This window comes from Aquarana catesbeiana, linkage group LG10 (assembly GCF_042186555.1).
Source record: "Aquarana catesbeiana isolate 2022-GZ linkage group LG10, ASM4218655v1, whole genome shotgun sequence".
Taxonomy (NCBI): domain Eukaryota; kingdom Metazoa; phylum Chordata; class Amphibia; order Anura; family Ranidae; genus Aquarana; species Aquarana catesbeiana.
In genome coordinates, this window is record NC_133333.1 from 102,103,001 (window position 1) to 102,175,089 (window position 72,089).

Below are 72,089 nucleotides of genomic sequence, written 5' to 3' on the forward strand. Positions count from 1 at the left end.
GTCTCAAGTGCCCTGTCCATTATTCCACGCAGCGTGTGCTCCAACAGGTGGACAAGAGGGACAGTGCCACTAATGCATGCATTGTCACTGCTCACCATCCTTGTGGCCTCCTCAAATGGTGACAGGACAGTGCATGCATCCCTGATCATAGCCCACTGGCGTGGGGAAAAAAAAACAAGCTCCCCTGACCCTGTCCTGGTGCCATGGTCGCATAGGTACTCATTGATGGCCCTCTGCTGTGTGTGCAGCCGCTGCAGCATGGCCAACGCTGAGTTCCACCTGGTGGGCATGTCACAGATTAGGCGGTTCTTGGGCAGGGTAAATTCCTTTTGGAGGTCAGCTAGCTGAGCACTGGCATTATATGACTGCCAGAAATGCACATAGACTTTCCTGGCCTGCCTCAGGACATCCTGTAAGCCTGGGTACCTACCCAAGAACCGCTGCACCACCAAGTTAAGGAGGTGAGCCAAACAGGGCACATGGGTCAGTTGTCCTTGTCAGAGAGCGGAGAGGAGGTTTGTGCCATTGTCGCAAACCACCATTCCTGGCCTAAGCTGGCATGGCGTCAACCACCTCTGAACCTGCCCCTGAAAATATCATAGCAGTGGGAACTACTAGACTGTCCTTTTTTATTTTTTCACAAAAAAGCTCATCATACATGTGGAGTTCATACATAGTTCTGCAATTGTGATTGTTATTTTTATCTTTATAACTGCTATAGTACATGTAAGCTGGATGTTTTGTAGTTTGCACCAGCTGCTGTCATTTTTTTCTCTGGGCACCAGATTTGGTTACCTTTTGATTACTTTTTTTCTGATTAGTTACATTTAGAACTTGGCTCTTGATATTGACACAGAAAGTCTTAGCTTTTTACACAAGAAACAATGTTCAACATATACAGTGGATTCGGAAATTATTCACAGCGCTTCACTTTTTCCACATTTTTTTATGTTACAGCTTTATTCCAAAATGGATTCAATTAATTATTTTCCTCAAAATTCTACAAACAATATCTCATAATGACAACGTGAAAGAAGTTTGTTTGAAATCTTTGTAAATTTATTTAAAAAAAAAAATCACATGTATAAGTATTCACACCCTTTGCCGTGACACTCAAAATTGAGCTCAGGTGCATCCTGTTTCCACTAATCATCCTTGAGACGCTTCTTCAACTTGATTGGAGTCCACGTGTGGTAAATGCAGTATTTTCAGTCAGTGTACTGTATCCTGTGCAGTGTGCAACTAAAGCTAACTGCAGACAATTGCTGGTGTTCTCTTTCTATTAATACCTCATCCAGGCAGCTGCAGTATTTTCAGTCAGTGTACTGTATCCGGTGCACAGTGTGCAACTAAAGCTAACTGCAGACAATTGTTGGTGTTCTCTTTCTAATAATACCTCAGGCAGGCAGCTGCAGTATTTTCAGTCAGTGTACTGTATCCGGTGCACAGTGTGCAACTAAAGCTAACTGCAGACAATTGTTGGTGTTCTCTTTCTAATAATACCTCAGGCAGGCAGCTGCAGTATTTTCAGTCAGTGTATTGTATCCTTTGCGCAGTGTGCAACTAAAGCTAACTGCAGACAATTGCTGGTGTTCTCTTTCTAATAATACTACAGGCAGGCAGGCGATTCAGCTAGCTGCAGTATAATCAGTATATATATATACATCCCAGCTTTGTACAGCTACAGCTCACTGCAGGCCATTCCTTGTGTACCTGTTCCAATACATCAAAGACAGTATCTCTGGAAGGCCAACAAGGAGAGGCAGACAGTCACAGGCCAATAAAAGAGGGCAAGCAGGCTCTGTGTCTAGAAGCAACAGTGCTGGTCGTGGACACGGTGCATCCTCATCAGCACGTGGCCATGGGGCATGCTTTTCCTTTTTCTCGTCAGTTGGCCGTGTTGAGCCACAACATGCCGAAGAGTTGGTAGAGTGGATGACCAAGCTGTCCTCATCCTCCTCATCCTCTGTCACCCAGACTACCTTGGCTGCCAATGCAGGTGCCAAAAGCGGCCTATTCCTTGGACTTGAGGTCATTATCAGTTACTCCTTCCCTAGCCCCACCGGAGGAGTCCCCTGAACTGTTCGACCACAGTGTCGAGAACATGCTGCAGGAGGAGGAGGCACATCTCCAATGAGGCAGGATGCCCTCCAGGGGCCAGCTTAAGGGCAGCCAACTGACTGCATCACACTGCAGAGCTCCGCAAGTGCAGGGCGCTGGTGCCTCAGAGCGTTATTCCAAAAGTTCTTTGGTGTGGTCCTTTTTTGAGACGTGTGCAGCAGATCACACCGTTGCTATTTGCAACATATGTCTGAAGCGTATCAAGCGTGGACTAGACAGCAAGCGCTTGGGCACCACATGCTTAATCAGACATATGTCGAGCTCCCATGCAGCCCGTTGGTAACACTACCTAAAAGACCCACACCAAAGAACAAGGCTGACCTCTCCTTGCTCCTCCTCATCAGCTGGGATCTCCATACCCACTATACCTTCAGTCCTCTTAGAAACCTGCACTGAGAGGAATGAACGTGTAGAATTAGGTGTGCCACTGCCAAGTACTTGCGGGCAATCTGCTATCAGTACAACAACGTCTGATTCTAGCAGGCAGATTTCCCTACCCCAGTTGCTCCACGGGTGAAAGAAGTTTGCTCTCAGCCATCCACATGCCCAGCGGTTGAATGCTAGCTTGGCTAAATTGCTAGCACTTCAACTGCTGCCTTTTCAGTTGGTAGATTCTGCTCCCTTCCGTGAGTTTGTGGAATGTGCGGTACCTCAGTGGCAGGTTCCCAAACGCCACATTTTTTCACGGAAGGCGATTCCGGCTCTCTACCGGCATGTGGAAGGCAATGTCCATGCCTCGCTGGACAGGGTGGTCAGCGGTAAGATGCATATTACAGCTGACTCGCGGTCCAGCAGGCATGGACAGGGACATTACCTATCTTTCACCGTGCACTGGGTGACTCTGCTGGCAACTGGGAAGGATGCAGGACAGGGTGCAGTAGTGTTGGAGGTTGTTCTGCCACCACACCTCAAAAATTCTACTAGTGGTGATTCTGCCACACCTCTCTCCTCCACCCCCTTCTCTTCTTCTTCCTCCATGGCCTCTTCCTTTGCTGATATGTCCTCGGAACCATTGGTGCTCCGCAGGCATTCAAGGGGCTACGCAAGCGCGCAGGCAAAAAGATGCCATGCGGTGCTTGAGCTGGTGTGCTTGGGGGACAGGAGCCACACTGGGGCAGAGATTCTGTCAGCTCTGCAGGGGCAGGCTCAGAGGTGGTTGATGCCACGCCAGCTTAAGGCAGGAATGGTAGTTTGTGACAATGGCACCAACCTCCTCTCCACCCTCCGACAGGGACAACTGACCCATGTGCCCTGTTTGGCTCATGTCCTTAACTTGGTGGTGCAGCAGTTCTTGGGCAAGTACCAGGGCTTACAGGATGTCCTGAGGCAGGCCAGGAAAGTCTGTGTGCATTTCTGCCAGTCATATAATGCCAGTGCTCGGCTGGCTGACCTCCAAAAGGAATTTAACCTGCCCAAGAACCGCTTCATCTGACATGCCCACCAGGTGGAACTCAACATGCAGCAGAGGGCCATCAATGAGTACCTATGCGACTATGGCACCAGGACAGGGTCAGGGGAGCTTGTTTTTTTTCCCCCACACCAGTGGGCCAGGGATCAGGGAAGAGGAGGACTTCCATACCTCTCAAGGCCCCCTTTATCCAGACAGTGTTCCTGCGTGCCTGCCGATCACACAGGAAGAGGAGGAGGAGGATTGTGTCAGCATGGTGGTGGGGCCTAGCACTCAGCATCAGCAGCAGTCTTGAAGGGATCATTTATAGTCCGAAAAAACCCATGGACTTGTATGTGGCTGGGAGAAGGTGGCTGCGGATCATGTCGTCCTTAGTGACCCAGAGGACTCTGGACCGAATGCCTCAGCAAACCTACGCTGCATGGCCTCCCTGATCCTGCAAAGCCTGTGGCCTTATCCTGCAAAGCCTATTCGGGGTATCAAGGGGAGGGATCATTACTGGCTGGCAACCCTCCTTGATCAATGTTACAAGAGTAAGGTTGCGGACCTTATATTGCCATCACAGAGGGAGCAGAGGATGAAACATCTTCGGGAGGCCTTGCACAAAGGTTTGTGCAACGTGTTTCCAGAGCCTGGGAGGTTACAATTTCCTGGTCCTCCTGGACAACATGTTGCTGAGGCTTCGGTCAGTCACAGAAGGAGCGGTGGAGAAGGTGGCTGTCTGACGGATGCATTCAGACAATTTTTTAGTCCACAGCCCCAAAGTATGATCGATTCCAGCAACCATCGCCGGCGTCTGATTCACATGGTGCAGGAATACCTAGGGGCAAGATCAGACTTGGACACCTTTCCCACCGAAAATCCTCTGGGTTACTGGGTCTTGAGGATGGATCGCTGGACAGAGCTTGCACAGTATGCAATTGAGCTACTGGCCTGTCCTGCATCCAGCGTTCTTTCGGAATGCACATTCAGTGCTGCTGGAGGTTTTGTAACCGATCACAGGGTGCGCCTGTCCACCGAATCGGTCGATCAGCTGAACTTCATAAAAATGAATCAGTCTTAGATCACCACCAGCTACCAAGCACCTGATGCTGATGTAACCGAATATTTTTTTTTTTAATGTGAGATCCCTTCAAGACTGCCTATGCTGATGCTGAGTGACTATCCTGGTATGCTGAGTGACAATCCTCTTCCTCGTCAATGTTCATGCTGATAGCTTGTAAGAACATTTTTGGTTCTGGGCACCACCACCAGTGGCTAAGGCCCAATTTTTCTGCCCCTGTTTAACAGAGGCATGTAATTACAATTTTTGATGCAATACTTTGCAGCAGGGCTCATTCCTGCACTCCAACTAGAGTATTTGTGAGGGGTTGCAATGTTGTGGCACCAGTGCCCAAGGCCCAATTTTTCTGCCCCTGTTTAACAGGAGCATGTAATTACAATTTTTGGTGCAATACTTTGCAGCAGGGCTCATTCCTGCACTCCAACTAGAGTATCTGTGAGGGGTTGCAGTGTTGTGGCACCAGTACCAGTGCCTTAGGCCCAATTTTTCAGCCCCTGTTTAACAAGGGCATGTAATTACAATTCTTGATCTAATATTTCACAGCAGGGCCCGTTCCTGCACCCACCAAGAGTATCTGTGAGGCCTTATGCCCCGTACACACGATCAGACATTGATCAGACATTCCGACAACAAAATCCATGGATTTTTTCTGACGGATGTTGGCTCAAAGTTGTTTTGGTACACACGGTCGCACAAAGTTGTCGGAATTTCTGATCACTAAGAACGCGGTGACGTACAACGAGACTAGAAAAGGCCAGTTCAGAACCAAGCACGGCACCCTTTGGGCTCCTTTTGGTAATCTTGTGTTAGTAAAAGTTTGGTGAGAGACGATTTGCGCTTTTTCAGACTTGTGGTTTTCAGATCGTTTTCTGCTGTTCAGTTTGTGCTTGTGGGTTTGTATCTGCTCTTCAGTGCGTGCAGTCAGTTCGTATTATACTATTCAGTGCGATCTTGTCCGCTCGTTACTGTTTTTCAGGTCGCTCTTCACAGGCCTTGCTGTTCTTCAGTGCGTTCTGTTACTTCGTTCTGAGCAGCCGTCCGTTTTCTAGCCATGTTGCATATACGTACTCCTTGTAGAGTTCGTGCTGTGCGGGGGCTTGGTGTTGGGGTCCTTACCCTGACACAAGTCCAGTCCATGAACAGGGTGGAGAGGAGTTCATGGACCAAGAATTGGTTGCTTCAGCGTGACCAGTTCTGTCATATGCCTTTGCTCCGTGAGATCCGTGAGAATAATCCTGATGATTTCAGGAACTTTCTCCAGATGACGGACCCCGTATTTCACCGCTCATTGGCTTTGCTGACCCCCTATATCAGCAGGCAGGATACCTGCATGAGGCAAGCCATCACTCCGGAGCAGAGGATAGTCGCCACCCTGCGGTACTTGGTGATGGGGAGAAGCCTGCAGACTTGAAGTTCTCGACAAGCATCTCCCCCCAGGCTCTGGGGATCATTATCCCAGAGACCTGTTCTGCCATCATCCAGGTCCTGCAGAAGGAGTATATGAAGGTAAGATTTTTATCCTTTAATATCACATTTTATTGTATTTAATGTTTGCTAATATATTGTATTTCTTTCCTCATTCCCTAATTACCATGATTGTAATATGCTGTGAATGTCCCCTTTGTCCTCATGCATGCTGGATTTTTAGGTAATTATTTTTGTTGTCCTTCATACATATTTTCCTTCACTTACCTCCCCAGCATGCTCTCCTGGCCCTATATTCACCTCATGTAGTCACTTAACAATGTATTTTATCAGCGCCATAGTAGTGCTTTACCCCAAACACCCCCTAAAATGTTTTTAAATGTGATTTGTGCTTTAAATTCAGGCAGAGTGCCAGAGGCTTTTTTTGGGGGTCCCCAAATCATTTTTAACCCTCCCTCCCCCCAACTGCTAAGTCAGCTGATACCAATTCTCTATCTATCCTCAATCATCTGCTGACTTTGCCAAACCCATACACACTATACACACCTCTTTTGTGGTCAGATTTATGGATGAATTCCCCAAAGTATGTAGTGCAAGGGCCTGCCTGTATACTTTCAAATGGTACGGTTTCAAGTTTCTATATACTATTAATATCTTGATAGGTAATGGCAGAATGTCCAAATGTGCTCAAATGTGTACAATGTGTATTTATATCTTTGTATTATGACACTTCTTACCTGTCCAGTGGGCTGCCAATAGTGTAACTAAGGAGGGGCTGTTCAAAGTAATACCCATTATTTAGGCATTCATCTCTCAATGAAGTGGAGAGGGTTACCTGTCCAAGAGTCCCCCCCTATAATGTTAGAAATGGCCCATGAGAGCGGGGGGGAGGGGGAATCTGATAGGTGTACCTTATACTTTGGTCCTTAAAAACTCCCTCAAATAAATGTTATCTTGATGTTGGCCAAGAATGTTTGTGTCTAATCTGCTTTCCCTGTTTATGTGCAAAATGACTAAATTTTTTTTTTTGTTTGACTCCACAGTTTCCTTCCACGCCACAGGAATGGCAGACTGTGTCCTCCCACTTTGCCCAGCGGTGGGACTTTCCTAACTTCGGAGGGGCAATTGATGGGAAACACGTCCACATCGTCCCACCACCCAACTCGGGGTCATACTATTATAATTATAAGGGGTTCAATAGTATTGTGATGTTGGCGGTGGTGTCGGCTACTTATGAGTTCCTGTATGTGGACATGGGGAAGAATGGCCGGATGTCCGATGGTGGAGTCATCGCCCAGACGGAGTTCTACAGGCGTCTCCAGAATGGCAGCTTGGACTTGCCACCTCCAGAAAACAATGTGGAAGGACTCCCATTCGTCTTCGTTGCAGATGAAGCGTTTGCGCTGGGGGACCATCTTATGCGGCCATTCCCGGACCAGAGGGTTTTTAATTACCGGCTGGCCAGAGCCAGAAGAGTGGTGGAGAACACGTTTGGAATCATGGCCAGCCGGTTCCGCCTATTTCTTACACCCATACATATGGCGGAGTATAAACTGAATCATATTATCCTGGCGTGCTGTGTTCTACACAACTTTTTATGGCAACATTATGCCAACTATGCTGGCTCGGTTGGGCCTGAGCCTGGAATTCAAAATGAAACAACCCTGACGGCGCTTGAAAGTGGACATCCTGGCTTGCCCCCCCTGAGTGCCCGTGATGTCCAGCTAAGATACCTTGAATTCTTTGCGGGTAGGGGAGCCATCAATATGCCAGACAATGTCTGAAACCTTTTTCAAATAAAAAAAGCAAATAACTACTCAAATCTTTGGTGACATTTACTGCTTGTGTTTCTTTTAGCTGACCCTGACAGAAATGTGATGAGTCCTGAAAATGGCATGATTGTGTAACCTTACAAAGCACTGTTGGGTGTTATTTACTAAAGGCAAAGACACTTTGCACTACAAGTGCACTTGAAACTGCACTTGTAGTGCAAAGTGGATTTTCCCTTAGAAAATAACCCCCATTGTCACGGAAAACACCAATTAGAGCACAAGAAAAGTTTTAGAGCGTTGAAACAATAATCCACACATTCTTGATTAACAAACTTTTTAATACCAGCACAATCACATGTGCATTTAGAAAAGGTTTTTTAAAACAAACCAACATGTTTGTTGTATAACAATTTTTGGGGTCACATTAGAAAAAGTAGAAATGTCCATTTAAGATAAAACAGGCATTTTTAAAACCAACAAGAAAGACACAAATCTTGAACTTACAAAGTTCACATTTGGTAGAACTTGAAGGCAATATCAGACATGAGTATTTACAAACTGTGTTTGATATTGCATTCAGATGGGGTGAAGTCACCCCAGGAAAAGCCAAATTTTGAAGATGCACACAAATTTACGAATGTCAAGATGTTGCATTTTTCTTGTCCTTTGTCAAGCTTCAATACTTACCTGTTTTGTACAAGCTTCGCTGATGGAGACACCCCTATAGTATACACTGGAGCACCTGTGTGGGCCCCCTAATAAAAAGGGTGTTCTTGTGTCCCACACTAGTGCTCCATCGTCTAGATGTGTAAACAGCTGCTGAGTGTCCTCTCCTTACACAGAATCTAGTTTGCATTTCATTCTAGTAACAAACCCATCTACACAACCAAATTAGTTTCAGACAAGTAGGCCCTAAAAAATGTGGGCAAATGCATATGGCCAAAACAATGGTGTTTTATAGGCCGAACGAACAATGTTTTATACGAACGAATAATGTGCCCATGAACATGAAAGTTGCCTTTTGAAACTGGATAACAGTTAAGAAAAGCACATGGAGCAGCATGAACGTAATAAACATAAAGAATAGGAACACAGGACAATCACTTACTTTTTTGCAGGACTCTCCGGATCTTTCGGTACTGCTCATGCTCTCTTAATTTCAGGTCCGACCACCGCTTCCTGAGCTGATCATTCGATCGTCGTACCCCGAAATTCTGGTGCAGACTCTTGACCACTTTCGCCATGATCTTGGCCTTTCTGACATTGGGGTTAGGTCCATACTTCCCGTCATAGTAAGCCCTCTTCAGGATGTCCACCATCTTCAACATCTCCCCAAAGGACATATTCGATGCCTTAAATCTTCTCCTTCTGGATCGTGACGTTTCAGGCTCCGGGCTTTCCGCCCCCTCCTCCTCGTTACTGTAATTAGCACGCACCTGTTGTGTCTACGCCATGTGCTCTTCCCCCACTGCACCAAATGAGAAGGGGCGGGGAATAGACTAGAAAGAACATCGGGCGGGCGGAGTTACACACATGCGCAGTGTCTATAAAACATAACACGCGTGCGTAGTACGTACGATCTGTGAGTGGAGGAAGGAGTATCGGAGGCGCCGATCGTGATAACGAAGGTAAGAGCAAAACTTGGGCCTATACTGCTTCTAGATTGAGGCCTATATTGTAACAAGATTAGGAGAGTTTTGCCTGTCATTAGGGTTTGTCTTGTGTTGTGTCTTGCAGATAAAATGGATGGCTTCAATGACCACAACTTCCTCCCCCTGTTCATAGACAAGTACAGGGAGCTGCCCTGTCTGTGGCAGGTGAAACATCCACATTACAATAATAAACAAAAGAGGCAGACAGCGCTGGAGAAACTGCTGGAGTTTGGTGAAGCCGGTGGTCCCCACGGCAAACATCCCCTATTTAAAAGCCAAAATTGGTGGCCTGAGGAGCACTTATCTAAGGGAGCACAAGAAGGTCACGGATTCCCAGAGATCTGGAGCTGCAGCAGATGACATTTATGTCCCCAGGCTGTGGTACTATGAGAGACTGCGGTTTCTGTCAGACCAGACTGGAGTCAGGGAATCCCTCTCAACCCTTCCTTCCACTCTTCCTTCCACCCCAGCTGAGGCTTCCGATGTCCAACCTGGGACTTCCAGCCAGGAAGAAGTGGAGGAGCCCAGCTGGAGCCAGGTATAGCATTCTTCTACAGATTTCTGGTCAATAAATAAATGATCTTTACTAGATGTTATTATTGATCACTAATTGCTGATTTAATACAGTTTTTTACATATCAATAGACAGTAGTGGGCAAAAATAATTGGGACAAGAATGAAAAATGCTGGGCTCAGAAGGATAGTCTGTTATATTTGTTAACATTCAATTTGCATCAGTCATGAGATGAAAATTGTGTGTGATTGATGAATAAAAAACTAAAACTATGTCCCTTTTTCATACACAGGAAGACCTCAGCCAGGACGAGGCTCTGGAATGTGGCACACAGGAGGAGGCTGTGGAATGTGGCAGCCAGGAGGAGGCGGGGGTTAGTGGCAGCCAGGAGGAGGTGGGGCTAAGTGGCAGCCAGGAGAAGCCTGGGCCCAGTAGGAGCCTGACCGAATCGCAGGTTCCTCCCCTCCGTTTTTCAAACAAAAGACTCAGGAAGGGGAGTCACGTGCAGGATTCAGCTCTCAGGCTCATTCAGGAGGTTTCTGCATCCCTCAGAGCCTTACCCACTCCTGAAGAGGCCTTTGCCTGCATGGCTGCCACCAAACTGAAGGGCATGCAGGAGGGTCAATGCCAGCTGTGTGAGAACCTTCTTTATAAAGTCCTAACTAAGGGGATGAGTGGCGAAATCACACCCAATACCCACCTGAGTGAGTTGGACCATCCTCCTCCTCCTCCTGCCACAACTACACCACCACAGCCACAGCGTGGAAGGAAGACCAGAGAGTGATGGCCCTGGGTTCAGTCTGGTCTGACAAAAGATGCAGTCTTTTGTATGACCACAGCCTGGGGACATACATGTCATCTGCTGCTTTCATGATCTCTTGGACTTCTGGACCAGACTGCACTCCCTTAGATATGGACTCCTCAGGCCACCAATTTTGAAGTAAAATAATTGATGTGTGCCCTGGGGGCCAAAGGCTTCACCAATTTCTGCTGTTTCTCCAGTGTTGCATCCCACTTTGTTTGGTTGTGAGCCCTTAATAAAGGAATTTTTGGTTCAATTATTCTCGCCTATGTGTATTTTCCTTCAGAGGAAATTGAGTACTGTCCGTGATACTTTTTTTATTTGCACTAACATACAATTTTTCAGGACAAGCTTTCGGGGTATGTCCCCTTCTTCAAGGTCCAAGCAGTACTGATTCACAAATTTTTAAGCAGAATGTTAAAGAAGAAGAAAAAAAAAAAAGAGAAAACCAAACACATACAAATCAATGGTAATAAAGATAGCAGCAGAGTTAGTAAGATAAGACAGAGGGAGAGCTAGGGGGGAATGCAGGGGGATGTTAGTCACAGAGCGGTCGTAAAACTTTAGCATAATGTGTAAGGAAACCAATATCTAAATTCAGGCCATTATTCTTCGTGTCAAAAAGAAGTATCATTCTTAGTTCAAACGTTTTCCTTTCCTGGATGGTTCTGAAATCCCCTTTAAGAACTAAGACATTGAGGTCTTCTATAGTGTGGTCCGATTGTGAGAAATGATGTCCCACAGGTGTGCATAAACTGTCTTCTTTATGTTCCTTGATGGTATGTCTGTGCAAATTCATCCTCGCTTGCAACTTCTGTCCTGTTTCACCAACATAAGATCCTTTGCTGCACTTTTTGCATTGGATGAGGTACACAACATTACTTGAGGTACAGCTGTAAGATCCCATGATATTGAAGGTCCCATTTGTGTGTGTAACACTTTTGGATAGATTTATCTGGTTGCATAGTTTGCAGCGTTTTTTATTGCAGGGTTTGCTACCATTATTTGTGACTTCATAATCAGAGTGAAGTTTCCTGCTGATTAGTTTGTGTCTGAGGTTGGGTGGTTGTCTGAAAGCCAATAATGGGGGTTGTTGGAATATTCCTTTCAGAGTTTCATCCTCTGTTATAATGGGTTGTAAATCTTTGATTATCTTTTTGATCCCTTCAAGTGCTGGGTTGTATGTGGTGACTAGAGGTACTCGGTTATTTGTTTTTTTCTCTGTGTATTGGAGGAGATTTTCTCTTCGGGTTTTCAAGGCTGTGTTTATGCTTTTGTTGATGGTTTTGTCTTTGTAACCCTTCTTATGGAAGGAGTCTGCCAGTGTTCTGAGATGTTTATCTCTGTCTTCTGGGTCTGAACAAATTCGGTGGTATATAATAATCAAAGATTTACAACCCATTATAACAGAGGATGAAACTCTGAAAGGAATATTCCAACAACCCCCATTATTGGCTTTCAGACAACCACCCAACCTCAGACACAAACTTATCAGCAGGAAACTTCACTCTGATTATGAAGTCACAAATAATGGTAGCAAACCCTGCAATAAAAACGCTGCAAACTATGCAACCAGATAAATCTATCCAAAAGTGTTACACACACAAATGGGACCTTCAATATCATGGGATCTTACAGCTGTACCTCAAGTAATGTTGTGTACCTCATCCAATGCAAAAAGTGCAGCAAAGGATCTTATGTTGGTGAAACAGGACAGAAGTTGCAAGCGAGGATGAATTTGCACAGACATACCATCAAGGAACATAAAGAAGACAGTTTATGCACACCTGTGGGACATCATTTCTCACAATCGGACCACACTATAGAAGACCTCAATGTCTTAGTTCTTAAAGGGGATTTCAGAACCATCCAGGAAAGGAAAACGTTTGAACTAAGAATGATACTTCTTTTTGACACGAAGAATAATGGCCTGAATTTAGATATTGGTTTCCTTACACATTATGCTAAAGTTTTACGACCGCTCTGTGACTAACATCCCCCTGCATTCCCCCCTAGCTCTCCCTCTGTCTTATCTCACTAACTCTGCTGCTATCTTTATTACCATTGATTTGTATGTGTTTGGTTTTCTCTTTTTTTTTTTTTCTTCTTCTTTAACATTCTGCTTAAAAATGTGTGAATCAGTACTGCTTGGACCTTGAAGAAGGGGACATACCCCGAAAGCTTGTCCTGAAAAATTGTATGTTAGTGCAAATAAAAAAAGTATCATGGACAGTACTCAATTTCCTCTGTCACAATTTCACTAATACGGCTACAATCAAATCATGTATTTTCCTTCAAAAAGGACAGTTTGTTTGTGAGGAGGCAGGTACATTTCAAAACTACAATGTGAAATTAACAAGGGACACCAACACCAAACAATCTCCTTGAGATTAAATAATACAAGATATCAATGGTGTTGTGGTAACTTGACACACAAAACACACACAAAAATATTATGGAGTAAAACCCAAAAAAACTAAAAAAAAAATCAGCCTTGAAAAAATACAAAACAAAAATAAAACAACAAAAAAGAAATTTGGTCAGATGTGACAAATCAAAATATATTGAGGGAATCACGATAAATAATAAAGAAAGAAGTTTGTGAGAAGTCTGTGTGAATATGAGCAGCAAAACTACTTCATTCTTCTCACATTATAAAGAAGAAGAGAGTGCGCTGTATTAAACAATTTAAAACATTGCAGCATGACAAAAGTGCTGTATCCATTCCGAACGCTAATTTTACCAGACCGAACTGTTTCGTCTCGGAATTTCTTCTGAGCATGTGTGGCACTTTGTGCGTCGGAATTGACGCGATCAGATTTTGTTGTCAGAAAATTTTATAGCCTGCTCTCAAACTTTGTATCGGAAAATCCGATGGAAAATGTCCGATGGAGCCCACACACGGTCGGAATTTCTGACAACAAGCTCCAATTGCATATTTTCCGTTGTACGGGGCATTACAGTGTTGTGGCAACACCACCACACCGTCCACCACCAAAGGCCCAATTTTTCTAACCCTGTTCAAGAGAGGCATGTAATTACTATTCTTGATCTAATATTTAACAGCAGGGCCCATTCCTGCGCCCACCAAGAGTAACTGTGAGGGCTTACAGTGTTGTGGCAACACCAACACCTAAGGCCCAAATTTCTTCAAATTTCTTACTTTCAAACATCCAACTTACAAATGACTCCTACTTGCAAACGGAAGGAGACAACAGGAAGTGAGAGGAAATCTACCGCTAGGAAGGGAAACTCTCTCCTGTAAGAGTTCCTTGTTTCACTAAAAGCCCCACATTTTCAAAATCCAATTGTCATTGGGACAGAAAGTGAGGTGAAATCTTCTGAACAGGTGCACAGACAGCAAAACAAATGTTACAGGGGTGATAATCCTTGCATATGTTTTCCAAAAAGCTTAAAAATAGATTTTTTGGCTGGAGTTCAAAATTACAAACAGATTCTACTTAAGAACAAACCTGCAGTCCCTGTCTTGTTTGCACCGCCTGTATGCTGCTGTTCAGAGTATATAGGGCCTGGGGGCCCAATGCCTTTCCTTTTTTTTATTTGGGTGCGGGGTTCCCCTTAATATCCATACAAGCCCCAAAGGGGCTGGTAATGGGCTGGGTGCCTTTTTTCTCAATGATTTTCATCCATATTGCTGGGACCAGACATGACATTAAAGCCACAAGCAGTTTTAAATGACTTTTTTCCTTTAGAAATGTCATTTTGAGCAAGGACTGTTCTAAACACGGGAAACATATGCCACTTTACAGGCATACTATAGACACCCCCCAGGCATGATATTTAAAAGAATATTTCACTTTTATTTTTTCACTTTAAGCATCATTAAAATCACTGCTCCCGAAAAAACGCCCATTTTTAAAACTTTTTTTGCATTGATACATGTCCCCTGGGGCAGGACCCGGGTCCCCAAACCTATTTTAGGACAATAACTTGCATATTGGCCTTTAAAAATCGCACTATTGATTTCTCACATTCAAGTCCCATAGACTTTAACGGGGTTCGAAAGTTAGCGCAAACTTTCAATCCGATCAATTGTTCTGATGTGAACCGAACCAGGGGGCGTTTGGCTCATCCCTATTCATATATTGAGACAGCAACCCTAGGTTGTATCTATAGGGAGTCTACAGTTGGCAATTGTTCCTGAACCCATGAGTTCAGGTTTACCAACCATAGCTTCTGTTATCCTTTATCATATTCCATACAAAAATTAAACAGATACTTTTTACCATCTTACTATTTTTTGCTTTGTGTCTGTAGTACACATATAAAGGAGGTAAGTGTTACAATTTTATTACAAATCAAGCCCTGGAAGGTTTTACCCCCTTAATGACAAGACCATTTTTTTGTGATACGGCACTGCGTTACTTTATAAAATTGATGTCCTTTTTTTACCCCACAAATAGAGCTTTCTTTTGGTGGTATTTGATCACCTCTGCATTTTTTTGTTTTTTGCGCTATAAACAAAAAAGAGCGACAATTTAAAAGAAAAACAATATTTTTTACTTTATGCTATAAAAAAATCCCAATAAGCGTATATTGATTTTTTTGCACAAAAGTTATCGCGTCTACAAACTATGGGATATTTTTATGGCATTTTTATTTATTTATTTATTTTACTAGTGATGGCGGCGATCAGTGATTTTTAGCGGGACTGCGACATTGAGACTGACAAATCGGATACCTAACTGACACTTTTGACACTTTTTTTGGGAACCAGTGATATTATTATAGTGATCTGTGCTAAAAATATGCACTGTTACTGTACTAATGATGCTGGCAGGGAAGGGGTTAACATCAGGGGCGATCAAAGGGTTAAGTGTGTGCCTAGCTGGTGCTTGCTAACTGTGTGGGGCTGGCTCTGACTGGGTGAAGACAGAGATCAGTGTCCCTGCTTAGCAGGAAGACATGACCTCTATCTTCTCCCCTATCAGAACAGTGATCTGCCTTGTCGATTCGCTGCTCTGCCTCCCTCGGGAACAATCGCGGGTTGCCACTAATTGGCTCCCCCCAGGGGTGGACTGCCTGAGGGCCCGGGGCCAGGGGGGCCACATGAGAGGCTCAGTCTGCCCCTGGAGGTGCCCGCAGCTTATCATGCAGAATTGAGAACACTATACCCCTGAGGAAGCAGTGAACTATTAAAACCTTGCCGGCAGTTGATGCTGCTATATGAGAGGAGCGAGCTGGCCGGGATGGATCAGAGAGCAATCATGGAGCCTTCAGCCGCACGGGGATGACTGCAGAGACAGGCGCTCCCGCCACCTCTCCCACCTCTCCCCCGGGGCCATACCTCACTGCCATGGGGGAAAGTCGGTAAGGGAGCTGGAGGCTGCAGAGTGCAGAGTGCACAAAGAGTGGACAGTGGAGTCATCTTGGAATTGGCCACCCACACTGACCTGCTTGTGTGCAGCAGCAGGTCAGTGTGATAATGACAGCACAGCAGTTAGTGTATGTATGTTGTTTTTATAAGAACAAGCCATGCTGCTGAGTGTTCCTTACTTCTTGCCCTGTGCCTATTTACCAGGTACTATTCACTAGTGCACACTGATATCTGGTACATTGAATGCCACTTGGTGTATAGATATCAGTGTTATATATAGGGAATAGCACTTAGCTCTGGTTCACATTGGAGCAATTTGGCATGTGATTTGACATGTCAAATTGCATGGCAAATTGGCGGCAATGGCACTGCCTGAATCGGTGCAACGCCGCAACCTGCTCAGATGTCTTTGAAATCGTTGCCAAACTCAGACTGACATGCGGCTATGAAATCGTGCGAGTTCAGCTGAACTTGCACGCTTTCATTCCCGCTGTCAGTGTGAACCTAGGCTAAGTGAGTGTTATACCCTATATTCATATATTACTGAAATGTATTCATATTACTGAACTGTAGTGCTTTTCCCTAACACTGTCATCTGTACACTAAGAATGTCTTTTACATTGATGGTCAGTATTATTGATGCATCACAATTCAGCCTTAAACAATTCTGCATCGATGTAGAGAACGGCTGAATCGCGATTGCATCAATGACATCATCCCAGCATGCCCCTGTCAGAGTCTTCCCCTCCCTCTTCCTATCCATGTGTATGTCACACAGAGCGGCAACATCACGCTGTGTCATGGATTTTGACCTGGAATGTTCAGCGTATGCCGTAATAAAGTCTCATCTCCTAGACCTGTGATAGACAGCACACTGATCCAATGCCAGGAAATTGAAACAGTGTGATGTGTATCATAAGAGCCGGTCTAGGAGGTGGGACTTTTTTGACAGTGGCCGCACATCCCGGGCAATTCAAATCCAAGCTCCATGACACAGTGGGAGATTGCATCTCTGTGTGATCCAGTCACTGATAAGAAGGCATTTGATGGGCACTGGCCACTGGTAAGTGGCATTTGATGGGCACTGGTGAGTGGCATTTGATGGACACTGATAAGGCTTCATTTGAAGGGCACTGGTGAGATGGCATTGGTGAGCCCTGATAAGCTGTATTTGATGGGCACTGATGAGGCTTCATTTGATGGGCACTGCTTAGCTGCATTATTTGATGGGCACTGGTGAGGCTGCATTTAATAACCACTGGTGAGACTGCATTGATGGGCACTAGTGAGGCTGCATTGATGGGCACTGGTGAGGCTGCATTTGATGGGCACTGGTGAGGCTGCCTTGATGGGTACTGGTGAGGCTGCATTTGATGGGCACTGGTGAGGCTTCCTTGATGAGTACTGGTGAGGCTGCATTTGATGGGCACTGGTGAGGCTGCATTTGATGGGCACTGGTGAGGCTGCATTGATGGGCACTGGTGAGGCTGCATTTGATGGGCACTGGTGAGGCTGCATTGATGAGCACTGGTGAGGCTGCATATGATGGGCACTGGTAAGGCTGCATTGATGGCCACTGATAAGCTGCACTGATGGGTTTTTGATGAAAACCATGGGCAGTAATCGTGATGCATCGGCAAATGAAACTGTTGACATAATAATCGTAATTGAATCGTGAGACCAGTGAAGATGCGCAGTTCTAGTGGTCAGTGAGAAGAATGTCCCTTACATTGGTGGTCAGTGAGAAGAATGTCCCTTACATTGGTGGTCAGTGGGAAAAATGTACCTTACATTGGTTGTCAGTGGGAGCAATGTCCCTTACATTGGTGGTCAGCGGGAAGAAACTCCTCGCATTGGTGATCAGTGAGAAGAATGCTCCTTACATTGGTAATCAGAGGGAAGAATGTTGCTTACATTGGTAATCAGTGGGAAGAATGTTCCTTAAATTGGAGGTCAGTGGGAAGGAGGAGGAGGACACACCCAAAGAGCTCTCTGTGAGAACCAGTCCTTTTCAAGCCAGGGCCTTGCCTGCTAGCTTGGCCCAGGAATAATGCCTGATCCTGGGGGAGGCCCTGGGAGGGATTCCCCTGATGATACGGGGCCTCGTGAGGAGAAGGAAGTGGAGGATCTGACTGTGGGTTCAGGCCCTGTTGAGAATGTGGATGTCTACAGACAAAAGATCATTGATTGTTTTCGGCGATTGGAAGAGCTGAGGAGAAACGTAATTGTTTAAAGGCTGAACATAAAAAGGGCCAAGTATTTCCAGGCCTGGAGTAAGAATCGTTTGGTCATGAAGCCAGAGTTACAGCAGCTGGAAGAGAAGGTAAAGAAACAATCTTTATTTTTGGAGAAATTTAAAGAAAGAAGTGGAGCTTTTGCAGAAAAGTTTAATAATGAAAGGATAATTGCCAGCCAGACATCAGTGAGTTCTGTGGATCAGCAGCCGTAGGTAACAGACAACCCGGCTTCATCTGCCTCTGCACCTCTCCCCCCCATGTCAGGCCGGGGAATCGCCAGTGGCAACGAGCCAGGGGGTTGAGAGTGAACATGGCACCATAAAGTTCATCCAGCAGATGGAGTCACCTCTAAGGGCAAACAGGAGGATCCATCAGAAGTCCCTGAGGATGAGCAGAGGGGTTACAGACCGGCAAAGCCAATACTGTTGAAGAAATCCCAGTGTGCCGTGCTGCCTCCTTCCAACATGTCTGCCCCACCGGCTATGGTGAATGGTGTCCTGGCTGTGGTAGATGGTGTCCTGGCTGTGGTGGATGGTGTCCCAGGCTGAGGAACAGAAAGGGAAGGAGCTCTGAAAACAGCTGCCTCTTGGAGTTTCTGCTATAGAGAAACCCTCTGCAGACATGGAGGGAACCAGACCACCAGAGCAATGTGGATGGATCTGCATCAGATGGCTGCCAGCTCCAAAGAGCCTGTTTCACCTTCACCTGGGCTGATTGATGCAGGTGGGGGAGGGGATCAGCACTGTGAAGCATGTGAAGTGGAGACAGCCATGGAAGTCTCCTGCAATGATTCACCTGTTGCTGTATTAGAACAACCTTCACTCTGCTCAGCTGATAGTCCTGTCCTGATGGAGAAGAAGAGTCTGCCTGAAGGTGAAGTGTGTATGGGGACAGCAGTGAGTGAGGACACGGCAGGAACTATGAATGTGCCAGAAAATAATGACAACAATAATACTGATAAAGCAAAGGATGTGTGGGTGGTGGTGAAGGGGTTAATGTGGCTGCTATAGGTAAAAATGACATTTCTCCTGTTCAGTAGAGGAAATATTCATCAGGTGTGCAATCCAACCTCGAATCTGTGCAATCGTTATCTGCCAAAGTTGTTTTAGATGTTTCTAATCGCACAGATGGATCCTCTGCAGGGAGGAATATGGGGAGTTATGCGTCTGTTCTGGGGAGTCGCACCAAGGAGGGTGGAGGGAATTTTGTAAATATTAGTGGTCGCAATTTGGGAAGATTTGGTGGGGGGATGGTTGATGGGTACAGGAGGAGGAATGTGGTTCAGTTGAAGTGGGAGGGGGAGGGGACCCCACCAGTAAGTGGGAGGGTGGCTGAGCTGGTTTTGGAAATGGGGTTTTAAGCCTCGGATATATTTGCTTTGATTTGCCCAGTGGGGAGTTATGAATTTGATTTGTCCTTTGTAAAGCCTGAGGTTTTGGATTTATTTTGGGAGCGATATAGGAGGTGCAAGGGCCTTCCGCAGTGGAGTGGTTTGGTGCCAAAGGTGATTAAGAGGCAGCCTCTGATAAAATCGGTGACAATCCTGGTGCGTAACGTATCCATACCAGAGGCTGATTTCATAGTATGGCTATGCCGATATGGTGAGGTCCTCGCTCCACTGCGGAAGGTCCTGGATGAACATGGGATATGGACACGGGCCTGGACAGTGTCACTAAAACTGGGGGTGCTGGGCAATGTAGTTAAAACCTTCCCTGTTCAGCTTTTCTGGGGAGGGATAGGCTGACCATTTTCTACCAGGGTCAGCCTAAAGTCTGTAATAAATGTGGAGACAAAGGCCATTTTGCATCAACCTGTACTCGCAAGAAGTGCTCACTATGCCAGGATTTGGGCCATTTGGCCAAGGATTGTACCGAGATTCGGTGCAATTTGTGCCAGAAACTCGGTCATGCTTATAGTTAGTGCCCGGAGGCATTACATAACTTGCCAGGATTGGAGGCTGAGCTGCAGAGGCTCGATAAAGAGGATGAGGCCGCTAAAGTTAGGGAGGAAACTGTTATTGCCCCTCCTGTGTCTGTTACATCTGTTTCAGATTCTGTTTCCCCTAGTAATGTGGTCCCTGAGTCTGTCCCTCTTGTGTCTGTTACATCTGTTTCGCATTCTGTTTCCCCTAGTAGTGTGGTCTCTGAGTCTGTCCCCCATGTGGTGGTCCCTGGTTCTGCTGTACGTAGATCCTCCAGACTAGCAGAAGCTTCTGGGGGGGCAGGTTTAGCGGATCTTCCCACTCAGCCCCCAGTCTCTGTACCTCACCAGCGCAAATGTGGTCAGGGGAATGTGGGGGGGCTGGATTGGGGTGGGGCTGATGGAAGGGTGTCCATATCACATGTCTCACCCTCTGTTGAGGGGATTCGGATGATGAGGGTTGGAGAGGTTTAGGAGGAAGAAAAAGAAGAAGAGGAAGACAAGTAAAGTGGTAATTTCTTCCTCAGAGTCAGACCCAGGAGGGGTTCCTCTTGGCAACACTTTTTCAGTTTTGACAGGTAATGAGATGTCTGATATATCTTTCTCTTTATCATCCATGGATGAGGGGGAGTCACGTAGTCTGAAGAGAGCTGTTTCTGGTGATGAAAGTGTGCTAAAGGTTAAGAAACGACTACCCCAATCATCCTGATGGCAGTTCCCACTCTGATAAAGGTGGCGACCATTAATGTCGCCAGGATTAAATCTGCAAGAAGTTGTAATATTGCCTTATTTTTGCTCAGCAAGTTTGATGCCGAGATTTTATTTTTGCAAGAGACCTGGCTCAATACTTTGGCCGATGTTCATCTAGCAAAAAGGGAGTGGAGATGCGGTCCCTCCTTTTGGTCTCTTGTGACTGAGCCCTGCAGCGGAGTTGTGGTCCTTTTTAAAACCGATATGGTAATGTGCCGGTGGGTAATTGAGGTAGAAATGGGGAAATGCATTGTCTTAGATGTCTCTGTTAGGGGGCAGGACCTGCGCCTGATCAATTTCTATGGACCGCAGTCAAAATGGGGCAGAAAATGCCTCCTCACAAAGATCAAGCCCTTCCTTTTTACGTCCCAGCAACTTGTTTTTGGAGGTGACTTTAACACCATAATTAGGCCTGAGGACAGGAGAGGCTCCATAGACAGGCTGGGTTACGATAGCATTTTCCTTAGAGATATGGTGAGACAAGCTGGCCTGGTAGATTTGCATATTAAGCCCTGCCCTGGCAGCACAGGATTCACATTTCAGAGAGGGAATAGTCAGAGTAGGATAGATAGGTTTTTTTTTTTAAAAGCAGAACTCTGCTTTCTCGGCTCCTGAGTTGAGGGAGTTCTCTGACCACTGTATGCTGTCTGTGACTCCGAATGCCTCGGAAACTCCACCCAGGGGAAGGGGTACATGGAAACTGAATTCGGCTCTCCTGGAAGATGTAAAGGTAAGACAATCCTTTGAGGATTTTTTTCAGGCACAGGTTTCTATTCTGGGAGTGGTGGGAGCTTGTGAAACAAAGGGCAAATGACCTTTTCAAGGTCATAAGTAAGAAGCAGCAGCTTGGTATGTACATTTCCTACCTGCATTTGCGGAGGAAGCTTGATCGTCTAGTCTTGTAAAGAGGAGATCCAGGGGAAATCTCTGAGGTGAAGTTTCTTCTTAGGAGGTGTCAATACGACCAGCATGCCTCCTTGGTTCTGGAGAGAGATTATGGAAAATATCACTCGCCTGATCCTTACCAGAACTGTAAGCAAGGCATAGCAGTTAAGACGGTCATAGGCCTGAGGGATAGTACGGGTTCTCTGGTGAAGTCCAGATCAGGGATCCTGGAGATCTTCAGATCATATTAAGCAGACCTTCTGGGAAAAAAGGACCTTTGTCGGGATCGGATAGAAAGCTTTCAGGATTCTATTCCAGGATTGGGAAATGGTACGTTGCCTTTGATGAATTTGACAGAACCAATTTCAGTGGATGAAGTAGTTCATGCTATAGAGAAGCTGGCTACCAAAAAATTGCCTGGGCCAGATGGGTTGACAGCTGAATTCTACAAGTGTTTTAAGTTCATTCTGGCTCCCTTTTTAGCAGAGGTTTATAACAGCTGTCTAGAAGAGGGTTCGCTCCCTCCCTCCATGAGGCAATCAGCTGTGATTCTTCTGTCAAAAGATAAAGACCCCTCAATGATTGAGAACTGGCGCCCCATCCATCTTCTCAATGTTGATAGAAAGATCTTGGTGAAGATTCTTTTTTGTCACTTGTCATCAGTGGCAGGCGATTTGTTGTCCAGTCAGCACTATTCGGTCCAAGGTAGAAGTACTTTTTCAGGGGTTTTAGCTATCCAGGAGGCTTTGGAACAATGTGGGGCTGCTGGATGGAGAAAGTACTTGCTGGCATTGCATCAGGTGAAGGCTTTTGATAATCAATCACAAGTACCTGTATTTGCTACTTGGTAGATACGGCCTGCAGTGGAGGTTTATAGATTGGCTGAAGACATTATATAGAGGGGCTGAGAGCTTTCCACTGGTTAATGGTTGGGTTGGACGGCCTTTTGAGGTTGGCTCTGGTGTGTGCCAGGGATTTCCTCTGAGCCCCCTGTTATATGTATTCGCAATCGACCCCTTCATAAGATAGCTAGAGAGTGGATCTTTGTGTGGGGTGCCTCTGGGCATTGCTGGTGTGCCACCTTTGAAGGTCGTGGCCTATGCCAATGATGTGTCTGTTATTGTCTCTGGGACAAAGGAGGCACAGGAGGTGGTCTCTAAGATAGAGCAGTAAACAGAGGCTTCTGGTTCTAAAGTCAACCATGAAAAGAGTGAAGTTTTCTGGATGGGTGAGGAGGGTGAAAGCTTTGAACTTCTGGATGTCTTCTCAGAGCCCCAGCAGAAAATTAAAGTGTTGGGCATCAAATTTGGCCCTGGTGACTATGGTCATCGAAACTGGGAAAGCAGGTTGTTGCTGCTGTGTTTGTGAGGCACAATATCCATGTCTTGTATGGACACAGCGCCTCACAAACACAGCATTGGGCATTTTTAGAGACTTTACCTATCTCCCACTGCACCAAACTCTTGGCCCCCCAAGGACACACGCAGGCTTCAGTTTTCCTACAAGCTCCTGAAACAGGTTCACCTGACAGTACCACCCCCACAAGAAGGATCACCTTGTACACTTTTCATTTCGGTCGCTATAGAGTGCTCTGATGTGGACCTACATGGAGCTAAGGAGAACTAACTACCCTCCACATGATGTGTCTCTCCACTAGCCACCGCTTTCCATGTGCATATGTGTTTGTACAGACTGTTTCACCTTTTTAAAGCTCTGATGAAGAGGTTATCCTCGAAACGCATCAGCCATTCTTTTAGCACTTGCCCCTGTCTGGGCATGTCCCACTTATAACACTACGGATGTACATTTTATAACCCCCCTTCACAAAACATAGTATGTTTATACTCCTTACATGTATGTATTTTATTGCCTATGAATAAACTGTATGATGTGATGCCAGTGTCTGACTACGTGCCTTCCATCCATTCCTCCCACACTGTCTTCTTCAGACCACCCCGGGTCAGTCCAGGCAGTGGGACATACATGATCACTTTCTCCAGTTTGGCCATCATAACAGCACTACGTACCCATACCAACAACGCCCCCACAAGTGCAGGAGTTAATCTTTTTTGTTTACATTGTGCTGAATTTTAGGACTTGACATGCTTGGTATCTATTTACTCGACGCAACCCAATCTTTTCTATTTTACCAAATAATTGGGTATGATGTGTTTGTTTGCACTAAAATTCTGTTTAACCACTTGACCTGTGGTGTTTATTTTTTATTATAAAAATATTTTTTTTTTCAAACTATATTTTCTACTTTCTGTTTATAAAAAGTCAAATTTCTTCATACATTTAGGCCAAAATGTATTCCGCTACATGTCTTTGTTAAAAACAAAAATCCCAATAAGTGTATATTGATTAATTTTTTGAAAGTTATAGTGTCTGCAAACTATGGGATATATATTGGAATGTATGCAACTATACTGTAATAGTGGTGTTCATCAACTTATATTGTGACTGTGATAGTGTGGTGAATTGTTAAAAACTAAGTTCACCTTTTTAGAAAAAATTATAAATGGACATTTTTTGTAAAATAATGTTGGGGGTGTGGTCTGGAATGACTCCGAGATGGCTGCTTGATCCTCGTGCTCCGTCTACCCGAGGTCAGCACTCAGCTATAACAGAGGTTATCTTCGATAAGAGATGAGCAGCTCACACCGCAGCGCCTCAGCCTCAAGATCCCGGTCACCACGGGGACTGGGAAAGCAGCTCAGCGGCACCATTCCAGAGCTGTTTCGCTCACAACAGCAGAGAGACGCCATGTCGGCTCCTTCCAGGAGATCCCGCTCACCAAGCAGAAGCCCACGCCTGCAACAGAACAGCTCCGCTCCTCTGACTACAGGTGAGAGCCGCTTCATTAACTTACAAGACATGCTGGATATTGCCGCTGACATTAAGAACACCCTGTCAGCGGCGATCTCAAACCTGAGGAGAGACATACAGGCAACTAACCTCAGAGTAGAGGAGATAGAAAACACAGCCGCCCGCCATGGTGCTTCCTTGTGCCAGGTACAGCAGGTCACTGAGTCACACGCTATACACCTCAGAGAACTTAACCAACACCTAGAGGATTTAGACAACCTTGGCAGACGCCACAATCTAAGAGTGAGGGGATTACCTGAAAATATTGAACCCAATAGACTTACCCAGACTACTTTAGCCCTCTTTAATGACATACTGGAAAGACCCCAGGATAACCCAATTGAGATTGAACGTTTACACAGGGCCCTTAGACCTCGCGGGAGGGACACTGACCCGCCTCGAGACGTAGTTCATTGCCTGGTGAATTTCCCTCTGAAGGAAGCGATTCTACATAAGGCTCGTAACAGAGGACATATACTATCACACGGCGCAGAGGTGAAAATATACCAGGACCTCTCTAATATCACCCTACAAAGAAGGAAAGAGCTGAGACCCCTCCTGGACCTTCTACAAGCCAGATCCATTGCATATAGATGGAAGTTTCCCTTCTGCCTTTCGACGTCGCACCAAGGTCACACTGCTGCTTTAAGAGTCCCTGAAGACCTGGACCACTTCTGTAATGTCCTGGAGATTCCAAAGATCGACCTTCCTGACTGGTACAGCGACTTCCACTTTCCATCAGCAAGAAATGCAACCTCCATGGAAGGTGTCCATGAAGCTGGACAAGGGAACCCAAGACCACAAGGAATCAAGACTCCCTAACTCTACTACTCGATAGCCCTCTCAAATCTTGAAATGCTATAGAGATCACTGTACTGTGCCACGTATTCGCCCTTATAGGCAAATCACTCACCTTCCCACCACCTTCCCTTTCTCTCCTTACCCTCATCCCTCCCTCCACCCTGCCCCTACCCTTGCCCTGATCTATACTACATACCATTAGCTTGAAAAGAGACAGTACCTCCTGCGATAGTAATCGTTCCTAATACAGGATTATCAATAACTGTCTCTGTTCGAACCAAATGCCTTGATCCACATTTTGAAATGTACTTGTGACAGACCTAGCCGGGAGAGAGACTTTTGGAGGGGACTGTATGCTAGCCTCTTGCCGATCGATCGGGGGCCCTTGCATTTGGGGGAACGGTGCTCTTTGTGAGCTGTATGCCTGGGGACCCTTGAGGTGGTATTACTGTGGATTCGGGTCCTGGTCCCCCAGGACACACAGACTCTGGGGACCCTGGATTTGCCATATTGGAATAGTGGCTGATTCATAATGCTGGGACAGATACTGTTAGGAGATGCTGATGTAAATTCCAACACCTGTCTGTCTATTGTCTGCTAAAATGTGTATTGTAAATAAGTCTACTATGGGATCTAAGAGTCATTAGATTCCCATTGTTGTTTGTGTTAATTAACTCTGCTATTGTGTGAAGAGTCTATGTTGATTGTGATAATGTTGATTGGATTTTCTGAACTACAAGACGGCCAGTCTGGCCAGTCTGGCCTAAAAGTCATGTCTGAGTCATCTAGGCTGTCTAAAGGGATTAGTTAATTAGCTCATGTTAATTAGGTTAATTAGGTTACAGCTGTATTGTTAGAGTAATATGAGCAGGAGGTCTGCACCTCCACTTTTAGGGTATAAAAGCCTGTATTGTGCAATAAAGTGAGATTCCTGTTTGAACTTACATACAGCCTGCCTGGTGTTTGTTCTGAGCTATCACAACTGGACTAGAACGGCACAGAGCTGTAGTTCTAGTCCCGGAGCATTGGATGACCGAACCATCAGACGTTGCAATCTGATTCAATAGCTGCAGAGGAGTGTCGGGAGAGTGGAACCGAGCGAGCAAGGGGCTCGTTACAGTACTGTTACGTTGGAATTATTTTATTTTTATTGCACATTAGAATCTGTGTACATTCTTGGTATCTTTACTGTTCTCATCAGAGTTAACACCTACACGGGGAGGTCTTAAGGGTAGATGTCGGTAAGAGAAAGCCTAACATATGCCACCTTTCAGTACTCCCTTTCTTTTTGGCTTTCCAGGGAGACCTAGACAACTGCAGACCCACCCTCGGACCTCCCCTTAACACTTTTACACTTTAGCACTTTTACTAGTTTTTGGATTTTTATATTCATGTTTATGGTTATACTTTTTATGTTTCTACAGTTTCTCTGTTCGTGTTCATTAAAATGCAAAGTATGCAAAGATAAAGTGTTTGTCTTATAAAACCATGCCTAAGAAGACATAACAGTCCAGTCCTTTTTTATTGTCAACTTATCTAGCCCCCACCTGTAGAGGTGAATCCTTTGCCACACAATTCCTGATAGCTCATCTCTCAGAAACCCCTAGAAGCACCCTCCTCCAACCCAGACATGTCCCCTCACGCCAAACACCTCATACTCAAATAACTTCTCTCCACTCACCACCTAAAACATTTCATCCCCTAACATCCTTATAGGACTATTGACTATCTACTTGCTAAGACAACACTATTCTCAGCCTAAATCTATCTCTCGATTCATCCCTCCAAACTGCTCACGCATCTTCACGATTCAGAACACACACGCCCTTGCTCTTCTATTACCCTCTATGCCACATAGTCTAGCTATATACCTCCATATTAACACCATATTAACACCATAGACCTCACAGGTAGCAGAGACCTCAACCACCTCAAGACCCCTACCTACCACCCCCACACCCAGCAAACTCAGGTAGTCCCTGCTGACCCATTCCGGACATCCCCTTTATCAAAGGTAAGTTAGCTGGTCTAAACACTTACCCCTGGATTCACAACCCCACTCCCTCCTCCTATTCTATCCTAACCCTCCTCACCCCCTACCCTACCCTCCTCTCATCCCCGCCTAATACCCTCCTTAATCCTTGCCCACCCCTTCTCACTCTCTCCCACTCACCTCTCCCTACCCCCTTATTCGCCCACACATCTCTCTCTCCCTCTCAATTCTACATTGTATTAACCATTGAGGGTAGACGACTTCACCTCAAATCTATACGTTGTTAACATCTGACTCTCACACCACATAAGACATCAACCATGTCCTTCCACCAATCTACATCCACTCCTCTATCACTCAAAATTGTATCCCTAAACACGAAAGGACTTAACAAGCCTGAGAAAAAGGTCCCAAGTGTTAGCCAGCATGCATAACATGAAGGCTGACATAGTATTTTTGCAAGAAACTCACTTTAAAGCAAACTCTATCCCCAAACTTGAAAACAATCGCTACCCACTGGCCTTTCATGCAACCGCCCCAACTTCCAAAAGGAAAGGGGCCTCTATACTTCTAGCTAAAAATCTCCCCCTTCAAATATCGGACACTCTAATACAGGGGTGTCCAAACTACGGCCCTCCAGCTGTTGCAGAACTACACTTCCCATGAGGCATTGTAAAGTTGTAGTTCCTTAACAACTGGAGGGCCATGGTTTGGACACCACTGCTCTAATAGATGACCAAGGGCAATACATTTTCCTGAAGGGAACGTTATGGGATAAACCTATCACACTGGCCAATATATACAGCCCAAACACGTCACAGGTCACATTCTTCAGATCAATTACCCACTTACTCACCACCTTTCGATCTGGAATTCTAATCCTAGGGGGCGACTTTAACATCTCTCTTGATCCCCTACTCGACTCCACGGGCTCCTCCCATCTCCCTTTTCGCGCATTAAGACAAATCAGACTATCCCTACAGGAACTCACCCTTCATAACACATGGAGGACTCTATACCCCCAAGTCAAAGACTACACTTTCTTCTCAGCCCCTCACAACAAATACAGTCACCTAGACTACCTCTTCATTAGCCAGAAAGACCTGTCTCTCCTGTCTACCTCCTCAATTGAACCTATGACTGTCTCTGACCACCACCCGATCACCCTCCGAATTACCTTTCCTGAGACCACTCACAGCTCCAAAATCTGGAGACTTGACCCTGACATACTAACAAACAAAGATAGTGTAAGTAAACTAAATATGACCATCACCAACTATTTCCCAGACACCTCCCCATTAACCCAATGGGAAGCACATAAGTGTGTGATACGAGGGCATCTCAACTCCCTTGCCTCATCTATAAAACACAACAAACAGAAACAAATGAAAGACCTACTTTCTAAAATACAAGTACTTGAAAGAAAACATAAACGTGACTTAGCCCAACACACCTTTGAGGAACTCACTACGATGCGGAAAAATCTCTTAGAGATACTTGATCAAAAGACCAGAAGAAATCACATTCTCTCACAGAAGCTCTTTTATGAGCACAGCAACAAAAGTGGTCACTTACTAGCACAAGTCTTATGCGCTAAAAGGACCAGAGCAACTGTCCACCAATTAAAAACCCCAAAAGGGAAAACATTACAGAGTAACCCAGATATTACACAAGAATTTGAAAATTTTTATATGAACTTATATAATCTAAAAACCTCAGAATCACAACAAACAGGATTTTCACCTAGACCAACCCTCATTGACAGTTTCCTTAATGCCCACTGCCCCAGATTGATCTCCCCAGACACCGCTGCCCAGTTAGACCTAGCCATCTCGAAACTTGAATGGGACATAGCCCTCAAAAATTTTAAACCCGGGAAAAGTCCTGGCCCTGACGGCCTTTCGGCAGTATATTATAAAACTTTCACAGACATCCTACATACCCCCTACCTCAAAGCTTTCAATTCTCTATCTCCAGATCAACCTCTTACCCCCTCTATGCTGGAAGCTCATATCTCAGTTATCCCCAAAGAAGGAAAAGACCCCACACAAACAGCAAACTACAGACCGATATCTCTTTTGAACCTTGATGTCAAAATCTTTGCCAAAATTATAGCGAACCGCCTGCTCCCCCTCCTTCCCCATGTTATTGATCGTGACCAAGTGGGCTTTGTCCCTGGCAGAGAGGCCAGGGATAACACCACTAAAGCAATAAACCTCCTCTAGACGCGGAGAAGGCATTTGACAGGGTAGCCTGGGACTACATAGAAGCGGTCCTTGAATCCCTGGGTGTAGGATGTCGCCTATTAAGCTCCATAATGGCTCTATACTCCGACCCAGTTGCACGAGTCCAAGTTAATGGCTTCCTGTCAAATGCCTTCTCCATTCATAATGGTATGAGGCAAGGCTGTCCTCTCTCCCCAATCCTGTTCATACTCACCTTAGAACCATTCTTGCAAAGCCTAAGAAACAACCGAGATATCAGAGGAGTATGAACCACCACTAAAGAATACAAGTTAGCTGCTTTTGCAGACGATATTCTCCTATTTCTCACCAATCCACATACCTCTCTCCCCAACCTTTTAAAAGAATTTAACCAATTTAGAATAATCTCCAACCTTAAGAGAAATTTTTCCAAATCCTATGCTCTTAACGTATTCCTGCCCAACAAAATAGTTACCCAATGCAAAAGTAACTTTCCCTTCCAGTGGAAGGAAGACCATATAACTTATTTAGGAATCCAACGACTTAAAGACCTATACAGTAAAAACTACCTTCCCATTTTACAAAGCCTTGCCAATGATTTCATACGGTGGCACAAACCCATTTTTTCCTGGTTTGGCAGAGCGGCCATTCTAAAAATGAACGCTCTGCCCCGCCTTTTATACATCATGCAAGCAGCACCTATCCACATACCCTCCTCTTTTTTTCAAAGTTACAAGAGTCTTTGCACATGCTTCCTCTGGGGAGGCAGGAAACCCAGAAATAGCTACCAGCAACGCTCTCTACCCAAGCTTAAAGGTGGGATAGGCCTTCCTGACATCAGAAACTATTATTGAGTGTGCCAGCTCACCAGAATAATAGACTGGAACATCCACAATGAAATCAAAGACTGGGTCCATCTCGAAGCTACCTTTACTCCGCTCCTGCTATCTTTACTACCATGGACACCCCACAAGCACATACTGATCGACACCTACCTCCATCCCCTCACTAGTCCAACACTCAGAAATTTCCAAGAAACTTGTAACTTGACCTCATTATCAGCAACACCTGGCCCTCTCACTCTGGTTCATCTGAACCCGGACTTCCCTCCTGGGTTACATAGCAACTTCTTAGAAGATTCATGGCCCCACAAACATGCTTTAGCATACCACTTCTTTACACAAGGTAAACTCCTACCCTATGACCGACTACCTTCTGACAGTGACAGCCCCCCCCCCCCATCTCCCCATGGAATTACTTTCTACTAGCACACTATCTAAGTGAACTGGACAGGAAATTCAAGGTTTCTAGACCCCTATCACCTTTTGAGTCCCTATGTCTTGCACAAACTCCCCAACGCCACCTACTTTCTGTAACGCACTCTTTCCTTTTCACAAACTTTTCCCCAAACACAAACAAGGCATGCTTGACTTGGGAGAGGGAACTCTCTCTATCACTTACCCCTGAAGACTGAGAACAAATCTTTCGGACTATACACAATGGATCGGTTAACGTCTCTACACAAGAAAATGGATATATAATCCTAACACGTTGGTACTGCACAACCACACTGATCTCCCAGATACCTGTTGGAGATGTTGAAATGATAAAGGGTCTATCCAACACATTTTCTGGAGCTGTCCTAAAATTCAATCGTTCTGATCTGAGATTCATCGCACCATTGCCAAAGTTACAACATACTCACTTGAGTTCACACCAGCCCAATTCCTCCTACACTACTCCCCCTCGACAAACAAACAATACTTCAAATCCCTTGCCATGCACATGGTAAACGCAGCCAAACAATGCATACCAGTCCACTGGGGTACTTTACACATCCCCACTACCAAAGAATGGCTCCCTAGAATAGCCAAGACCACAGAAATGGAACGACTAATCTGCGTAGCCAATGACACACCTACAAAATTTTCTTCCAAATGGGCCTGTTGGACTCACTTTCTAACAACGACAGAATACCACAACCTTACCATCCCTAACACAACACAAGCGGACACCCCAGGAGACAGCCCACCTTAAACAGCCTGGACACCAAGCCGCTTCCCAACATCCACCAGGATGCACAACTAACACACAAAATCTCTAAAAAATTAGTAAACCCCTTGCCAAACATCTGTACACCCACTCCCGCGGAGGGAGAGAGAGATGGTAACGAAACCACCCCCTCTGCCCCCTCCCCCCACCCCCTCCTATCCCCCCTCTTTACTCCCAACACCCCTCCCTACCAAACCACCTACCCCAACTTTCCTTAAAACAACCCCGGAACCCTACTCTTATCTTGAATATCCAGAAGCATGAAACCCTACTCAGACACATCCCTACCACAACACTTTTGCCCTACTTTTGAAGCTTCGGAGGGATAAGATGACAAGACCATTTTTACGTCATCATCCATCTTTCTCACTTATTTGATAATGAGACACCAAACAAACTTCAATTCACCCACCAACTGTTATACACTCATCCGACTATAATTACTGCGATCACTCTTAAATCGACCTCACTCAACCCCCCTCCCATTTATAACACCAAACCTAAACTTTATTCTTATGTACTGTGCTCTGCTTAGGCTAACTGTAATGTGCACTCTTATGCGATACTAGTTGCTTCTGTAACATGCTCTACCATGTTGTGACTTTTATTTACAATAAAAATTTTAATGGAAAATGTATTATTTTTTTGTTGCAGAGCCTGACAAGCATTGCAACAGCGATCAGCAGATTGCTGGTGCCATGCAAGCAGGCAGTTTCACACTGACAGGAAGACTCAATGAACTACCACAGTGCTCAACAGCATCGTGATAGTTTATTGAAAACTACAAGCTGCAAAAGATGTCAAGATTTGTAGTTCATTCACACACAGAGCTCTGCAAACCAATGAAGCAGCCATGAGGGCGGAGCCCCACATGTCCACCCTGTTTTCAAAAAGTAACAGCTAGTACAGTGAACGTCTCCCTGTACTGCTGTCACAGGGAGGGGGGTCAGCAGGGAGCTGCTGCAGCACTGAGAACATGTTACATGTTCCACCCTAAAAACGGGTGGAACATGTAACGTGTAGTTTCTCGTGCACTCCGGTGTTTTATATTTCCTGTTGCTGGCTTATTATGTTTTCAACATCAGTGCAAAACCACCTATTCAGAGACAGGTGAAAACCACCTGAACTTCCAACTTGGCAGTCTGTTAACCACTTGCTGACCTGAATACGGATATATACAGTACATTGTGGTTTGCAAGTCTTTTACTGGGATTATGGCTGAAGCTATTGGCTATAACCACGGTACTGTTTTTTGCAACCAATGGCCGGATTTTTTATGAATGCATTCTGAGCAATTCATGAGCCGCTGGAATGCAATGTTTCATAGGCTTACCAATTCCACTGGTTCACCCTAGAAATGATCCAACGATGTGGCCGGCTGCTCCTGTAGGTCGATAAAGAGTAGATTCCCTTTAATCGACTCTATGGCCTTGGAGGACCGGAGCAATGTCATGATGTCAATTCTGGTCCAAGCTGAAAGTAAATAATTTTTTTTAAAGCAAAAGATCACTTTTTTTTTTTTTTTTTTTTTGATCTTTAGCTTTAGAAGGTAAAAAAGAGATTTGGGGTCTTTTTGACCCCAGATCTCTCCATAAAGAGGACCTGTCATCCTTATAAAAACAATTATAGGTACAGCATAAAAATATGGGTTTTTTTTAAGCGTCTCCATACCTCCGTGCTCTCAAAAAGAAGCGAACGTACACGTAAGTTGCGTTTGCATATGTAAACCATGTTCTCACCACACATATGAGGTATCACCGCAAATATAGAATGAGAGCAATAATTCTAGTAATAGACCTCCTCTGTAACTCTAAACGGGTAACCTGTAAAGGCATTTAAAACTTTGCCTATGGAGACTTTTAAGTACCGTAGTTTGTCGCCCATCCACGAGCGTGCACAATTTTAAAGCATGACATCTATCTATTTACTTGGTGTAACATCTTTCACATTTTACAAAAAAATGGGGTATATATTGTGTTTTTTTTAATTTTTTATTCATTAAAATTATTTTTTTCCTCAAATTGCTTTTGAAAAACTGCTGCACAAATAACATAATAAACATAAAACATGACATAAAAAATTGCAACAATCGCCATTTTATTCCTTAGGTTCTCTGCTAAAAAATTTATATTGTTTGGGGGTTCTGAGTAATTTTCTAACAAAAAAACTGATATAAACAAAAAGTGTCAAAAAAAGCCTGGTCAGCGAAAGGTTAAAGCATGTTGTAGTCAATGTTTTTTCACAACATGACAAGAGATACTTGTTCCTTATTTTATCATCAGGTATAAAAAATAAATCAGCAATATTTGGAACTTATAAAAATAAAAGTGGTGCTACAAAAAAAGAAAATTAAGTAGGCAAAGAAGACAAAATGAGGCATCTACTAGCAAGATTGATTCATTCTTTGGTAAAAAAAAAAAAAGATGATGTTCCTCATGAAGATGCTCCTGTTGAGATCCGTGATGAACCAATGGAATCAGTGGCAGAAGAAGATGTTGTAAATTTTGAAACAGAGTCAAATGTTGAAATTGATCTAATGACTGGAGAAAATACACAGGAACCTCTACCTGCCAAAATGCCATCTGGAGTAGAGAAATCGCCATTAAAAGAAGACTTCTTTCTTTTTTCCCAAGACTTGCATAAAGAAGGAATTTCCATGGAAATGTTTTAGGACTTCCATCCTAACCAGCCCACAGAAAACATACAATTTAATGGTAATGTTGTTTATTACCGAAAAGGCATACAAGGGTCCAGAGTTCAAAGAAAATGGGTCACTCTTACTGAGTAAAAAAATTGTGTACATTGTTCCAACTGCTTTTAATATGGCTAGGAAAAGTACAAGCAGACTCGGTTAATACAAGTTTGCAATGACTGGAGACACATCACAGCAAGATTATTGGTACATGAAAACTCTCAATGCCACTTGCAAGTGATGCTTATTTTGTTACTATGAGTGGCAGCAGCGGGAGCCAGTGGATGTGCTGTTATCAATCTATCCAATCAGGACATGAGACACCAGCTAGAGATGGTGTGCTCATTCCCAGACAGAGGATGACAGTGTTCAAGTAAGTAAAACGGGGGGGGGCTGCAGCACTACAGAAGGTTTTTCACCTTAATGCATAGAATGCATTAAGGTGAAAAACTATGAGGGTTTACAACCCCTTTAGGCACAAATTGTTAAGTTATTAAGTAGTCAGATGTCTCTAAGAAATCAGCAAATACTACAACGTCGTGCTTTTGTAAGCCACATAATCAATATTGTTTTTATTGGTGTTCAAGCATTGCCTTTCAGAAGCAGTCATTTAGAGTCTGTGGCAGGTGTGTTTGACAAGGACCATCTTGAAAATCAAGGTCATGAGGGAGATGGGCGGAGCCTAGCGGAGCAGACATGCATTGTTAGAGCTCCGCACCGCTGAGGAGAGAAGAGAAGGACAAAGCGGAGCCTGCAGGCTCAAAAGGTATCCATTTGAACCTTTTTGCCCCAGGGAACAAACTGTGAAAGTTTGGGCAGGAAATATGGTACTGGGAGGAAACCGTGGCAGAAATAAAAATCACCTCACAAAGAGCTCACAGGCACTTACTGCAACTAAAGCAGCTCCAGTCACCTCACAAGATACAGCATCAGGGCGCTCTCACAGACAGAAAATGTCACAGCAAGACTCTCCATTTGAGTCAGATACAGAACAAATCCTGTCACAAACTTCTCCACAAGCCTCCTCAGCATCCCCAATAATATTATTACAATTTGAAAAGATGCTTCATAAGGCTTTAAAACAAACCTCAGACCAAATAACAAAAAGCCTAACCAAAGAAATAAGAGAGCTGGGAAACTGCACCGCAGCCCTAGAAATAAAAATGGATGAAATTGAAATTACAACCCAAGTAAATATAACAGAATTGGAACAATTAAAAGAAGAGAATTTAATACTTCAAACTAAGCTCGAAGATTACGAAAATAGAGCCAGACGTTCAAACTTGCGCATAAGGGGAATACCTGAAACTGTGACAGACCTGCAATCTACTATTACTGCTCTATTACAAGAACTAAAGCCAGATATCCCTATTGAACGTTTAGAACTGGACAGAGTACACAGAGCCCTCACAGCCAAAAAAAAAGATGGACCCCCACGTGATATAATCACAAAATTTCATTATTACAGAACGAAAGAACAAATACTAATTGCTGCAAGAGAAAAAAAGGAACTTAATTTTCAAGGACACAATTATCAAATTTTTGCTGACCTATCCCAACTTACTATTACTAAAAGACGATCCATGAAACCCCAACTAATGGAACTGCAACGCCACAACATTATGTATCAATGGGGCTTCCCCTTTTCAGTCAGATTTAACTACCAAGGTACAATTTACAGAAGCAGATCAGCAGATGAACTACAACAAACCCTTTTAAAATTAAATCTGACAGAACCCACAAGCAGCAACTCTCCCACACGCAGAAGAATGGCATCATCTTCACCTTCAGGCAGCACTCAGAAAATTTCAGAACAAAATGGGAATCATCATTCTCACAAAAGAGGCCGTTATGCCACATCATCCATGGACCAAGAAGATTCAATGGACTGACATCCTAATTCCTGATATCTCTTCATTTATTATACTAAGAGATGGTTCTCTATAAAAAAACAGTATTTGTAACGGAATGTAACTGCATTCTGATAGTCACACACTGTGTGGGATCATGTTACATTCCAGTTATATTTCTTATTACTTCTGATTCATATAGCCTTAGAATATATAAGTGAAATAAGGAAATTCTTGTTCTGTTATATATTATCAGGTAATAACAATAGATTTATTACTTTTTAGGACAAATATGTTCAATAATTCAGAAGTAATGGAAGCTTTTTCTTTCTTTTCTTAAAACAAATATATTATTACCTAACTAGTTCCTAGAATTATGTTTTTGTTTATTCTATTCTGAAGCAATACAACCTCAATTTTATGAGTTAACATATCTAAACAGTTACATATGAATAAAATATGTAATTGTTTACTCTAAAAGGGTTAAAATCCCAAAATAATTCAAACTATCTTCATCAATACCAAAGTTATTAACAGTACCTTTCTAACTGAATTATTTAGCCTAGGGCAAGACTAACCATATACAACCACCCTGGAATAAATAATTTCAACAAAAACTATATTCTGCACTCCAATTAATGAAACATCATTTTGATGTCTTTTGACATAGCACTTCTCTCCTGTAAGCGGAAGATCCGTGTACCCCCATTAGCCCTCCTCATTCTCCCAACCATATTATGTGGGAGTGTGACGAAGGCACTTATTCCCCTGAGAGAGATATTTATTCTCTTTCACGGGTAAATTGTGATTACTTGCAAAAAATAATTTATACAATATATCATCTAATCTCATATGTTTTTTGTTTACTCTTTACTCCAGAATTCACTGGTTTCTTTTCTATCTATTCATCTCTTCAGTCCACACAGGTTGATCTGCGCAGTCAGCTCTGCATAACAAAAAGTAAGTGAAAACTATTTGATCTGTTGCCATGGCACCACTGAATATAATTTCCCTGAATGTTCAGGGAATAAATATCCCTCAAAAAAGGACCAAAGCCTTCCGTACTTTCCATAACAAGAAGGCTCACATAGTATGCCTCCAAGAAACACACTTCACCAAAGATTCTACTCCAAAATATATTTCTCCTTTTTATCAACAAATTTACACGGCTTCTGCCTGTACCAAGCAAAGGGGAACTCTAATTGCATTTCACCGATCCACACCATTCACCTTATCATCAGAAATTAAAGACCCAGAAGGTAGATACCTGATACTCATGGGTTAGATAATGGATACAGCAATCACGGTGATTTCCTACTACGCTCCTAACAAACAACCTACACCATTCCTCTCACATATATTACAAGTGATTAATACACACAAAATAGGAACAGTGATAATGTGTGGGGATTCGAACCAGGCCCTCCTCCCATTTCTAGATAAATCACCTTTTACACCATCCAAAATAACCTCTAGATTACCTTTTTCTCAACTTCTTTCCAAATACAATATGGTAGATTCGTGGAGAGAAAGTAACCCAATGAAAAAGAAATTCACTTATATCTCGCACCCTCATCAAACCTTCACCAGAATAAATCATATTTTTCTAACAATAGGAATGATACCAGAAATTATTGCATCAGATATAATTCCGATTCCGTGGTCTGACCATAATGCAATATACACTACTATAGCCTCAGCCATACCAAAAGCACATGACCCAACGTGGTACTTACCGGACATAATGCTCAAACACCCACTACATCAGATGGCCATTGAACAAGCTTTAAAGGAATACATATCAATTAATAATACAACAGACATCTCCCCAATAACACTGTGGGAAGCTCATAAGCCTGTCTTGCGTGGTACAATACAAAGACAAATGGCACTATTTAAACGGGAACGCAAAAATCTAGCAAAAAAACTAGAACTCAATTTTAATGCAGCCTACATATCATTCCAAGATAATCCATCTCAGAGTACAAAATCTCATCTGGAAAAATCTAGATTTTAATACGATCTATTTCTCACTGAGTCAGTTAATAAATCCCTCAAACGCTCCAAACACAATTTCTACATGAATACAAACAAACCAGGTACATATTTGGCTCGGGCATTAAATTCAACTAACAAATCTTTCAAACCAATAAGTTTGAAATTATCAAAAAATGTTTACACTTGTAATCCAGTTAAAATAGTCCATAAATTTCACTCACATCTCGCAACTTTATACAAGACAAACAATGAATTTAATCCTACAGAGGCTGAATCCTTCTTCTCAAAAATAACCTTACCTGAGTTATCTCAGAATCAAAAAAGCAGTTTGGATGAGCCTATAACTATAGATGAAGTTGCTAACGCCATAAAAGACCTAAAACTTAACAAAAGACCAGGCCCAGACGGCTACTCGGCTTTATACTATAAAACATTCTCAGAAATACTCTCTCCCATTCTCACTGAAACTTTTAACAAACTTCTAGATGGACATTCTTTTCGGCAAGAAACACTAATGGCAATTGTTTGTATGATCCCAAAACCCCTTTCTGATGATACTTCCTGTGTGAATTATCGGCCTATCTCTCTGTTAAACCTCGATATTAAATTATTAGCAAAAATAATAGCAAAATGCCTCAATAGCATTATAGGAAAATTAATACATAGAGATCAAGTAGGCTTCATGCCAAATAGACAGGCAGGCAATAATATACGCAGGGCAGTGTTATTGGCACATATTGCTAAAAAAACGGAAAATCCCTTTATGTTTTCTATCTCTCGATATTAAGAGGGCATTTGACACAGTATCCTGGCAATATATGCAATATTCATTACAAAAATGGGGTTTTGGACCCCACTTTTTAACATGGATCAAAGCATTATATAATAAACCCAAAGCCTATATAAAATATGCTGGATACAAATCTGAAGCCTTTAATATCGAAAGAGGTACCCGACAGGGTTGCCCATTATCTCCCTTATTATTTGCCCTTATACTCGAACCCATGGCCCAATACATCAGAACAAACCAAACTATAACTGGCATTGAAGTAGGAGGTATTACACACAAATTATGTATATTTGCAGACGATATATTACTTTTTCTATCATCACCACAGGTCTCTGGTCCTAACTTAATACCAGCTCTTGATGGATTTGCAGCCCTATCCGGCCTTATGATTAATCCTAAGAAATGCCTAGTGCTTAATATTTCACTCACAAACATGGAATTGATCCCGGCTAGGGCTGCACTCCCATTCACATGAGCAGAAAAATCAATCCCATATCTTGGAATTCATTTAACAGCATCTCATTCTGACTTATTCTCAACCAATTATCCTCCCGTATTAAGACAGATCACAAATCTAATAAAACAATGGTCTCAACTTCCTTTATCCTGGATAGGGAAGATTAATGCAATCAAAATGACTATTCTACCCAAATTGCTTTATCTATTCAGAGTCCTCCCTATTCCAATTCCTTCCTATTTTTTGAGAATAGTACAAAAAAGAGCAACTTTGTTTATATGGGGCTCTTCTAAACCACGTATACCTATACACACACTACATCTTCCCAAAAATAAAGGAGGCCTGGGATACCCTAATTTTACTAACTACTACAGAGCAGCACATTTGGCCAGTCTGTCCAAATACCATGCAAAACAGGAAATCCCATTATGGGTATTTATAGAGGCTTCAGAAAATGACCCTCTATTAATATCAAATTTATTATGGCTTGATCCTAAAGACCGCTTTAAAATTCATAATCCCATAACTAAACACTTCTTATCTCTCTGGGATAAACTAAAAACCAAATATCAGTTACAATCTCCACACAATCCTCTCCTTTCTTTTATCAGAAATCTGGCCTTTTATCCGGCATGGATCTACCCAAATTCTTTTAAAGCTTGGACAACATCAAGCATTCAGACACTAAATGACTTTATAGCATCTAAATCATTCCTTTCATTCCCATCGCTTAGAGAAAAATATGATCTACCAAACTCTGAGATATTTAGATATCTCCAAATCAAAAATTTCTATACACCATTCCTAAAGGGGGATACACCATTATCCCAATTATCCATTTTTGAATCAATCTGTACAAAAGATCCATTTGCTAAAGGTACAATTTCATCACTTTATAATCAATTATATGGAGTAGCAAATCTTAATAGACCCTCTTACGTTCAGAGGTGGGAGGAGGACCTGGGACGAACTTTAGAAGACACGGACTGGTCTAACATATGGCTCACATCTAAGTCATCTTCACCCAACATCTTAGCACTGGAGACAAATTATAAAGTCCTAACTCGCTGGTACCTTGTACCCGCTAGAGTGGCAAAATATTCACCTAATACCTCAGCTCTTTGTTTTCGAGGATGCCCAGAAATAGGCACATATTTACACATATGGTGGACGTGCCCAGTAATCCAAACCTTCTGGAAGGAAGTCTTCGTGATTGCATCTAAAATATTTAAAAAAATAATACAACCAGATCCATATATAACTTTACTTAATCTAAAACCGGAATGGTTAACACTCTCTCAATTCAAACTTATGATTCAACTAATAACAGCTGCAAAACAAACAGTGGCCAAGGCATGGAAATCTCCTACATTGGTACTAGCAGAAACAATTCACAGAATGAATAATACAATCTCCCATGCTAAGATGGTAGCCATCGATCAAAATCAAATTCCAAAATTTGAAAAACTTTGGCATCCTTGGATAAAACAACAGTTCCTGTCAAACTTCAATGACTCTGTCCTGTTGCCATGGTAACGGATTAAATGACTTACAGAGACACCCATTCTAAGGCTTCAAAGAGAACTAAAAAGAATAATAAACTGACGAGCGGGACAACCTTGTGGACCATACCTCTACCTTTCAACCCTTTTTCTTCTTTCTCTTTCCTTTTCTCCACCTTACGATTAAAGCTCATTATCAGAATTTATTTGACCTATATACACTCTACTTGTAAACAATATGTATAGTAGGTATAAATCATTTAAATACCTACAAAAGTAACTAAGGAAATGATATATATCTTTAATTTAGGTTTACGTGAACCCAATGTTTAATATTTGAAATTTCATGATATTTACCTATATAAACCCTACTGTAAAACAATGAGCTTACTTTATAGATCCTTGTAAACTTACTTTATGTATCTTTATAACATTGTATACTCAATAAACTTCTTTTGACAAGGAAAATCAAGGTCATTTTTTGGAGGTTGTCAAACTTCTAGCTGACTACAGTCCAGTCTTAAAGAAGCACCTAACTAATATTGTAGAGAAAGCAAAGAGCCTTGATCCAGCGAACAAGGGTAAGAGGGAAGTTTGTAACTTCTCTAAGTAAATCTACTATAACAAAGTTATTTGTGATTCTTGATGACATGATCAAGGAGGCAATAGTAAAAGAAGTGGAGAATTCTGCACTATTTTCAACTCAAATGGACTCCACACAAGATGTGTCAACTCAAGATCAGTGTGCTATTGTTGTTCGGTATGCTGCTGGTGATAGGGTTAAGGAAAGATTATTATGTCTTGGTACTAATGAAGATTCCAGCAGCAAAAGTCTGCATGCCTTACTTACTGAATCACTGTCTGCTTTAGGACTTAATCTAGAAAAGTGCATAGGTGATTCTTTTGATGGAGAAGCTAATATGAGTGGAACTTACTCAGGCTTGCAAGCGTTAATGAAGGAAGTTTACCCTACACACATTCACACATGGTGTTATGCACATGTACTCAACTTGGTTATTGGCAGTGCAATATGTAGGTGGGATTTTGTGTGGATGTAGCTTGAGCGTGGGCGGGGACACATGGGTGGGAACACAGGGGGCCCCATGATCTCCTTTTGCCCAGGGGCCCCATGAGCTGTCAGTCCGCCCCTGGCTCCCCCTCTGTCCATTCAGCATGTTATCGCACTTCCCGCAGCAAGCGCACCCCCCCCCCCCCCAGTGTCCATTGCACAAAATGATGTACAGTTACGTGATTTTGAGCAATAAATCTGACTTGCCACAGTACAAGTATGTTAGGTGGTCGGCAAATGGTTAATTCATTTTTTCTCCCAAGAGTCACAACATTTTCACCTGATTCTTTTTTATAATAACGTGAATCTTGGGTAAAAATTATGTGAATCTTAAAGGTGTAAACATTGATAAATAAACCCCTAATTTATGTCTAAGGCTGAAATTTCTTGGCCTATATAATAAACAAAAGTATGATAAAAAGCTTTTTTGCCATCTATGTCCATTGCAACAGTCATTCCTTCACTTTCTATCCTGTAGCCACAAAAGGAAATAAAATAAAAGTGAGGGAAAACCTATCTTGGCTGTCACCAAAATGAACATGTGCCACCATTGGAAGATTTCCGCTCCAATCTTGTCCTGGTGACAGCTCAAAAACATTCCTCATTTTGAGTTTCTTTGACAATGTCCACCAGAACGAATAAAAAAAATGACATGGGTCTTAACTGCTCATCACACTATCCAAAACTATAAAAAGAACAAACTTTTGCAATAAGGTCCTGCAACTTTTAGCTATTTGAGCAGACCTGCTGCACGGAGCTCCCGCTGAGAATCCTGTCTTATATCCTTTCCTCACCACCGTGATCGCCCGTTTTTGCCCCAGAGAGCTGTCTGATACCTCCTGGAGACACCCGGTGTTGATTGCTGTGCGATTGGAGCTGATGATGACCCGGGGGAACCGAATGGAGACCGAGGCCTGGGAATCCCAAGCTGACCAAGATGGCGCCGGCCGGTCTCAGCCTCCTAAAGCACAGCGCGGCCTGGAAAAGAAATCCGAACAGGGGGGTAAGCCCAGCAAACTTCCTAAAAGCAAAGAGCAATCCAGGGACATGCTTTATTATGCTCAAAAGCTGGCCGGACACTCTAATTCCCCTCTGCATGACTCCCCCCAGCCCTTATACACCTCTGAGCTGACTAACAGGGAGGACACAAGCATGCTAGATGACACAGTGCCATTGGATCTGCAGCAGGATCTCATGTCTGATCCATCTGACTCCCCCACAGAGGACAATGTACAGCCTTCTCTGAGTGAAATCCTGCATGCTGTGCACAAATGCACTGCTTCAGTTGATGATTTGAAGGAGAAATTTGGAGGCCTGAAAGAAACAGTGTCCCTTATGCGCCAAGATCTACAAAAGATCAGGGAAAGAACCACAGCAGTGGAGGGCCAGGTGAGCGACGTGGAGGACCAGTTGCCCCCCCTTCACAGAGATGTTAGGATGGCCACTCAAAATGCTTTCCAAGCCCTTAGTAAAACCGACGAAATCGAGAACCGCCTGCGACGCAATAATGTGCGCATAGTGGGACTCCCTGAAAAAGTGGAAGGACGTGACCCCACTGCCTTTATTGAAGAATGGCTACAGGAAGTCTTTGGTAAAGAAGCTGGAAAGGGCCCATAGAGTACCCCCACGCCCTCTTCCCCCCGGGAACCCCCCAAGATCAGTGCTGGCCAGGCTCCTGAACTACAAGGACCGGGAGGTGATACTGAGAATGGCTAGGGAAAAAGGCAGCATTAAACACAACGGCACTAAAGTATCATTTTACCCAGATTTTTCCGCCGAAGTACAACGCAGGCGATCAAAATTTGCAGATGTTAAAAAGAGGCTACAAAGGCTGCAACTACCCTATGCAATGATGTTCCCAGCCAAGCTGAGAGTAACAGCCAACGGACAAAATCACTTTTTTGAAAATGCACATGATGCTGCAACATGGCTAGATCATAATGAGCAAGCGCTGCGCCGCCAGGGCCGGGACGACGGAGCCGGATAAACCAGAGATGGCAGAAGAAATGCAAGAGAAAGCAAGGCGTTCATTTTTTTCCCTTTTATGTATACCAGTTTGAAGAGGAACTATACCAATTGTTTACACAGCGAGTGACTACCACTGAAATACCGTTATATCTTTCACAACCAGTTTTGTTCACTTGACGCACAGACCCGCACAGGGGACGATATCGTGCAGAATAAGTAGAAAATGCTTGAAGTCATGGGATACATGGCTAATGTTTCTGTGCCCTGTTGGCATTGATATCCAGGACAGATCGCATACCCTACAGCTCCAGGACAGTTCTGGATGCATGCGCCACGGCGTGGCGGGATCCAGGGCCCTCAACACAATCTGTTCCTACTTTTGCTCTGTTTTTTTTCACTGTTTTGCCGCGCAGTTGCGCAAGAGTATTCATCCTTTCGGAACACTGAGCTTCCATTGGGACAACTTTCTATCGAAAAAATGCTTCTTGATGCAACAAAATCTAATGCTCATGGGTATCCATATAACCAGATCAGCTCTGACTCTCAGAAGAATCTCCTCTTTTTGTATTTTTGAATATTTGCAATGGTATCCACGCCCATAGTTTCATGGAATGTGCGCGGAGTGAATGACCCTTTAAAAAGGACCATGATCTCCTCTGGTTTGCGCAAATTCCATCCGGCCATTATTGCCCTTCAGGAGACACATCTCCTGGGAGACAATGTGAACTGCCTGCAATATGCCTGGGTGGGCAAGTCCTATCACTCCACTCACACCGCCTATTCCCGCGGGGTGAGTGTACTGATACACAAAGCTTTGACATACCAGGAGCTGGACTCACTGGTGGATGGGGCTGGTAGATATATATTCATTTACTGCAAGTTGTATACCCTAACATTGATTATAGCCTTTATATATATTCCACCCCCATTTTCACGGGAGGTGCTACAGTTGTTGCTGACGTACCTGGCTGGCAAACCTGATGTCCCACTGCTGATCATGGGAGACTTTAACTGCTACCTAGACCCTAAATTGGATAGGCATCCCCCAGTCCATTCTCCTAGGGGTGGCAGGGGTACAGCACTCAGCCGCTTAATTCTGGAATTAGGTTGGACCGATTTTTGGCGCATACGCAACCCTAATGTAAAACAGTTTTCATGCTTCTCTAAAACTCACGGATCCCTGTCCCGTATAGACCTTAGTATAGGCACCCCCAACTTGCTAGAATATATCTCTAAGATAGAATACTTCCCTCGTGGAATATCTGACCATTCACCAGTGGCTGTATGGCTGACTGCTCAACCCCCAACCTCATTACCTAGGGCGCCATGGAAGCTCAACGCCTTTTGGCTGAAACTGTTTAACTCCCCAGAGCGAATTCCTAATCGGATAGAATCATTCTTTAACTCTCATAAGCATTTAACAGGTAAAATTCAAACCTGGGAAGCCTTTAAGGCCTACCTTAGGGGAGTATTTATTGCCGAAATAGCCACAGTCAAGAGAAACTCCTCAGCTCTATTGGAGCAGGTTGGAGATCAGGTGCGCCAGCTGGAGCTTGCATATGTTACTGACCCCACAGAGTCTGCGAGGGAGGCTTGGATTTCGGCCCAGGACTCACTGGACCGCTTGAGAACCTCCGCCGCAGAACGCAAAAGGTTCTTTAGCAAACAGGCATTTTATGAAGAGTTGGAAAAAAACGGGACGGTTATTGGCAAAAATAGCCAAGTCCCAACAACTGTCCCCAGCGGTTGGGGCGATTCGAACAGTCGGTGGAAAGGTGGTCAATGGCCTGGATCAAGTTTTATCAGAACTAGCATCCTTTTATAAAGATCTTTATAGTGAGAGGGATGATTATACAGATAATGAGCTAGAGGTATACCTTTCAGGGATTGATCTGCCCTCTCTATCTGAGGGGGCTAGGCAATCACTGGAAGCTCCTCTGACACTGGAAGAGTTACAACATGTGGCATGTTCCTTTCCTACGTGCAAGGCTCCAGGAGAGGATGGTATCCCATGGAGGTTTTTGCCCAGTATGGCGAGTGGATATTGCCACACCTTCTGGAAGTGTTCAATGACTCGCTTAAGGAAGGCAGTTTGCCAATCTCCATGACTAGAGCTAATATAATTTTATTATTGAAACCTGGGAAGGATCCGATTGACCCGGGCTCATACAGGCCTATTTCACTACTGCAAAGTGATGTAAAAATCCTGGCTAAGGCCCTGGCGCTTAGGGTCAATCGGATCATTGACTCCATAATACATCCCGATTAGGCTGGGTTTATGCCATAGAAATCCACTGCCACCAACCTCAGACGCCTATTTTTAAATATGCAGCTGCAGTCAGATAATGCAGGGAGCAGGGCCCTGCTCTCCCTGGACGCCAATAAGGCGTTTGACAGTGTGGGCTGGAGATATCTATGGGCAGTACTGTCAAAGCTTGGGTTTGGAAGTCGCTTTATAGCATGGGTCAAACTGCTGTATGCCTCCCCAAAGGCGACTATCAGGATGTCAGGTAGGATGTCTCATGCGTTTGCTTTGGGCAGGGGCACAAGGCAGGTATGCCCCCTGTCTCCCCTGCTCTTTGCCATCGCCATTGAGCCATTGGCGGCTGCAGTAAGGGCCAGTCAGAGGATCACGGGCTTTAAATATGGGAACCTCCACGAAAAGATTATGCTGTATGCTGACGACATGATGCTTTTCCTGGGGGACACCACAATGTCTTTGGCAGAGGTGATAAAAATCATAACTGGGTTCGGCCACTTTTCTGGCCTGACAATTAATTGGTCTAAGTCGGCTCTGATGTTGATGGACGAGGGGGGAGAGGTGCATTTACCGGATTCCTGCTCGGTTCCAGTAACGTCATCATTTAAATATCTAGGCATACAAATATCACCTAAACTAGCGGAATATTGCCCACTAAATATACACCCCTTGCTATCTAGATTTAAGGACAAAATCAACACATGGAACAGGCTCAAACTGTCACTGGCGGGCAAAGCAAATTTAATAAAAATGATTCTAATGCCGCAGCTACTCTATTTTTTACACAACTCCCCAGTAGTGATTCACCTAAAGATCTTTAGGGTGGTTAACACTCTTTTCCGGAAGTTGCTGTGGAATTCAGGCACACCTAGAATCAAGCTGGAACAGCTACAAAACCCTAAGGACAGCGGAGGGCTGGCAGTACCCAACCCTTGGCTGTACTATATAGCAGCTCAGCTACAGCACTTGGTTGGATCTATGAACCGAGACCCTGCTGGCTCATCGGTGCAGTTAATGCTGATTGGGACAGGAGCGGAAACAATCCCACTAGGTCTGGAGGCTCAGTTGTTTCACAAGTCCAATAAACTAACACCCACTCTTACTTTAATACAGAAAATCTGGAACAAGGGAAGGCAGCTACAGGAAGTGACAGGTTTCACGGAATACAGCCCAATATGGGGGAATCTCTCGTACGTCGAGCTAGCAAAGTTACAACAGGGTCCCAAATGGCGCTCATTTGGTATTATCCTTTTATCCCACATATTTAGAAATGGCAGGCTGCTGACGTTTTCAGAGCTACAAAATAAATACAACCTCCCAAATACTATGTACTATTCTTATATCCAGCTCAAACATGCGGTGGACACACAGGGAAAAGCTACTCCCTGGACACTGTCAACCACAACTATTTTCCATTTGATACAGTCCAGCACAGAAACTAAAGGATTTATCTCATATTGCTATCAAATGCTATTGATGCAACTTTTGAAAGCGCACCCGACTAAGGCACCATCCCTATGGGAGCAGGACATAGGCCCAATTACGGGAGACCAATGGGAAGAAATTCTGCAATCTATTAATATATGTTCTCTCAATGTGGCCCAAAAGGTATCCCAACTATATATTGTACTTAGAGTGCATTACACCCCACTTAAACTTTACAATATGGGTAGGAGGCCTGATCCTATATATAGCAGATGTGAGCGACATCAAGGTGATCTCATTCACCTACTATGGAGATGCCCAAAACTCCACAGGTATTGGAGTGAGGTTATTGGAACACTTAATCAAGTGTTCCAGACCACTATTCCCCTTGATCCAATTCACTGTATTTTAGGAGTCCTAGAAGATATTGTGCCGGAAGAGATGACTAGACTAGCACTTACTAGGGCACTGTTCCAGGCACGCAAACTTATATTGCTTGGCTGGAAATCGATCTCGCCGCCATCAGTGAAATCCTGGATAACGCATATGGGCAACACCTTGATTATGGAAAAATATATCTATCAACATAGAGGCAGTTCCAATAGATTTGAGAAGATTTGGGCACCATGGTTAGATACCCCTGGACTAAGTCCTAGGGAGCTGGTATTGTCCAGACTGTTGCAGTGCCCCGGGGGGGGGCTCATGAGGCTCTGTAAATGATTGCTGACCGTAAAGTAGTAGAGCATTGAAATGTTACAAGATTTCCAGTAACAAATGATAAGTGGAATGTACTATGCAATATTTACATGAATGTATGTTGTTGCATGATGCTTGTACAATGGAAGCTATGTGAATTTGCTTAATAAAAACCTTTCTGATTTAAAAAAAAAAAGAAATATTTGTCCCATAATATTGCATGTACATTACTTCTGTGTGAATATGGGCAAAATCAAATATTATTAGACTGTTTTCATGCCAGGATGAATGTTCTTTATTCATATAGGATATGGTGAACCAGGAATATACTGCATTAACCACTTAAGAACCGAGCCTCTTTCTGAGATTTGTTGTTTACAAGTTAAAAACTTTTTTTTGCTAGAAAATATACTTAGAACCCCTAAACATTATATTATTTTTTTCTAACACCCTAGAGAATAAAATGGCGGTCATTACAATACTTTCTGTCACACCGTATTTGCACAGCTGTCTTTGGAAAAAAAACACTTTTTTGAATTAAAAAATAAGACACCAGTAAAGTTAGCCCAATTTTTTTTTTATATTGTGAAAGATAATGTTACGCCGAGTAAATTGATACCCAACATGTCATGCTTCAAAATTGCGCCCGCTCGTGGAATGGCGACAAACTTTTACCCTTAAAAATCTCCATAGGCTGGAGTTTAAAAAATTCTACAGGTTGCATGTTTTGAGTTACAGAGGAGGTCTAGGGCTAGAATTATTGCTCTCGCTCTACCGATCGCAAGCCATACCTCACGTCTGGTTTGAACATCATTTTCATATGTGGGCGCTACTCACATATGTGTTTGCTTCTGCATGCGAGCAGATCTTATCTTTTATTTTTTAATTTTACACTGTTCTTTTTAAAAAAAATTGTGTCACTTTTATTCCTATTACAAGGAATGTAAACATCCCTTGTAATAGAAAAAAAGTACGACAGGACCTCTTAAAGCGGAGTTCCACACATTTTTTAGTATATTAAAAGTCAGCAGCTACAAAAAGTGTAGCTGCTGACTTTTAATAAACAGACACTCAGCTGTCCCATGGTCCAGCCATGTGGCCGCCTGGAGCCTTGCTCCTCTCCCCCTCCTCTCCACCGGCACCGTCATAGCCACTGTGGGCACCCACTGCGCATGCGCGAGTCTTGCTGCGCTCTGCTAGTGGCCAGGCAATCTTCTGGAACCTGCCACGTGTCCCAGAAGATTGCTGACAGGGAGGGGCCGCCTAGGGGGAGAGGAGGAGTAGCCAAGGTGGCCAAGAGCAGGAAGAAGGAAGTGGAACAGGAAGTCCCACTCTAAACTAAATAGTAAGGAGTGAAACAAAGAAGACCACAATTTATAACACCACGTCCCAAATTCGTGTTAATTTAAAGAAAATGGACTTTGAGGCAATAAGCCTCGGGACTTTAATGGTGTATTAAATTATCGATGATTAGGAAATGTCAATTCCAAAAGTATTATTATATAAAAAATTAAATTTTATTTAAACAATACTAAAAGACATAAGACCGATTGAAATACAAAAAATTCCAAAAAAATCCAGTGACAAATCACGATAAGAGTACCACTTTTCTCAACATGTTTCGCTCAATGGAGCTTAGCATGTGGCATCATATTGTACTAGAAATTACATAAAGAACAAATAATCAATTATTAGATACAGTAAATCATGGAGCAGCTATGCATAATTTTACTAGAATAAAGAAAACATTAGAAACTGAGTTTTTTATTTATATATAGACTGTTTTTTATATACATAAAAATATGAAAGCATGAGCCTATATTTCGTATGAAAACAAAGTATATATGGCCATGAGGCTACTGTATAAAGATGAACCTAACCTAAGTATTCATTTCAATAAATTGCACTCAAGGCTAGAGATCACAGTCACTTTGGAGTATATTCCACGGATTGCCTCCCCCCGGAGATTCGGGCCTCAAATAGACGTTTGCAGAGAAAATACAGAGACGATCAGATTGAAAAAGTCCTTTCTGGTGAGGAAGGGACCAACCAAAATATTTTCAGTAAAAAGGTATAATGGGTGATGAAAATGATATATCAATAAAAGGATGATGTATAGGTTAATATATTAAAAAAAAGGGTTTTTTGAGTTATTTCAACACCTTTGAGGTAACTAAAAAAAAAAACTTTTTTTAATATTATTGAAATTAATACTTGAGTAAGGTTCATCTTTATACAGTAGCCTCATGGCCATATATACTTTGTTTTCATACTAAATATAGGCTCATGCTTTCATATTTTTATGCATATAAAAAACAGTCTATATATAAATAAAAAAACTATTTTTCTAATGTTTTCTTTGTTCTAGTAAAATTATGCATATCTACTCTATGATTTACTGTATCTAATAATTGATTATTTGTTCTTTATGTAATTTCTAGTACAATATGATGCAACATGCTAAGTCCACTGAAGAAGCTCCATTGAGCGAAACATGTTGAGAAAAGTGGTACTCTTATCGTGATTTGTCACTGGATTTTATGGAATTTTTTGTATTTCAATCGGTCTTATGTCTTTTAATATTGTTTAAATAAAATGTCTCTTTTTATATAATAATACTTTTGGAATTGACATTTCCTAATCATTGATAATTTAAAACACCATTAAAGTCCCGAGGCTTATTGCCTCAAAGTCCATTTTCTTTTCATCTAAACTAAGTACCCACTCCCCCCTCCCGAAAAAAAACATGCCAAATGTGGCATGTCAGGGGGTGAGGAGTGCTTAAAGCAGAAGTTTCACTTTTGGGTGTAACTCTGCTTTAAATATGAGATCTGGGGTCAAAAAAACCTCAGATCTCATATTTACACTAAAATGCAATAAAAAAAATGTCATTTGAAAAAAAAAAAATGGCCCCTTAAGAGCTTTGGGCGGAAGTGACGTTTTGACGTCGCTTCCGCTCTGCAATGATATGGAGACAGGTGGGGAAATCTTACCCTCACTCATCTCCATACCAAGCTAGGAAAAGGATCTGATCACCTCTGCTGCTACCGATGGCTCTGGTAAGCGACGGAGAGCACTGGATCCTAGCTAGCTGCCATAACCCCAGTATCCTCTTCTTCAGTGGGCAGTCAGCTTCAAGATAAAAGTAGTCTCTGCTGCAGATTCGCCGATAAAAGTGATTTTGCGGCGAATCTGCTGCAGAGACCACTTTTATCTTGAAACGTACCACGTGCTGAAGAAGAGGATACCGGGGTTATGGCAGCTAGATGCTGCCATAACTATATTCCTCTTCAAAGTCCCGGCGTAAAACTGCGGCAGGGAGTCCGTAAGTGGTTAATGGACACTAGATGAAGGTGATGATCATAGGAAATCAGTATTTATTTCCTATGAGCATCAGCTCTACCTAGTGGTCTTAATGTTTTATTTTTCTGATTCACTGTATTCTGTATGGATAAAAAAAAAAAAAAAACATTAGAACTGGAGAGAAAACAGTCTAATAACATTTATTTTGCACAGAAAAGGTGTGCATGCAGTTTTACAGGATGAATAGCTCTATGGATTTTTATAAACACACGCCTAAGTGTCTTAAAGCATCATTTTAATAATGGACTTAAAGCTGATCACTAAAAAAAAAATATTGAGTTGTTACCCATAGCATCTAGTCAAAATTCAGCTAATGTTTTCCAATTCAAGTTAGAAATGTTTTTTTTTTCTCAGTGTAAAAAAGGGTGGAAATTACAGTTTTGGTTAGGTTTTAATCCTATTCAGACAGGTTCAAGTATCATTACACCATTTAGTTATGTTCTATTATTGCACTCTGAGATCTGTAATACTCCCCAGATTACATTTGTTCTTCTCTTAGCTTTGTCTACCCTGCTGTTGTATTAAATTTTTCTGTTTCCTTTTGAATAACAAAGTCAAGAAAATGACAGCTAGCATGGGAATCTTACAGTATCCTGCTGCCTAGCTTTTAAACTTATTTTCAGTAATTTAGGGAGGTTTAAAAAGGTTTACCAAATTTAGAAGGGAACCTGACAGCAATTTTAAACTAATAAATGTAAAAGCTTTGCAGACTGCAATAACCTCAGGGTGCCTGCTTTTACTTTTGTTACCTTTTACCTTTGTTACCTTTTACCTTTGTTAACCAAAAGAGTTTCCTTTGAGCGCTTCTCTGTTCCTGGATTTTAAGGGGTTAATTTAAGGGGTTGGCTTACTAAAGGCAAATAGGCTGTTCAATTTGCAAGGGAGTTTGCCCCAGAACTTAGTGAATGTGGTGAAGTTTCACTTTGCAAAAAAAGCCTGATCACATGCAAGGTAAAAAAAAATAGCATTTTTGCTTGCACATGATTGGCTGATGAAAGTCTGCAGAGCTTTCTCCTTATTTACTAAGACCTGAGGCAAATTACCTTGTAACTTGCACAGCCTATTTGCCTTTAGTAAATCAACCCCCTAGACTCAACATCTCTGACTAGGATTAGTTCAGCCTCTAAAATTAAAGTGGTTGTAAACTCTGTTACACCACTTGTACCTACAGGTAAGCCTATAATAAGGCTTACCTGTAGGTACTGTAAATATTTCCTAAACCTGCACGGTTTAGGAGATATTTATCATATACGCTTGCGCCAACGTCTTTGGTGCATGCGCACTGAAGAAACGACCTGCTTGTGCCATTTTTCAGGGCCAGTGCTGTGACCGGAGGCTCCTGTGTGCATGCATGGGGGTGACGTCTTCGCAGCGCCGGAGTCGGAGAAACTGGAGATAACTCCAGGAGGCATGTCACCGATCACAGCGATGTGCGGGGACCACTGCAACAGCTTAGATCTAAGGTAAGTGTAACGAGCCCCTGCTCGCTCGATTCCGCTCTCCCGACACTCCTCTGTGGCTATAGAATCAGATTGCAGATCGCAACATCTGATGGTTCGGTCATCCGATGCTCCAGGACTAGAGTTACAGCTATGTGCCATTCTAATCCGGTTGTGTAGCTCAGAACAAACACCAGGCAGGCTGTATGTAAGTTCAACCAGGGATCTCTTTTATTGAAAAATACAGGCTCTTTTATACACTAAAAGTGGAGGTGCATACCTCCGGCTCATATTACTCTGAACATACACCTGTGACCAGAAACCTAATTAACATGGGCTAATTAAGACAGACATGTGGCTGGAATTGACATAAGCCACTATTCCAAGCTTCATGACAATCCAGTATTCCAAGGTTCATGACAATACTCCCCCTGGGAAACAGTCCAACAGCCACAATGGGACCCCGAATGGGTCAACTCGAGGATGTTGGAAAAGTAGTCTTAAGGTTCCAGGTCCATCTGCCGGGATAACCCATCCGCATTCCCATTTTGAGGCCCTGGCCGATATTGTATGGTGAAATTGTACGGTTGCAAAGCCAGGCTCCACCTTAGTAATCGGCCATTCTCTCCTGCCACCCGGTTAAGCCATATCAAAGGATTGTGGTCCGTCATGACGGTAAAAGAGCATCCATACACATAGGGCTGCAATTTCTTTAAAGCCCAGACTAAGGCCAAACACTCTTTTTCCATGGCAGCATATCCAACTTCACGGGGTAACAACTTGCGGCTGAGATACGCCACCGGGTGCTCTTTCCCGTCATCGCCAACATGACTTTATACGGCTCCCAGTCCGAACATGGAGGCATCTGTATGAATGACAAAGCGTTTGTTAGGATCGGGTGCCACCAGTATGGGAGCTTGCATTAGGGCGGTTTTTAACTGATGAAACTCTGTCTCGCACTCCGGGATTCCCTAAACTTAATACGACTGGCTTTGGGTGTAATGGCAAATTGGGCTAGCAGAGCTTCTTTTACCTGGTCATAATCTTTAGCGTCCTCATCCTCCAGGCCCGATACGCATCGGCTGCTCTGCCAGTCAAATTACTCGCCAGTAAGGCAACCCAATCTTGGGACAGTACATTATGTATCTGGCATAGTCTCTCAAAGTCCTGCAGGAACGCTTCAATTTCCTCCTCTCCTTCCTTAAATAGTTTGAACGCCCAAAAGGGCAACTTACGGAAAGGCGTTGTATCTTTATGTGTTGTCTTCGATTGCCGTATTTCCGCCATTCTCCGCTCATGTTGCCACTCTAGTTCTCTCTCTTGTTGCTCATCCTGCAGCTGGATGTCTCTAATGGCATTCTGTATGGCGGTCTCTGATGGGTTAGCACCATATAATGCCAACCGCTCTCGAACTCGTTGCTGAAACAAGTCTTCAACTGACCGGGGTCCCGCATCACCATCCCTCTGATCCATCTTGGCTAGCTCACTGATCAGGGTGGCCTTGTTCTTTGTCCCACCAGTCCCTCCACGGCTCTCAAGTAAGTCTTTCAGCGTGGCTCTCCTGCAGGCTGCATAGCTGGCCATTCACTGTGGTGGTTTGGAGTGTCCCAGTAACTGGAGAACAAATCCCATTGCTGCCACCAATGTAACGAGCCCCTGCTTGCTCGATTCCGCTCTCCCGACACTCCTCTGTGGCTATAGAATCAGATTGCAGATCGCAACATCTGATGGTTTGGTCATCCGATGCTCCGGGACTAGAACTACAGCTATGTGCCGTTCTAATCCAGTTGTGTAGCTCAGAACAAACACCAGGCAGGCTGTATGTAAGTTCCACCAGGGATCTCTTTTCTTGAAAAATACAGGCTCTTTTATACACTAAAAGTGGAGGTGCATAGCTCCGGCTCATATTACTCTGAACATACACCTGTGACCAGAAACCTAATTAACATGGGCTAATTAACTAATCCCTTTAGACAGCCTAGATGACTCAGACATGACTTTTAGGCCAGACTGGCCATCTTGTAGCTCAGAAAACACAATCAACATTATCACAAATCAACACAGACTTTTCTTCACACAATAGCAGAGTTAATTAACACAAACAACAATGGGGATCTAATGACTCTTAAATCCCATAGTAGACTTATTTACAATACACATTCTAACAGGCAACAGACAGACAGGTGGCTGGAATTGACATCAGCCACTATTCCAAGCTTCATGACAATCCAGTATTCCAAGGTACATGACAGTAAGTATTTCATAATGAACAAGTCTGCAATGCATTTTAGCTCATTATGCCATTGTCTTACAGGGTTTGTTTTGTTTTTCTTGTTTTTTTTCGGTTTACAACCACTTTTACCCCATCCTGCCGGCCTGCTGGCCATCAAAAGGCTGGGCAGCGCTGCTCTCGTTCTGGGTGGATGTCATATGATGGCCCTCCAGAATGACCGCTCTTGTGCGGCCCTGGCGGCATGCATGTCGGCTGCCGTGGCCGCACTGTGTTGCTAGGACACGGTGTGACCCTGATATGTGTAAAGAGCTGTGGCCGTGGCTCTTTAACCATGTGGCCGGCTGTGTCCAATCACAGATGGTCACATGTAAACACGGAGATGCCAGCAATCGGCGCTCCTCTCCTCACACTGACAGAGTGTGAGGAGAGGAGAGCCAGTCAGCGGCATCTCCTCACAGAGGACATCTAGGGATGTAATCAGTGCCCTGATTACAATTAAGTGCCAGCAATGCCGCTGCCAGCAATCAGCACCCACAATTGGCACCAATCTGTGCCCACAAGTGCCATTAATCAGTGGCTATCAGTGCTGCCCATCAATGCCTATCACTGGTGCCCATCAATGCTCATCACTCCTGCCCATCAATGCCTATCAGTGCCCATCAGTGCCACCCATCCGTGCTGCCGATCTGTGCCCAGCAGTGCTGCCTATCTGTGCCACCTATGAGTGCCCACCAGTGCCACCTATCAGTGCCACCTATCAGTGCTCATCAGTGCCACATATCAGTGTCACCTATTAGTGCCCATAAGTGCGGCATATTCGTGACTCCTCATCAGTGCCACCTAATCAGTGCCCATAAGTGCCGCCTCATCAGCGCCCATCATTGCTGCCTCATCAGCGCCCATCAGTGAAGGAGAAAAATTACTTATTTCCAAAATTTACTTAGAGGAACTAAGAAAAACTTTTTTTTTTCAAAATTTTTGGTCTTTTTTTTTTTTTTTAGGAAAAAATAAAAAACCCAGGAGTGATTAAATATCACCAAAAAGAAAGCTCTATTTGTGTGAATAAAATGATAAAAATTTACATGGTTACAGTGTAGCATGACCGCGCAATTGTTATTCAAAGTGTGAGAGCACTGAAAGCTGAAAAATGGCCTGGGCAGGAAGGGGGTGTAAATGCCCTGTATTGAAGTGGTTAAGCAACATTCACCTGCTTCCATGTTCTCCAGTGAGAGCATCCCCATTGCCTATATGGGCACTGTCATTTAAAAGGGTTTGGCAAGAGGGTAAAACTAAGCTCAAAGGATGGGGGCGTCCTGCTGATGAACCTGAGCTCTTAATAGGAAAGTCAAACTAGGTGCGAGGGGTACACAAAAGAGGCTTCTCTGGTTCATAAAGATAATAGCAGGCATCTTGTTGTGTCTACCTTTACATTTCTTTGAAAGTGTTTATTACTGAAGAGAAACTCTGATCAAGACAAAGATGACAAAATACCTGTACTAGTTTATGTCTTTTGTTAGTTATAGCAAACAAATGTATCCCCAGTCCATAACACTAACAGAAAAGGGGCAGTAGCATGGACCTGTCTGCCACAGTCTTGAGCTGACAAAGGCACAGGCACATCTGTGAAGAGGAGACTATTATTGCAGTTCTGTGTGTAGCCTGTTTAAGCCCACTCATCACACACAGGAAAAGGATGAGCACTACATGGCCTGCTGTGAATGCTGGAAGGAACTGAGGATGATGGGAGAGGTAGTGCTATATAGACTAAGTCTGATTTGTCGTCTGTGGGGAGGAACTACATTTCCCAGGTTCACTGGAGCTCTGTGGGGAGCTAAAGGACATTTAATGAGGACATTGAGAGAGAGACAGTGTGTACATCTGGTTGCTGGCAAAATGCTCATCACTGCATCTGGAATGGAGAGAGGCACAGAAGAGGACACTCCCTGATAGCTTAGATTGTAACTGTCACTGACTGATCCCACTGCCCAATTGTAGGAGAGAGTGCTGTGATCACAAATATTTTTAAGCTGCTAATGGGGAATGGAGAGAGATCAGCAGTCACCCCAGGAGTTAGTGAGAGGCTATTGGCCAACCCGACTAAACTTTGTTAAAGAGGAACAGTGTTGCCTATGTGGGTCATAGTGAAGGGACCTTCACTCAGGTTCAGAGCACTACAACACTCGGTTTTGGCCCCAACATGCTGACCAGGGAATCTATTGGGTCCCATCAGATCACCAGAACTTGTTTCCCCATTGGTAGATTTTCGCTGTATTATTTTTCTGAGGACAACCTGAAATTTGGGAATTTCTTTTACTTTTGCTTTCAATAATATTGATAAACAGGTAAAATAGAGAGGGTGAATCTCCCTAATGGGAGCACAGACAGCAATAAAACCTGATATACTTCTGTATCCCTGGATGATGTCCAAATGAAACACGTCGGGTGGAGCTACAGAGGTGATATAATTATGCTTGCCAGGGTGCTGACTGTGGTGATCTGGTTTACACGCAGTTTTTGAACTGCCTTTGTGAGTAGATTTTTATTTAAAAAAAAATTCTTATATTGTTACACATGAGTCCCTTCTTTACATTTATTCCTTCCTGAGCTTCATTTGTGGACTGCCATCATTACCTTTTGAATCATCTTTCCAGAGAACGGGACTGTGCCATCCATCTATCCCAGTGGAATTTCTCCCTAAAAGTGCAGCCAGACCTCTATCTTTGGGGTCTTACCTGTCGGTAAGCAGCTTTGATAGTGGGGTGTGCACCCAGGTATGAAGTGGTGTATGTACATGCAGCATATTTGGATTTGGGCATCACTAATATGGACTGTTTTGCACTGTGCACTTTTTTTGTATAAATTTTCTTTGGATGGTTATGAAATTATTTATTTTGCATGAATTCTGTGTCAGGTCACCTTGAGGCTAAGTGACAGATGCACACCATTGGGATCAGGAGTGCACCGCAAGGCAGTGGACCCTACGGCTGACTGCTGCGGATGGGAGTCCGGGTGGTAAGGAAGGCAGGGCCACTGGAACACCAACACGGATCCCACCGGGGTTAGAGCATAGGATTCCCTGGGGCGCGGAGTCTAAGAGCTGGCAGGTGTTCACCAGAGCCTCTAGTGGTGAGGATGGACTGGGCTGCAACTGGCTCTAGGTCACGACCCCCAGGGTCCCCCAGCTCACACCCACAGTAGGCAACAGGAGGATAGGGATAGTAAAGGAATAAGCCAAGGTCAGGGCCACAAGCAGACAAAGACAACAGAGTTCATGCCAAGGTTCAGGGTCACAGGCAAACAGGGATAGTCGGGGACACGCCAAAGGTCCGGGTCACAAGCAGACAGGAATAGTTGAGGACACGCCAAGGTCGGTAACAGAAACAAACGTAGAGCACATGACAGGCAGGAACAGGAAGCCAAAACACACAAAGGTTGATCAGCAGGGCTGGCCTGCAGTGCAGAGGTTAATATAGAGTTCTCTGATAGGAGCTGGGGTGGAGCCATGCTAGAGGAGAGTTAATAAAAGCAGTCAGGTGAGAGACAGCTGGTCTTTAGAGATGAACACATGGGGACAGGTAAGCTGACAGACAAAACTCTATTGCCTAACCATGACAGTACCCCCCCTTACGAGGCCTCCCCCTTCCCCTCCTGGGACCAGGTTTAGAGGGGAACTTTAAATGAAACTTCCTCAACAGACGGGGTGCAAAGACCTCAGAAGCCTTGATCCACGACCTCTCCTCAGGACCAAACCCCTTCCAATGCACGTGGATACTGGAGAATGCCTCTACAGAGTCGGGAATCCAACATTTGGCTAACCTTGTACTCCTGATTATCCTCAGAGACCAGCGCTGCGGTATAGAGGGGACGAGAGAACTTATTGAGGACTAAAGGCTTCAGAAGGGCAACATGGAAGGAGTTAGAGATTTTGAGGCTTTTGGGAATCTGGAGCTTGAAACAAACCGGATTCAGTTTAGAAGTTATGGTGTACGGACCAATGAATCTTGGGGCAAATTTGCGAGAAGGAACCCAGAGTTTGATGTTACTGGTGGAGAGCCAGACTTTGTCTCCTGGCTGAAGTGAAGGCGGCTTACGCCTGCAACGGTCAGCAAAACTCTTGAATTTGTTGGCAGCTTTCTGGAGGGAATCATGAACATCAGCCCGCATGGAATTGAATGATTCCTGAACAGTAGCCAAGGCTGGAATGTCGGAAGAACAGGTCATAGGAAGAGGGAATTGAGGATGTCTTCCATAAACAGTGATAAAGGGTGTTTTCTGAGAACTGACCTTGACATGATTATTGTGGGAGAACTCTGCCCACGGGAGTAGTGATGCCCAATCATCGTGATGAGCCGAGACCAAGGTACAGAGAAAGACCTCCAACTCCTGATTAACCCTCTCAGTCTGGCCATTGGATTGGGGATGGTAAGAAGAGGTAAAATCCAAGGTAATTTTGAGGGATTTGCAAAAGGCTCTCCACAGGGGTGTTCAGTTAACGGGACATTAACTGAACACCCCTGTCCGAAACGACATGGGAAGGAACACCATGAAGTCGGAAAATCTCTCGTACAAAAATGGGAACCAAGGCGGAGGCAGAAGGGAGACCAGGAAGAGGAACAAAATGAGCCATCTTGGAGAACCGATCGATTACCACCCAAATGGCTGTATTATTCTCCGACTGTGGAAGATCGGTGATAAAATCCATGGCGATGTGAGACCAGGGCTCCTTAGGAATGGGCAAGGGCATGAGAAGACCAGCAGGGGCTTGTGTGGAAGATTTGGACTGAGCACAGACATGACAAGCCTTAATGTAATCTTTAACATCTGAGCGGAGGTTAGGCCATCAGTAGAGACAACTGATGAGCAGGAAGACTCGGAGGAACCCAGCATGACCTGCCACCTTGGAATCATGTCCCCAACTAAGGATCTTAGCTCCGTGGGAACAAAGGTCTTGCCAGGAGGAATTTTTGTTTCCAGGATGGTAGAATGGGCAACAAGGCATGAGGTCGGAATGATTGGCTCAGGATCAGGGGTGGGCTCCTCGTCCAAAGTGTCAAATGACCTAGAGAGCGCATCAGCCTGACCATTGCAGGAACCAGGTTTGTACATAATCGTGAATTTAAAACGTGAGAAGAAGAGACTCCACCTGGCCTGTCTGGGGTTCAGACGTTTAGCATTCTATAGGTATTGTACATTCTCGTTATCAGTAAAGATCGTAATGGAGTGAGGGGAACCCTCCAAGAGATGACGCCACTCTTCCAACGTCAATTTAATTGTGAGAAGTTCCCGATCACCAATGGCATAATTTCTCTCTGCCTGAGAAAATTTTTTGGAGAAGAACGCACATGGTTGATGTCTCTTCTCAAAGAACTGAAGAAGCACAGCTCCCACCCCCATCGAAGAAGCGTCTACTTCAATAAAAAATGGGTCCCCAGGATTTGGTCTCCTCAAGAGAGGTCCAGAAACAAAGGCCTGTTTCAGATCGTGAAACGAAGAGACAGCCTCGGGATGCCAGTCTTTGGCATTCACACCCTTCTTGGTTAAAGCGATAATAGGCGTGGCAATGGAAGAGTAATTCCTTATGAACTGCCTATAATAATTTCTGAAGCCAAGAAAACGCTGTGTGGCCTTGAGGCTAGCAGGAAGGGGCCAGTTGGTAATGGCCGAGACCTTTCCGGGATACATGCAAAGACCCAAATTAGAAACAAAACATCCCAGAAACAGGACCTCAAGACATTCAAAGGAACATTTCTCCAGCTTGGCATAGAGATTATTCTCTATAAGGTGCTGAAATATGGTGCAGACATGTTTTCTGTGAGCAAGCAGATTTTCAGAAAAGATGAGAATGTCATCCAGATAGATGACAACAAACTGGTACAGTAGATCCCTGAAGATTTAATTGACAAAGTTCTGGAACACAGCTGGAGCATTACACAAACCAAAAGGCATAACCAGGTATTCGTAATGCCCGTCCCTAGTGTTAAACGCAGTCTTCCATTCGTCACCTTCCCATATTCTAATGCACCTCTGAGATCCAACTTGGTGAAAATGGAAGCCCCCTTCAACCTGTCAAATAGCTCAGATATTAGAGGTAAGGGGTATCGGTTTTTGATAGTCACTGCGTTTAACCCTCCATAGTCGATGCAGGGTCTGAGGGTACCATCCTTTTTAGCAATGAAAAAGAACCCTGCTCCTGCAGGCGACAAGGATTTCTGGATGAAACCTCTCTCCAGATTCTCGGCAACATACTCAGACATGGCCTGGGTCTCTGGAATGGACAGAGGGTAGGTACGACCCCTGGGCAGAGTTGCTCCAGGGACAAGATCAATGGCACAGTCAAAAGATCTGTGGGGAGGAAGCACCTCAGCAAACTTCTTACAGAACACATCCCGGTAATCGCTGTATGCCGTGGGAAGATCAGAAGAAGTCTCTCCTTGGGGACCACCTTGAGAAGACAGGATGACAAAAACGAAGGACCCCAAGCCAGGATTTGTCCAGAGACCCAGTCCACATGTGGAGAGTGGAGCTGTAGCCAAGGAAGGCCCAATACAATAGGGGTAGATGCCTTGGGTAGAATGAGGAAGGAAATCCACTCCTGGTGGAATATCCCTACCGACATCCTAATAGGTAGCATCTGGAAATGGATAGGGACCCTGGGAGCACAGTGCCATCAATTGCCAAGACTACCAGTGGTGTAGCGAGGGGAGAAAGGGTAAGCTTCATAGAAGAAGCAGTTCTCCAGTCCATAAAATTGCCGGCAGCCCCGATGTCCAGATATGCTAGGACAAATTGGGGAGAAGGGCCTACATGGAGGAACACCGGAAGAAGAAGACGAGAAGGTGATGTTTCTGGGTCCAATACTCCACCCTCTAAATGAATTAGACCTGAGCGTTTCCCGGACGAAGTGAGCAGAAGTCACGAAAATGACCATTGCCCCCACAATAAAGACACAAGCCCAGAGTTCTGCATCTAGCACGTTCTTCGGGGATTAGTCTGGTTCGGCCCAGCTGCATAGGTTCCTCAGCAGGCAGGGGATGCTCCACAGGGCGACGGGGGAAGAGTTCTGGCTGACTAGGACCTAGGGGGTGCTGACGTCTTTTTTCTAGGGACCTCTCCTGGAAATGAATGTCAATCTGATTGCACAAGGAAATTACATCGTCCAGACCGGTGGGGGTGGCTCTTCCTGCTAATTCGTCCTTCACTCGGTCAGAGAGGCCATGTAAAAAGGTTGCGACCAGGGCCTCATTGTTCCAGCTCAATTCAGCTGTGAGGATACGGAACTGAAGCGCATATTGTCCCACTGAACAAGATTCTTGGCGAAGGCGTAAAAGGGCACTAGCCACTGAAGAAACCTGAGCTGGCTCCTCGAAGATATTATGAAAAAGCTTTAAGAAGTCGAACAGGCTGGAAACCACTAGGTCATTCTTCTCCCATGGGGGGGCAGCCCAAGCTAAAGCTTCACCAGAGAGGAGGGAAATGATTTAGTCTACCTTAGCCCGATCAGACAGAAAGTTTTGAGGCTGGAGCTCAAAATGAATGGTGCATTGGCTGAGGAAGCCCCTGCAGGCCTTGGAGTCCCCAGAGAAACGGGATGGAGCTGGCAGTAAATATGAATGTGTGGCTGCGACTGGTGCGATAGGTGCAGCTGCTGATTGTACTTGAGGCTGCAAGTTCAGGTCTCCCAAGGAGGCCTGGAGCTGCTCGAAGCGGGAAGCCAGATCCTTAAGGAATCGCATCACCTGAGTCTGATTAGATTCGTGGGTCTCAAGTCTGCAAACTATGCCCTGCAATGGATCGGCTGCAGGAAACGGCATGTCAGCCGGGTCTATGGCTGATCAAACTGTCAGGTCACCTTGAGGCTAGGTAACAGATGCACACCGTTGGGATGAGGAGTGCACCACAAAGCAGTGGACCCTATGGCTGACTGCTGCGGAAGGGAGTCTGGGTGGTAAGGAAGGCAGGGCCACTAGAACACCAACATGGATCCCACCGGGGTTAGAGGGATTCCCTGGGGCACGGAGTCTAAGAGCTGGCAGGTGTTCACCAGAGCCTCTAGTGGTGAGGATGGACTGGGCTGCAACTGACTCTAGGTCGCGACCCCCAGGGTCCCCCAGCTCACACCCACAGTAGGCAACAGGAGGATAGGGATAGTAAAGGAACAAGCCAAGGTCAGGGCCACAAGCAGACAAGGACAACAGAGTTCACGCCAAGGTTTAGGGTCACAGGCAAACAGGGATAGTCGGGGACACGCCAAAGGTCAGGGTCACGAGCAGACAGGAATATTTGAGAACACGCTAAGGTCGGTAACAGAAACAAACGTAGAGCACATGGCAGGCAGGAACAGGAAGCCAAAACACACAAAGGTTGATCAGCAGGACTGGCCTGCAGTGCAGAGGTTAATATAGAGTTCTCTGATAGGAGCTGGGGTGGAGCGATGCTAGAGGAGAGTTAATAAAAGGAGTCAGGTGAGAGTCAGCTGGTCTTTAGAGATGATGTTTTCATTTGACTATTGATGCACAATCACTTTATCTGGATAGTGCAACATGTTTTTATGTTATTAGCAATAAAAACCTAATAGGTTTTCAAGTCCATCTCCACTCTATCCAAAACATTTTTTTAAGTTTTCTTTACTTATACTTTTTTTTTTAAAGTACTGTATATTTTTGCAATAAATATTTTCCCTTAATACCGTATGTGACAGAGAGCATGGTGTCACTTGCAGAGTTGTGGAGATTGAGAACAGAGGACCTGAGAAAACAGCGTCTCCTTGAGGGGGTGAGTGCAACATAAAGAGAAGAAGAAATGCCTGTGATTTGATAGATTAAGGCAGGGGTAACTCCCTACACTATGTAATAGTTCAGTTCTGAAAGCAACCCTGTCCTAAACATTAGTGGCTATCTCTACCAGAATAGACATAGAGATTGGTCTATCTTAAAATACTGAAGTATTAACACAAGTTGTTATGATTAAATTTGCAAGCACATAACCAGAACTTGTATGAGAGGTCACATCACTTATGTAGGCAAAGTAATGAAATATAATTCAGAGAGTTTGAAATAAATTAAATTCATCTGTAAAAGTAGCATTACTGGAATAAATGTATTTTAACTTAATTTCTTGTAGTTCATTCTAACTGATTAATTGTTAAGCTATTACACAAATACTGTAAGATTGGACACATTGAACTGAGTAATATTATACTGCATAAATCTTTTGTTTAATTGCGGTTTTATTTCCCCACTTTTGCTGTCTATTCAAAAAAATAATAATTCCCTGAGGAGCTACATACCTGTATACTGGGAAAAAAAGGATATATTTATGCAGCTAATGAAAATCCAAAATTTTAGAACTGATTATCTGCTGTGAAAGTTATTTATTGTCACTTTGTTTCACTTTCATTTTAAAGTAAAGAGAATTAATAAAATTGAATAAAGACATGGACTGAGCATTTACCCTATGTGCACATTGTTTTTTTTTTAGTATGGATGGATGCTAGGATACACATATAGTAGCTTATGTGTAAAAAAAATGTGCTAGCAGGAAACTAACTTGTTGCCCATTTCAGTCAATCAGAATTCTTGATTCACTTTATTTTGTTTTATGCCTTTTGGCAATTGATCCTTCATACTTTAATAACACAAATGAGTACAAAGTAAAGATAGATAGCAGATGTCATGTACACATTATAGTGGAATTGAAGGCATTTTTTAACAGATTGTGAGCAGACATGCTTATTATTGCATCAGAGACACATAGGGGGCGATTTACTAAAACCGAAGCACTAAAAAGCCGGTGCAGCTGTGCATGTAAGCTTCTGACTTCTGCTTGTTTAATTAAGCATTGGCAAAAAAAAAACTGATTGCAGAGTTGCAGCAGGTTTTGCACTCCCCAGTTTTAGAAAACAACCCCCAAAATGTCTTCTGTGATAAATGTAGCAAGGTCCCAAGCCTCCTTCAGTCTAATGAGAACCTCCGGGCCCAGAGACATGACCTGTCACAGTCCATCAATTTCACTCTGGGTGGACTATATTTCTCAGCAGTCTCCCTTCTTCTTCAGGGACAACTCCAAGGACAAGGGGGCACAGCTGCATTTCAGGCAACAAGGAGCCAGGCCCTGGTGCAAGGGGCCGCACTCCGGCCCCTCAGGGTGGATCACCCCAACAACTTCAACTTTTTAGCCAACATAGTTCGGGTGGGCACTCCATGTATCTGCCGGCAGCATCCAGTCCAGCACCGTCCGAGCAGTACAGCTCTCTGGAATGTTCTCCACTGATAAAAATTTACATGTAAGTGTGAAGTGGCAGTCAGCATCGCTTCCTTGACATCACACAACACATATTTGTAATCCAAGGTAATAGTGATACCATTTCAATGATGTTACCAGTAGTACCTAGGGCTGGGTAGAGATATGGACTCTCCCTTTGCATTCGCCGTGGGGACAAAGGGCTTGATGTGCTTCTTGTCTGGTCCGCGGATGACTACACCATCTAGGTTAATCTTCCTGCCGTAACCCCAGGTGTCCAACACTGATAGGTACTTTCCAGACATCCTGGGTGACAGCTTCAGGAAGTCTGTACTAACAGGGATCTGGAAGAACCCACACACGGCTTTATCCACCCATTGAATTTCCTTCTCCGAGATCTCCTCTTCCAGATGAGGAGATATGTAGAGGTATAAGTACCCATATTCTTCTGCCACTTTCTTTATGATTATCCACTGTATCTTTTGACAGCCGAGGCAGGGTGTTGAGATCCCCGTATCTGGGTAGGACCCGGGCGTCTGGAGCATGCTGAACTGAGCACCCAGCAACCACATCCGGCTTATGGTCAGACTTGGTTCTAGGCATGGGCATGATAGGGCGGGCTTTGGGGACCCATTGAGCCCCATGATCCTCCTCAAAAGACCTGGTAAAGCTGATCAGCGGAGCTGCACTGGCTGACAGCTTAATTTGCACACTGGCGGTAGTAGTAGAAGGAACTTCATCCTCCTGCACATCACTTATTGGCTCTTCGTTACTCTCACCCCACTTCCTGGTGTAAGACAAAGTATCCGCTAGGCCGTCTGACGGAATGCCCGAATCGGTTATAGTGGGATACTCTTCAGTCGGGATATAGTTGCACTTGGCTCTTGCTTTACTTGGCACAACTACATTATTCCCTTTAACAGCCACCGGCATCACCTCCCCCACAGGCACACTGCTCTCATTCCTCGCTGGCTTACCCAGCTCTAGTACTCTCTTTTCTAGTGGCTCGAACATCAAGGCGAGCAGCTGAGCCTGACCACGGCCTCGAGGAGCGATCGGTGCGCTGGGAACTGGGGTAGTCACTGAGGCAGGGGCAGCAGCTTCCTGCGCGACTCTGGTGACAGCAGGTGGGCTCTGGATATCACTCCCAGCCGGCATAGCGACATTCCTGTCCCAATGCACCTGTAGGACCCACGGAGGTTGAGTTGGGGAGATAACCTCAAACAAGTGCTCTCCATAGCATCCACAGATGATCCAAGGCCTCAACTGCGTGGTCAGGCCAGAACATTTCCCGCAGATCAGTCCCAAAGCCTCGTAGCCTCCAGCCGTATACAGGGCAAGCTTACCCTTCAGTGTATACAGCACTCCGGTGTCAGTCAGGACAGGTTCTGCATCACTCGGACGGAAACAAACACCCGGAGCATACTTCTTCTAATCCACCATATCTCCTACGAACTGCACCATCTTTCTCTCCAACCCACAATCAGACACACGTGGCAGCACTTCATTATCCTCCTCTGCAGGCCTCCTCCCCCTGCCAAAGGATTGGTGCAAATGCTCTCTGGGAACTGTGGCGCCTGCTGCGGTGCACCAAAACTGTACTGGAGTCCATTTTGGAGTCTGTATTAACCCTCACAGCGCTGGCAGGAAATTTTTAAAAGACCAGGCTGATCCTCTCCCCTGAGCAATGAGACATGTTGAGTCTTTCCCACATTGATAGTACACACAACAACACAATCTATTAGAAGTATAGATGTTACTTGCCACCTTCCCATGGAGCCAGACAAAATCTCAATGAAGCTGAGGCCGGTGATAACGCCTAAGTCCCATGTTGGGCGCCAAATGTAGCAAGGTCCCAGGTCTCCTTCGGTCTAATGAGAACCTCCAGGGCCAGAGACAGCCGACATCCTTCTGTATATGGTGGGTTGTGAGACATGGTGGGTGCAAGGTAATTAAAGTTATTGGGCGCCAGACACTTCTTGAATGCAAAAGAAAGTTTGATTCTCTTAAAAACTTTTTGGGGGAGAGAGAGTTAGGGACACCCTTGGGTAGCTGCAAGATCAATTGTCAGACTCCGAGACTTCAATAGGAGGACAGCCATGCAGGGAAAGGCATCCAGCAAGATGCCACATCTGCATGTGCAGGAATGCTGTCTCCTATGGCAACAGTCTTTAACAGTTCCTAACACAAAGCATAACAGTTCTTTCACTTCTTTCCACTACAATCACTTCTTGTAGTTCTTCAGCCCACTGAGCTCCCAGTCTCTCACTAGACTAGATGATTCACTGAGGTGAGGGCATTGCAAGAGCTAAGTACTTAAATGCATGTTACCCCTTTATGTAATATTTCAAATATACTCTCTCTGTTGTTTCATGTATGTGCGTCTAAATGTACTCAGTAATCTTTTTATTTGTTTACTAAGAAATTTCTGCCAGCTCCCACTCAGCCCCTTTTGTCCTGTTGCAATCTGACCACGCTAAGCATGAAAGCACATCTGTCCTAGTGTGGTAAGTTTGCACCACTGCCTTTACCTGCCTTTTACCTGGGAACTACAGGAAACTGTGCCTGCGCATGATGTGCATGTACTTCTATAGTCAGACTACTGCCAACGCTTCCGCTCACCCCAGCCAGTTCAGTATGAATGACAGCAGCTGGGATTAGTGATGACACCAAAAGTTGTCTATCATCACAAGGAGTCTCCATCCTGACCAATTAAGAGGGCAGAATGTAGCTCTGCATCATGTGACCACTTGTAACAATAGAACAATTAAGTACTTTTTTAAATTTTAATTTACATTAGTTACATAGTAGGTGAGGTTGAAAAAAGACACATGTCCATCAAGTCCAACCCATGTGTGTGATTATATGTCACATTGTATATCCCTGTATATCCCTGTATATCCCTGTATGTTGCAGTCGTTCAGGTGCTTATCTAATAGTTTATTGAAACTATTGATGCTCCCTGCCGAGACCACCGCCTGTGGAAGGGAATTCCACATCCTTGCCGCTCTTACAGTAAAGAACCCTCTACGTAGTTTAAGGTTAAACCTCTTTTCTTCTAATTTTAATGAATGGCCACAAGTCTTGTTAAACTGCCTTCTGTAAAAAAAGTTTTATCCCTATTGTGGGGTCACCAGTATGGTATTTGTATATTGAAATCATATCCCCTCTCCAGAGAGAATAGGTTCAGTGCTCGCAACCTTTCCTCATAACTAATATTCTCCAGACCCTTTATTAGCTTTGTTGCCGTTCTTTGTACTCGCTCCATTTCCAATACATCCTTCTTGAGGACTGGTGCCCAGAACTGGACAGCATACTCTAGGTGCGGCCGGACCAGAGCCTTGTAGAGTGGGAAAATTATTGTTAAATCTCTGGAGTTGATCCCCTTTTTAATGCATGCCAATATTATGTTTGCTTTGTTAGCAGCAGCTTGGCATTGCATCCCATTGCTGAGCCTATCATCTACTAGGACCCCCAGGTCCTTTTCCATCCTAGATTCCCCCAGAGGTTCTCCCCCCAGTGTATAGTTTGCATTCATATTTTTGCCATCCAAATGCATTATTTTACATTTTTCTACATTGAATCTCATTTGCCATGTAGTTGCCCACCCCATTAATTTGTTCAGATCTTTTTGCAAGGTTTCCACATCCTGTGAAGAAGTTATTGCCCTGCTTAGCTTAGTATCGTCCGCAAATACAGAGATTGAACTGTTTACCCCATCCTCTAGGTCATTTATGAACAAATTAAATAGGATTAGTCCCAGCACAGAACCCTGTGGGACATCACTACCCACCCCTGACCATTCAGAGTACTCCCCATTTATCATCACCCTCTGAACTCGCCCTTGTAGCCAGTTTTCAATCCATGTACTCTGTACCCTATGGTCCATGCCAACGGACCTTATTTTGTACAGTAAATGTTTATGGGGAACTGTGTCAAATGCTTTTGCAAAATCCAGATACACCACGTCTACGGGCCTTCCTTTATCTAGATGGCACCTCACCTCCTTGTGGAAGGTTAATAGATTGGTTTGGCAAGAAAAATTCTTCATGAATCCATGCTGATTACTGCTAGTAACTTAGTAAGTTACTTAGTAAATTAGTAACTTACATTAAACATTATTTTTTTACCTACAAAGCACAGGTTCACATATACTTTAAATCTTTTGCTTCATTTTTTTAAGCTAACCACTGTGACATGAGGGGTTGTTATAGGTTTATGTGCTCTAAAAATAAAAAGAGTTACCTATCAGTGGCAATCCCTCCAGCACAATACATGGCATTCCACCAAAACAACCCTCATGACCATACTCGGCAGTATTATACTGTATCAATGAGATTTATATTTTTTGAAATGTAACCAAGCACAATACGTTGTGTGCGGTCTTGATGGATCTTATGCCCCTGCTGACCAGTATAATAATCTTCTACAGTAAGAAAGAGATGAATGAATTTAAGTTTTGTATTCCAAACATTAAATGGTTGGCTACCTGCAGCCAGGTAACTAATACAATGCCTCACATGCAACCTAGCAAACCTTTCACCAGCTACTGCTGTATCTCCTAAGGAGAGACATTATTACAACTTTTACATTTCTGTGTTAACAACCAGCTGCACTTTTCTGTCATATAATGCAGCCGGGCTAGAAGTGTGCGCATTGTTTCACACGTTTATGTGAATGTTCATGTTACAGTATGCTGTTTTATACTGAGAACATTTACTGGGTTTGTTGTGTTACAGTGCCATCTGTATATTGCACAGTTTTCTTATTTGTTTTTCAGTTTCCCAAACCTATTACTTCATTATATTTGGCAAACCACTTAGAACAACCTTATTTATTGAAGGATAGGTAGATTAGGCTGCGTGTGAAACTGAACATAGGCCACAGGGCAAAATTTAGCAAGGACTGAACAATGCACACAAATCAATATGGAGTGCATAAGGATTAAACAATCAATGCAAAGCTTTATGGGATGTAGCAGGGATTAAACAATGCATGTGTAGCCCTCTTTTGTTGGTGGTGTGTGTATGGGGGTAATGACAAAGGCCCTTCCCAAACAGAATATCGTGTTAAACCTGTAAGTAAATAAGAGAACAAGAACCTCCACTAAGTGGAGGAGTAGGTTTGATAATAAGGATGCAAAAAAGGAAGCCACTGACCCCACCTATAACTGGCCATTGCAGCAAGCAGCATTAGAAGGCAACATATGTTAGATAAAAATCCAAGGATAAATCCAAGGAAAACTTCAAGCTCACTTACCAACCAGCCCACAGACAACCAAGTGACCTGTCTAACAGTATGCGTTAAAAACACAGGAGTTTAGGAGGCGTGGCGACCGAGCTCCAACATGGACGCTTAATGTAAGAGCTCCTCTCGGCCGCCGGAGAGAATCCGAACCCATCCACGCTCACCGGCAACATCCAGACCCCACGATTCATCCACAGGATCCCTGGAACCCACTGAGCCTGCTGATATGCCCAGGCACCGCAAGAATCCACAGAATCTGCAGAAATTGCAAGATTTCTTCCAGGCGCGCGATCACCACCAAAATGACGCCGGCGCGAGGCTGAGCCAGAAAGCACAGTGGGCTGCATCCACACTAAACGGCCGCTCCGGCCCTCAAAACGAGCAGCGAAACACCCGAACGGATAGCGGGTCTTCTTCTGGGACCTCTAGTCTGTCCACCAGGAGCCCAGCAAAGCAGAAACAAAGAACTGTTTCCCCTGAGAGACTGCTGACATGGAGGTAAGCAGGCCTCACAACACTGAAGCGCCAGCTACATCCCATACATCAGACCCTATAGCAGCTTTCCCCACTTCTGACAGACCGGTGTCTGATACAGTCCTAAAGGACATGTTACTGTCATTAAAAGCCTCACTGCATGCTGATATGACAGCAGGAATCAACCACTGTCAGAGGGAAGTGCAGGCCCTGGGTAGCAGAGTAGACCATGTTGAACACAGTATGAGTGACTTTACCTCATCCTTCAATACAATGGTGGATGCACACAGCAACCACATGGAAGAAATCGCATGGCTGAAATCAAAAGTAGCAGATTTGGAAGACCATTCCCGGAGGAACAATCTAAAGATTAGGGGGATACCTGAATCGATTCCTGCTACACAACTACTGGCGTACACCCAAGCGCTCTTTTCCACCCTAATCCCATCTCTGTCTCCACAAGACCTCATTGTAGATAGCATCCACCGTATCCCCAAACCATCCTTCCTTCCAGAAAATACTCCCAGGGATGTATTACTCAGGGTACACTACTATCATATCAAGGAACAACTCCTGATAGTG